This window comes from Camelus dromedarius, chromosome 21, assembly GCF_036321535.1.
Source record: "Camelus dromedarius isolate mCamDro1 chromosome 21, mCamDro1.pat, whole genome shotgun sequence".
Taxonomy (NCBI): Eukaryota; Metazoa; Chordata; class Mammalia; order Artiodactyla; family Camelidae; genus Camelus; species Camelus dromedarius.
The window spans coordinates 1,140,543-1,212,631 of NC_087456.1; positions in this window are offsets into that span (position 1 = coordinate 1,140,543).

Below are 72,089 nucleotides of genomic sequence, written 5' to 3' on the forward strand. Positions count from 1 at the left end.
TAAGGGTGTGTGATAGCCGTAATTCACATAGCTTGTTTGGAACACAAAGTTTCTTTTCAGTTGAAAACCCCAATCGATAAATATATATGGGGAGGTACATGCTCCAACACGGTTTGACATTGCAAACTGCAGGAACTTCAAACCGGGACTAGGAAACAGACTGAGAAACCAGAGTAAAAGTTTCTCCTGCAACCCGTTCCATTGGTGCTAGATGAACGAACGTCTCTCCACATGCTCAGTTCTGAGAGATAAGTGTATGTGAAAGACGTCCTTCACGTAGATTTTTGGGAACACAAAGATTCTTTACAGTTTGAAACACCACTCCATACATATATATGGGGAGGTACAAGATCCAACACGGTTTTACATTGAAAACTGCAGGAACTTCAAACCGGCACTAGGAAACAGACTGAGAAACCAGAATAAAAGTTTCCACTGCAACCCGTTCCCTTTGTGCTAGATGAAAGAACGTCTCTCCACATGCACAGTTCTGAGAGATAAGTGTGTGTGAAAGCCGTACTTCACCTAGATTTTTGGGAACACAAAGTTTCTTTACATTTGGAAACTCCACTCCATACATATATATTTTGAGGTACAAGCTCCAACACGGTTTTACAGTGAAAACTGCAGGAACTTCAAAACGGCACTAGGAAACAGACTGAGAAAACAGAGTAAAAGTTTCTCCTGCAACCCGTTCCCTTGGTGCTAGCTGAACAAACGTCTCTCCACATGCTCAGTTCTGAGAGATAATTGTGTTTGAAAGACGTCCTTCACCTATATTGTTGGGAACACAAAGTTTCTTTTCAGTTGCCACCTCACTCCATTCAAATATATGGGGAGGTACTAGCTCCAAATCGGTTTTACAGTGAAAACTTCACGAAATTCTAACCGGCAGTAAGAAACAGAATGAGAAACCAGAGTAAAACTTTCTCTTGCAACCCGTTCCTTTGGTGCTAGATGAACGAACGTCTCTCCACATTCTCTGTTCTGTGAGATAAGTGTGTGTGAAATCCGTCCTTCACCTAGCTTGTTGAGAACACAAAGATTCTTTTCAGTGGCAAAATCCACTCCATTCATATATATGGGGAGGTACAATCTCCAACTCGGATTTACAGTGAAAACTACAGGAAATTCAAACAGGCACTAGGAAACAGAACGAGAAACCAGAGTAAAAGTTTCTCATGCAACCCGTTCCCTTGGTGCTAGATGAACGAACGTCTCTCCACATGCTCAGTTCTGAGAGATAAGTGTGTGTGAAAGCCTTCATTCACCTAGATTTTTGGGAACACAAAGTTTCTTTACAGTTGCAAACTCCACTCCATACATACATATGGGGAGGTACTAGCTCCAACTCGGTTTTACAGAGAAAACTGCAGGAACTTCAAACCGGCACTAGGAAATAGACTGAGAAATCAGAGAAAAAGATACTCCTGCAGACCGTTCCCTATGTGTTACATGAAAGAACGTCTCTACTCATGCACATTTCTGAGATATAAGTGTGTGTGAAAGCCGTCCTTCACCTAGCTTGTTGGGAAATCAATGTTTCTTTTCAGATGCTAACTCCACTCCATACATATATATTGGGAGGTCCTAGCTTCAACTCGGTTTACAGTGAAAAATGCAGGAACATCAAACCGGCACTAGGAAACAGACTGAGAATCAGAGTAAAAGTTACTCCTGCAACCCGTCCCATTTGTGCTATATGATCGAACATCTCTCCACATGCTCAGTTCTGAGAGATAAGTGTGTGTGAAAGCCGTCCTTCACTTAGATTTTTGGGATCACAAAGGTTCTTTACAGTTGCAAACTCCACTCCATACATATATATGGGGAGGAACAATCTCCAACTCGGTTTTACAGTGAAAACTGCAGGAACTTCAAACCGGCACTAGGAAACAGACTGAGAAACCAGAGTAAAAGTTTCTCCTGCAACCCGTTCCATTGGTGCTAGATGAACGAACGTCTCTCCACATGCTCAGTTCTGAGAGATAAGAGTATGTGAAAGACGTCCTTCACGTAGATTTTTGGGAACACAAAGATTCTTTACAGTTTGAAACACCACTCCATACATATATATGGGGAGTTACAAGCTCCAACACGGTTTTACATTGAAAACTGCAGGAACTTCAAACCGGCACTAGGAAACAGACTGAGAAACCAGAATAAAAGTTTCTACTGCAACCCGTTCCCTTTGTGCTAGATGAAATAACGTATCTCCACATGCACATTTCTGAGAGATAATTGTGTGTGAAAGCCGTACTTCACCTAGATTTTTGGGAACACAAAGTTTCTTTACATTTGGAAACTCCACTCCATACATATATATTTTTAGGTACAAGCTCCAACACGGTTTTACATTGAAAACTGCAGGAACTTCAAAACGGCACTAGGAAACAGACTGAGAAAACAGAGTAAAAGTTTCTCCTGCAACCCGTTCCCTTGGTGCTAGCTGAACAAACGTCTCTCCACATGCTCAGTTCTGAGAGATAATTGTGTTTGAAAGACGTCCTTCACCTATATTGTTGAGAACACAAAGTTTCTTTTCAGTTGCCACCTCACTCCATTCAAATATATGGGGAGGTACTAGCTCCAAATCGGTTTTACAGTGAAAACTGCTGGAAATTAAAAACGGCAGTAAGAAACAGACTGAGAAACCAGAGTAAAAGTTTCTCCTGCAACCCGTTCCTTTGCTGCTAGATGAACGAACTTCTCTCCACATGCTCTGTTCTGTGAGATAAGTGTGTGTGAAATCCGTCCTTCACCTAGCTTGTTGAGAACAGAAAGTTTCTTTTCAGTGGCAAACTCCACTCCATACATATATATGGGGTGTTACTAGCTCCAACTCGGTTTTACAGTGAAAACTGCAGGAAATTCAAACCAGCACTAAGAAACAGACTGAGAAACCAGAGTAAAATTTCCTCCTGCAACCCGTTCCCTTGGTGCTAGATGAACGAACGTCTCTCCACATGCTCAGTTCTGAGAGATAAGTGTGAGTGAAAGACGTCCTTCACCTAGATTTTTGGGAACACGAAGTTTCTTTACAGTTGCAAACTCCACTCCATACATATATATGGGGAGGTAATAGCTCCAACACGGTTTTACAGTGAAAACTGCAGGAACTTCAAACAGGCACTAAGAAACAGACTGAGAAAACACAGTAAAAGTTTCCCTGCCATCCGTTCCCATGGTGCTAGATGAACGAACGTCTCTCCACATGCTCAGTTCTGAGAGAAAAGTGTGAGTGAAATTTGTACTTCACCTAGCTTGTTGGGAACACAAAGTTTCTTTTCAGTGGAAAAATCCACTCCATAAATATATATGGGGAGGTACTAGCTCCAACACTGTTTTACAGTGAAAACTGCAGGAACTTCAAACCGGCACTAGGAAAAAGACTGAGAAACCAGAGTAAAAGTTTCTCCTGCAACCCGTTCCCTTGGTGCTACATGAACGAACGTCTCTCAATATGGTCAGTTCTGAAGAGATAAGTGTGTGTGAAGCCGTCCTTCACCTAGATTTTTGGGAACACAAAGTTTCTTTTCAGATGCAAACTCCACTCCATACATATATATGGGGATGTACTAACTCCAACTCGGTTTTAAAATGAAAACTGCACTAACTTCAAACCGGCACTAGGTAACAGACTGAGAAAACTGAGTAAAATTTCTCCTGCAACCCGTTCCCTTGGTGCTAGATGAACGAAAGTCTCTCCACATGCTCAGTTCTGAGAGATAATTGTGTGTGAAAGCCGTCCTTCACCTAGATTTTTGGGAAAACAAAGTTTCTCTTCAGTTGCAAACTCCACTCCATATATATATATGGGGAGGTACTATCTCCAACTCGGTTTTACTGTGAAAACTGCAGGAAATTCAAACCGGCACTAGGAAACAGACTGAGAAACCAGAGTAAAAGTTTCTCCTGCAACCCGTTCCCTTGGTGCGAGATGAACGAATGTCTCTCCACATGTTCAGTTCTGAGAGATAAGTGTGTATGAAAGCCATCCTTCACCTAGATTTTTGGGAGCACAAATTTTCTTTAGAGTTGCAAATTACACTCCATACATATATATGGGGAGGTACTAGCTCCAACTCGTTTTTGCAGTGAAAACTGCAGGAACTTCAAACCGGCACTAGGAAACAGACTGAGAACCCAGAGTAAAAGATACTCCAGCAACCCGTTCCCTATGTGCTAGATGAAAGAACGTCTCTCCACATGCACAGTTCTGAGATATAAGTGTGTGTGAAAGCCGTAATTCACCTAGATTCTTGGGAACACAAAGTTGCATTACAGTTGCAAACTCCACTCCATACATATATATGGGGATGTACTAACTCCAACTCGGTTTTAAAATGAAAACTGCAGGAACTTCAAACCGGCACTAGGAAACAGACTGAGAAAACTGAGTAAAATTTCTCCTGCAACCCGTTCCCTTGGTGCTAGATGAACGAAAGTCTCTCCACATGCTCAGTTCTGAGAGGTAAGTGTGTGTGAAAGCCGTCCTTCACCTAGATTTTTGGGAACACAAAGTTTCTTTACAGTTGCAAATTACAATCCATACATATATATGGGGAGGTACTAGCTCCAACTTGGTTTTACAGTAAAAATTGCAGGAACTTCAAAACGGCACTAGGAAACAGACTGGGAAACCAGAGTAAAAGATACTCCTACAACCCGTTCCCTATGTGCTAGATGAAAGAACGTCTCTCCACATGCACAGTTCTGAGATATAAGTGTGTGTGAAAGCCGTCCTTCACCTAGCTTGTTGGGAAAACAAAGTTTCTTTTCAGTTGCCAACTCCACTCCATACATATATATGGGGAGGTACTAGCTTCAACTCGGTTTTACAGTGAAAACTGCAGGAACTTAAAACCGGCACTAAGAAAAAGACTGAGAACCAGAGAAAAGTTTCACTGCAAACCGTCCCGTTGGCGCTAGATGAACGAACGTCTCTCCACATGCTCATTTCTGAGAGATAAGGGTGTGTGATAGCCGTACTTCACATAGCTTGTTTGGAACACAAAGTTTCTTTTCAGTTGAAAACCCCAATCGATAAATATATATGGGGAGGTACATGCTCCAACACGGTTTGACATTGCAAACTGCAGGAACTTCAAACCGGGACTAGGAAACAGACTGAGAAACCAGAGTAAAAGTTTCTCCTGCAACCCGTTCCATTGGTGCTAGATGAACGAACGTCTCTCCACATGCTCAGTTCTGAGAGATAAGTGTATGTGAAAGACGTCCTTCACGTAGATTTTTGGGAACACAAAGATTCTTTACAGTTTGAAACACCACTCCATACATATATATGGGGAGGTACAAGCTCCAACACGGTTTTACATTGAAAACTGCAGGAACTTCAAACCGGCACTAGGAAACAGACTGAGAAACCAGAATAAAAGTTTCCACTGCAACCCGTTCTCTTTGTGCTAGATGAAAGAACGTCTCTCCACATGCACAGTTCTGAGAGATAAGTGTGTGTGAAAGCCGTACTTCACCTAGATTTTTGGGAACACAAAGTTTCTTTACAGTTGGAAACTCCACTCCATACATATATATTTTGAGGTACAAGCTCCAACACGGTTTTACAGTGAAAACTGCAGGAACTTCAAAACGGCACTAGGAAACAGACTGAGAAACCAGAGTAAAATTTCCTCCTGCAACCCGTTCCCTTGGTGCTAGATGAACGAACGTCTCTCCACATGCTCAGTTCTGAGAGATAAGTGTGAGTGAAAGACGTCCTTCACCTAGATTTTTGGGAACACGAAGTTTCTTTACAGTTGCAAACTCCACTCCATACATATATATGGGGAGGTAATAGCTCCAACACGGTTACAGTGAAAACTGCAGGAACTTCAAACAGGCACTAAGAAACAGACTGAGAAAACACAGTAAAAGTTTCCCTGCCATCCGTTCCCATGGTGCTAGATGAACGAACGTCTCTCCACATGCTCAGTTCTGAGAGAAAAGTGTGAGTGAAATTTGTACTTCACCTAGCTTGTTGGGAACACAAAGTTTCTTTTCAGTGGAAAAATCCACTCCATAAATATATATGGGGAGGTACTAGCTCCAACACTGTTTTACAGTGAAAACTGCAGGAACTTCAAACCGGCACTAGGAAAAAGACTGAGAAACCAGAGTAAAAGTTTCTCCTGCAACCCGTTCCCTTGGTGCTACATGAACGAACGTCTCTCAATATGGTCAGTTCTGAAGAGATAAGTGTGTGTGAAGCCGTCCTTCACCTAGATTTTTGGGAACACAAAGTTTCTTTTCAGATGCAAACTCCACTCCATACATATATATGGGGATGTACTAACTCCAACTCGGTTTTAAAATGAAAACTGCACTAACTTCAAACCGGCACTAGGTAACAGACTGAGAAAACTGAGTAAAATTTCTCCTGCAACCCGTTCCCTTGGTGCTAGATGAACGAAAGTCTCTCCACATGCTCAGTTCTGAGAGATAATTGTGTGTGAAAGCCGTCCTTCACCTAGATTTTTGGGAAAACAAAGTTTCTCTTCAGTTGCAAACTCCACTCCATATATATATATGGGGAGGTACTATCTCCAACTCGGTTTTACTGTGAAAACTGCAGGAAATTCAAACCGGCACTAGGAAACAGACTGAGAAACCAGAGTAAAAGTTTCTCCTGCAACCCATTCCCTTGGTGCGAGATGAACGAATGTCTCTCCACATGTTCAGTTCTGAGAGATAAGTGTGTATGAAAGCCATCCTTCACCTAGATTTTTGGGAGCACAAATTTTCTTTAGAGTTGCAAATTACACTCCATACATATATATGGGGAGGTACTAGCTCCAACTCGTTTTTGCAGTGAAAACTGCAGGAACTTCAAACCGGCACTAGGAAACAGACTGAGAACCCAGAGTAAAAGATACTCCAGCAACCCGTTCCCTATGTGCTAGATGAAAGAACGTCTCTCCACATGCACAGTTCTGAGATATAAGTGTGTGTGAAAGCCGTAATTCACCTAGATTCTTGGGAACACAAAGTTGCATTACAGTTGCAAACTCCACTCCATACATATATATGGGGATGTACTAACTCCAACTCGGTTTTAAAATGAAAACTGCAGGAACTTCAAACCGGCACTAGGAAACAGACTGAGAAAACTGAGTAAAATTTCTCCTGCAACCCGTTCCCTTGGTGCTAGATGAACGAAAGTCTCTCCACATGCTCAGTTCTGAGAGGTAAGTGTGTGTGAAAGCCGTCCTTCACCTAGATTTTTGGGAACACAAAGTTTCTTTACAGTTGCAAATTACAATCCATACATATATATGGGGAGGTACTAGCTCCAACTTGGTTTTACAGTGAAAATTGCAGGAACTTCAAAACGGCACTAGGAAACAGACTGGGAAACCAGAGTAAAAGATACTCCTACAACCCGTTCCCTATGTGCTAGATGAAAGAACGTCTCTCCACATGCACAGTTCTGAGATATAAGTGTGTGTGAAAGCCGTCCTTCACCTAGCTTGTTGGGAAAACAAAGTTTCTTTTCAGTTGCCAACTCCACTCCATACATATATATGGGGAGGTACTAGCTTCAACTCGGTTTTACAGTGAAAACTGCAGGAACTTAAAACCGGCACTAAGAAAAAGACTGAGAACCAGAGAAAAGTTTCACTGCAAACCGTCCCGTTGGCGCTAGATGAACGAACGTCTCTCCACATGCTCATTTCTGAGAGATAAGGGTGTGTGATAGCCGTAATTCACATAGCTTGTTTGGAACACAAAGTTTCTTTTCAGTTGAAAACCCCAATCGATAAATATATATGGGGAGGTACATGCTCCAACACGGTTTGACATTGCAAACTGCAGGAACTTCAAACCGGGACTAGGAAACAGACTGAGAAACCAGAGTAAAAGTTTCTCCTGCAACCCGTTCCATTGGTGCTAGATGAACGAACGTCTCTCCACATGCTCAGTTCTGAGAGATAAGTGTATGTGAAAGACGTCCTTCACGTAGATTTTTGGGAACACAAAGATTCTTTACAGTTTGAAACACCACTCCATACATATATATGGGGAGGTACAAGCTCCAACACGGTTTTACATTGAAAACTGCAGGAACTTCAAACCGGCACTAGGAAACAGACTGAGAAACCAGAATAAAAGTTTCCACTGCAACCCGTTCTCTTTGTGCTAGATGAAAGAACGTCTCTCCACATGCACAGTTCTGAGAGATAAGTGTGTGTGAAAGCCGTACTTCACCTAGATTTTTGGGAACACAAAGTTTCTTTACAGTTGGAAACTCCACTCCATACATATATATTTTGAGGTACAAGCTCCAACACGGTTTTACAGTGAAAACTGCAGGAACTTCAAAACGGCACTAGGAAACAGACTGAGAAACCAGAGTAAAATTTCCTCCTGCAACCCGTTCCCTTGGTGCTAGATGAACGAACGTCTCTCCACATGCTCAGTTCTGAGAGATAATTGTGTTTGAAAGACGTCCTTCACCTATATTGTTGGGAACACAAAGTTTCTTTTCAGTTGCCACCTCACTCCATTAAAATATATGGGGAGGTACTAGCTCCAAATCGGTTTTACAGTGAAAACTGCTGGAAATTTAAAACGGCAGTAAGAAACAGACTGAGAAACCAGAGTAAAAGTTTCTCCTGCAACCCGTTCCTTTGCTGCTAGATGAACGAACTTCTCTCCACATGCTAGGTTCTGTGAGATAAGTGTGTGTGAAATCCGTCCTTCACCTAGCTTGTTGAGAACACAAAGTTTCTTTTCAGTGGCAAACTCCACTCCATACATATATATGGGGAGTTACTAGCTCCAACTCGGTTTTACAGTGAAAACTGCAGGAAATTCAAACCAGCACTAAGAAACAGACTGAGAAACCAGAGTAAAATTTCCTCCTGCAACCCGTTCCCTTGGTGCTAGATGAACGAACGTCTCTCCACATGCTCAGTTCTGAGAGATAAGTGTGAGTGAAAGACGTCCTTCACCTAGATTTTTGGGAACACGAAGTTTCTTTACAGTTGCAAACTCCACTCCATACATATATATGGGGAGGTAATAGCTCCAACTCGGTTTTACAGTGAAAACTGCAGGAACTTCAAACCGGCACTAAGAAACAGACTGAGAAAACACAGTAAAAGTTTCCCTGCAATCCGTTCCCTTGGTGCTAGATGAACGAACGTCTCTCCACATGCTCAGTTCTGAGAGAAAAGTGTGAGTGAAATCCGTACTTCACCTAGCTTGTTGGGAACACAAAGTTTCTTTTCAGTGGAAAAATCCACTCCATAAATATATATGGGGAGGTACTAGCTCCAACACTGTTTTACAGTGAAAACTGCAGGAACTTCAAACCGGCACTAGGAAAAAGACTGAGAAACCAGAGTAAAAGTTTCTCCTGCAACCCGTTCCCTTGGTGCTACATGAAAGAACGTCTCTCAATATGGTCAGTTCTGAAGAGATAAGTGTGTGTGAAGCCGTCCTTCACCTAGATTTTTGGGAACACAAAGTTTCTTTTCAGATGCAAACTCCACTCCATACATATATATGGGGATGTACTATCTCCAACTCGGTTTTACAGTGAAAACTGCAGGAAATTCAAACCGGCACTAGGAAACAGACTGAGAAAACAGAGTAAAAGTTTCTCTGGCAACCCATTCCCTTGGTGCTCGATGAACGAACGTCTCTCCACATGCTCAGTTCTGAGAGATAAGTGTGTGTGAAAGCCGTAATTCACCTAGATTCTTGGGAACACAAAGTTGCATTACAGTTGCAAACTCCACTCCATACATATATATGGGGATGTACTAACTCCAACTCGGTTTTAAAATGAAAACTGCAGGAACTTCAAACCGGCACTAGGAAACAGACTGAGAAAACTGAGTAAAATTTCTCCTGAAACCCGTTCCCTTGGTGCTAGATGAACGAAAGTCTCTCCACATGCTCAGTTCTGAGAGGTAAGTGTGTGTGAAAGCCGTCCTTCACCTAGATTTTTGGGAACACAAAGTTTCTTTACAGTTGCAAATTACAATCCATACATATATATGGGGAGGTACTAGCTCCAACTCGGTTTTACAGTGAAAATTGCAGGAACTTCAAAACGGCACTAGGAAACAGACTGGGAAACCAGAGTAAAAGATACTCCTACAACCCGTTCCCTATGTGCTAGATGAAAGAACGTCTCTCCACATGCACAGTTCTGAGATATAAGTGTGTGTGAAAGCCGTCCTTCACCTAGCTTGTTGGGAAAACAAAGTTTCTTTTCAGTTGCCAACTCCACTCCATACATATATATGGGGAGGTACTAGCTTCAACTCGGTTTTACAGTGAAAACTGCAGGAACTTAAAACCGGCACTAAGAAAAAGACTGAGAACCAGAGAAAAGTTTCACTGCAAACCGTCCCGTTGGCGCTAGATGAACGAACGTCTCTCCACATGCTCATATCTGAGAGATAAGGGTGTGTGATAGCCGTACTTCACATAGCTTGTTTGGAACACAAAGTTTCTTTTCAGTTGAAAACCCCAATCGATAAATATATATGGGGAGGTACATGCTCCAACACGGTTTGACATTGCAAACTGCAGGAACTTCAAACCGGGACTAGGAAACAGACTGAGAAACCAGAGTAAAAGTTTCCCCTGCAACCCGTTCCTTGGTGCTAGATGAACGAACGTCTCTCCACATGCCCAGTTCTGAGAGATAAGTGTGTGTGAAAGCCGTCCTTCACCTAGATTTTTTGGAACACAAAGTTTCTTTACAGTTGCAAACTCCAATCCATACATATATATGGGGAGGTAAAAGCTCCAACCCGCTTTTACATTGAAAACTGCAGGAACTTCAAACCGGCACTAGGAAACAGACTGAGAAAACAAAGTAAAAGTTTCTCCTGCAACCCGTTCCCTTGGTGCTAGATGAACGAACGTCTCTCCACATGCTCAGTTCTGAGAGATAAGTGTGTGTGAAAGCCGTCCTTCACCTAGCTTGTTGGGAACACAAAGTTTCTTTTCAGTTTCCAACTCCACTCCATGCATATATATGGGGAGGTACTAGCTCCAACTCGGTTTTACACTGAAAACTGCAGGAAATTCATACCTGCAATAAGAATCAGACTGAGAAACCAGAGTAATAGTTTCTCCTGCAATCCGTTCCTTTGGTGCTAGATGAACGAAAGTCTCTCCACATGCTCAGTTCTGAGAGATAAGTGTGTGTGAAAGCCGTCCTTCACCTAGATTTTTGGGAACACATAGATTCTTTACAGTTGCAAAATCCACTCCTTACATATATATGGGGATGAACAAGCTCCAACTCTGTTTTACAGTGAAAACTGCAGGAACTTCAAGCTGGCACTAGGAAACAGACTGAGACACCAGAGAAAAAGTTTCTCCTGCAACCCGTTCCCTTTGTGCTAGATGAAAGAACGTCTCTCCACATGCTCAGTTCTGAGAGATAAGTGTGTGTGAAAGCCGTCCTTCACCTTGCTTGTTGGGAAAACAAAATTTCTTTTCAGTTGCAAACTCCATTCCATACATATAAAAGCGGAGGTACTAGCTTCAAATCGGTTTTACAGTGAAAACTGCAGGAACTTCAAACCGGCACTAGGAAACAGACTGAGAAACCAGAGTAACAGATTCCCCTGCAACCCGTTCCCTTTGTGCTAGATGAAAGAACTTCTCTCCACATGCACAGTTCTGATAGATATGTGTGTGTGAAAGCCTTCCTTCACCTAGATTTTTGGGATCACAAAGATTCTTTACAGTTGCAAACTCCACTCCATACATATATATGGGGAGGAACAAGCTCCAACTCGGTTTTAAAGTGAAAACTGCAGGAACTTCATAACGGCACTAGGAAACAGACTGAGAAAACAGTGTAAAACTTTCTCCTGCAACCCGTTCCCTTGGTGCTAGATGAACGAAAGTCTCTCCACATTCTCAGTTCTGAGAGATAAGTGTGTGTGAAAGCCGTCCTTCACCTAGATTTTTGGGAACACAAAGTTTCTTTACAGTTGCAAATTATACTCCATACATATATATGGGGAGTTACTAGCTCCAACTCGGTTTTACAGTGAAAACTGCAGGAACTTCAAAACGGCACTAGGAAACAGACTGAGAAACCAGAGTAAAATTTCTCCTGCAACCCGTCCCCTTTGCGCTAGATGAACGAACGTCTCTCCACATGCTCAGTTCTGAGAGATAAGTGTGTTTGATAGCCGTACTTCACATAGCTTGTTTAGAACACAAAGATTCTTTTCAGTTGAAAACCCCACTCGATAAATATTTATCGGGAGGTACATGCTCCAACACGGTTTGACAGTGCAAACTGCAGGAACTTCAAACCGGCACTAGGAAACATACTGAGAAACCAGAGTAAAAGTTTCTCCTGCAACCCGTTCCTTGGTGCTAGATGAACGAACATCTCTCCACATGCTCAGTTCTGAGAGATAAGTGTGTGTGAAAGCCGTCCTTCACCTAGCTTGTTGGGAACACAAAGTTACTTTTCAGTTTCCAACTCCTATCCATGCATATATATGGGGAGGTACTAGCTCAAAATCGGTTTTACAAAGAAAACTGCAGGAAAGTCATACTGGCAGTAAGAAACAGACTGAGTATACATAGTAAAAGTTTCTCCTGCAACCCGTTCCCTTGGTGCTAGATGAACGAAAGTCTCTCCACATGATCAGTTCTGAGAGATAAGTGTGTGTGACAGCTGTCCTTCACATAGCTTGTTGGGAACACAAAGTTTCTTTTCACTTGCAAACCCCACTCCATATTTATATATGGGGAGGTAAGAACTCCAACTCGGATTTATAGTGAAAACTGCAGGAACTTCATAACGGCACTAGGAAACAGACTGAGAAAACAGTGTAAAACTTTCTCCTGCAACCCGTTCCCTTGGTGCTAGATGAACGAAAGTCTCTCCACATTCTCAGTTCTGAGAGATAAGTGTGTTTGACAGCTGACCTTCACCTAGCTTGTTGGGAACACAAAGTTTCTTTACAGTTGCAAACTCCACTCCATACATATATATGGGGAGGTAAGAACTCCAAATCGGATTTATAGTGAAAACTGCGGTAACTTAAAATCGGCACTAGAAATCAGACTGAGAAACCAGAGAAAAAGTTTCTCCTGCAACCCGTTCCCTTTGTGCTAGATGAACGAACGTCTCTCCACATGCTGAATTCTGAGAGATAAGTGTGTGTGAAAGCCGTCCTTCACCTAGATTTTTGGGAACACAAAGTTTCTTTACAGTTGCAAACTCCACTCCATACATATAAATGGGGAGGTACTAGCTCCAAATCGGTTTTACAGTGAAAAGTGCAGGAACTTCAAACCAGCACTAGGAAACAGACTGAGAAACCAGAGTAAAAATTTCTCCTGCAACAAGTTCCCTTGGTGCTAGATGAACGACCTTCTCTCCACATGCTCAGTTATGAGAGATAAGTGTGTATGAAAGCCGCCTTTCACCTAGATTTTTGGGAACACAAGGTTTCTTTACAGTTGCAAACTCGACTCCATACATATATATTGGGAGGAACAAGCTCCAACTCGGTTTTACAGTGAAAACAGCAGGAACTTCAAAACGGCACTAGGAAACAGACAGAGATACCAGAGTAAAAGTTCCTCCTGCAACCCGTTCCCTTGGTGCTAGATGAACGATCGTCTCTCCAAATGCTCAGTTCTGAGAGATATGTGTGTGTGTGAAAGCCGTCCTTCAGCTAACTTGTTGGGAACACAATGTTTCTTTTCAGGGGCAACCTCCACTCCATACATATATATGGGGTGGTACTAGCTCCAACTCTGTTTTACAGTGAAAACAGCAGGAACTTGAAACAGGCACTAGGAAACAGACTGAGAAACCAGAGTAAAAGATTGTTCTGCAATCCGTTCCCTTTGTGCTAGATGAACGAACGTCTCTCCACATGCTCAGTTCTGAGAGATAAGTGTGTGTGAAAGCCGGGCTTCACCTAGCTTGTTGGGAACACAAAGATTCTTTTCAGTTGCCAACTCCACTCCATACATATATATGGGGATGTACTAGCTCCAAATCAGTTTTACAGTGAAAACTGAAGGAAATTCATATCAGCACTAAGAAACAATTTGAGAAACCAGAGTAAAAGTTTCTCCTGCAAACCGTTCCTTTGGTGCTAGATGAACGAACGTCTCTCCACAGGCTCAGTTCTGAGAATTAAGTGTGTGTGATAGCCGTACTTCACCTAGCTTGTTGGGAACACAAAGTTTCTTTTCAGTTGAAAACGCCCCTCGATAAATATATATGGCGAGGTACTTGCTCCAACACGGTTTGACAGTGAAAACTGCAGGAAATTCAAACCGGCACTAGGAAACAGACTGAGAAACCAGAGTAAAAGTTTCTCCTACAACTCGTTCCCTTATTACTAGATGAACGAACGTCTCTCCACATGCTCAGTTCTGAGAGATATATGTGTGTGAAAGCCACTCTTCACCTAGATATTTGGGAACACAAAGTTTCTTTACAGTTGCAAAGTCCACTCCATACAAATATATGGGGAAATACTAGCTCCAAATCGGTTTTACAGTGAAAACTGCAGGAACTTCAAAACGGCACTAGGAAACAGACTGAGAAAACAGAGTAAAAGTTTCTCCTGCAACCCGTTCCCTTTTTGCTAGATAAACGAACGTCTCTCCACATGCTCAGTTCTGAGAGATAAGTGTGGGTGAAAGCCGGCCTTCACCTAGCTTGTTGGGAACACAAAGTTTCTTTTCAGTTGCCAACTCCACTCCATTCATATTTATGGGTAGGTACAAGCTCCAACTCGGTTTTACAGTGATAACTGCAGGATATTCAATCCGGCACTAGGAAACAGACTGAGAAACCAGAGTAAAAGGTTCTCCTGCAACCCGTTCCCTTGGTGCTAGATGAACGAAATTCTCTCCACATGCTCAGTTCTGAGAGATAAGTGTGTGTGAAAGCCGTCCTTCAGCTAACTTGTTGAGAACACAAAGTTTCTTTTCACTGGCAAACTCCACTCCATACTTATAAATGGGGAGTTACTAGCTCCAAATCGGTTTTACAGTGAAAACTGCAGGAAATTCAAACCAGCACTAAGAAAGAGACTCAGAACAAGAGTAAAAGTTTCCCCTGCAACCCGTTCCCTTGGTGCTACATGAAGGAACGTCTCTCAATATGCTCACTTCTGAAGAGATAATTGTGTGTGAAATCCGCCCTTCACCTAGATTTTTGTGAACACAAAGTTTCTTTTCAGTTGCAAACTCCAATCCATAAATATATATGGGGAGGTACTATCTCCAACTCGGTTTTACATTGAAAACTGCAGGAAATTCAAACCGGCACTAGGAAACAGACTGAGAAACAGAGTAAAAGTTTCTCCTGCAACCCGTTCCCTTGGTGCTAGATGAACGAACGTCTCTCCACATATTCAGTTCTGAGAGATAAGTGTGTGTGATAGCCGTACTTCACCTAGCTTGTTGGGAACACAAAGTTACTTTTCAGATGCCAACTCCACTCCATTCATATATATGGGGAGGTACTAGCTCCAAATCGGTTTTACAGTGAAAACTGCACGAAATTCTAACCGGCAGTAAGAAACAGAATGAGAAACCAGAGTAAAACTTTCTCTTGCAACCCGTTCCTTTGGTGCTAGATGAACGAACGTCTCTCCACATTCTCTGTTCTGTGAGATAAGTGTGTGTGAAATCCGTCCTTAACCTAGCTTGTTGAGAACACAAAGATTCTTTTCAGTGGCAAAATCCACTCCATTCATATATATGGGGAGGTACAAGCTCCAACTCGGGTTTACAGTGAAAACTGCAGTAAATTCAAACCGGCACAAGGAAACAGACTGAGAAAACAGAGGAAAAGTTTCCCTGCAAAACGTTCCCTTGATGCTAGATGAACGAACGTCTCTCCACATGCTCAGTTCTGAGAGATAATTGTGTGTGAAAGCCGTCCTTCACATAGCATGTTGGGAACACAAAGTTACTTTTCTGTGGCAAACTCCACTCCATAAATTTTTATGGGGAGATACTAGCTCCAACTCTTTTTTACAGTGAAAACTGCAGAAAATTCAAACCGGCACTAGGAAACAGACTGAGAAACCAGAGTAAAAGTTTCACCTGCAACCCGTTCCCTTGGTGCTAGATGAACGAACGTCTCTCCACATGCTCAGTTCTGAGAGATAAGTGTGTGTGAAAGCCTTCATTCACCTAGATTTTTGGGAACACAAAGTTTCTTTTCAGTTGCAAATTCCACTCCATACATATATATGGGGAGGTACAATCTCCAACTCGGATTTACAGTGAAAACTACAGGAAATTCAAACAGGCACTAGGAAACAGAACGAGAAACCAGAGTAAAAGTTTCTCATGCAACCCGTTCCCTTGGTGCTAGATGAACGAACGTCTCTCCACATGCTCAGTTCTGAGAGATAAGTGTGTGTGAAAGCCTTCATTCACCTAGATTTTTGGGAACACAAAGTTTCTTTACAGTTGCAAACTCCACTCCATACATACATATGGGGAGGTACTAGCTCCAACTCGGTTTTACAGAGAAAACTGCAGGAACTTCAAACCGGCACTAGGAAATAGACTGAGAAATCAGAGAAAAAGATACTCCTGCAAACCGTTCCCTATGTGTTACATGAAAGAACGTCTCTACTCATGCACATTTCTGAGATATAAGTGTGTGTGAAAGCCGTCCTTCACCTAGCTTGTTGGGAAATCAATGTTTCTTTTCAGATGCTAACTCCACTCCATACATATATATTGGGAGGTCCTAGCTTCAACTCAGTTTACAGTGAAAAATGCAGGAACATCAAACCGGCACTAGGAAACAGACTGAGAATCAGAGTAAAAGTTACTCCTGCAACCCGTCCCATTTGTGCTATATGATCGAACATCTCTCCACATGCTCAGTTCTGAGAGATAAGTGTGTGTGATAGCCGTACTTCACATAGCTTGTTGGGAATACAAAGTTTCTTTTCAGCTGAAATCCCCACTCCATAAATATATATGGGGAGGTACATGCTCTAACACAGTTTGATAGTGCAAACTGCAGGAATTTCAAACCGAAACTAGGAAACAGACTGAGAAACCAGAGTAAAAGTTTCTCCTGCAACCCGTTCCGTTGGGGCTAAATGAAAAACGTCTCTAAATATGCTTAGTTCTGAAGAGATAAGTGTGTGTGAAAGCCGTAATTCAACTAGATTTTTGGGAACACAAAGTTTCTTTTCAGTTGCAAACACCACTCCATACATATATATGGGGAGGTACTATCTCCAACTCGGATTTACAGTGAAAACTGCAGGAAATTGAAACCGGCATTAGGAAACAGACTGAGAAACCAGAGTAATAGTTTCCCCTGCAACACGTTTCCTTGGTGCTAGATGAACGAACGTCTCTCCACATGCTCAGTTCTGAGAGATATGTGTGTGTGAAAGCAGTCCTTCACCTAGCTTGTTGGGAACACAAAGTTTCTTTTCAGTGGCAAACTCCACTCCATAAATATATATGGGTAGATACTAGCTCAAACTCTGTTTTACAGGGAAAACTGCAGGAAATTCAAACCGGCACTAGGAAAATGACTGAGAAACCAGAGTAAATGTTTCTCTTGCAACCCGTACCCTTGGTGCTACATGAAAGAACGTCTCTCAATATGCTCAGTTCTGAAGTGATAAGTGTGTGTGAAAGCCGTCCTTCACCTAGATTTTTGGGAAAACAAAGTTTCTTTTCAGTTGCAAACTCCAATCCATACATATATATGGGGAGGTACTATCTCCAACTCGGTTTTACTGTGAAAACTGCAGGAAATTCAAACCGGCACTAGGAAACAGACTGAGAAACCAGAGTAAAAGTTTCTCCTGCAACCCGTTCCATTGGTGCTAGATGAACGAACGTCTCTCCACATGCTCAGTTCTGAGAGATAAGTGTATGTGAAAGACGTCCTTCACGTAGATTTTTGGGAACACAAAGATTCTTTACAGTTTGAAACACCACTCCATACATATATATGGGGAGTTACAAGCTCCAACACGGTTTTACATTGAAAACTGCAGGAACTTCAAACCGGCACTAGGAAACAGACTGAGAAACCAGAATAAAAGTTTCTACTGCAACCCGTTCCCTTTGTGCTAGATGAAATAACGTATCTCCACATGCACATTTCTGAGAGATAATTGTGTGTGAAAGCCGTACTTCACCTAGATTTTTGGGAACACAAAGTTTCTTTACATTTGGAAACACCACTCCATACATATATATTTTTAGGTACAAGCTCCAACACGGTTTTACATTGAAAACTGCAGGAACTTCAAAACGGCACTAGGAAACAGACTGAGAAAACAGAGTAAAAGTTTCTCCTGCAACCCGTTCCCTTGGTGCTAGCTGAACAAACGTCTCTCCACATGCTCAGTTCTGAGAGATAATTGTGTTTGAAAGACGTCCTTCACCTATATTGTTGAGAACACAAAGTTTCTTTTCAGTTGCCACCTCACTCCATTCAAATATATGGGGAGGTACTAGCTCCAAATCGGTTTTACAGTGAAAACTGCTGGAAATTAAAAACGGCAGTAAGAAACAGACTGAGAAACCAGAGTAAAAGTTTCTCCTGCAACCCGTTCCTTTGCTGCTAGATGAACGAACTTCTCTCCACATGCTCTGTTCTGTGAGATAAGTGTGTGTGAAATCCGTCCTTCACCTAGCTTGTTGAGAACACAAAGTTTCTTTTCAGTGGCAAACTCCACTCCATACATATATATGGGGAGTTACTAGCTCCAACTCGGTTTTACAGTGAAAACTGCAGGAAATTCAAACCAGCACTAAGAAACAGACTGAGAAACCTGAGTAAAATTTCCTCCTGCAACCCGTTCCCTTGGTGCTAGATGAACGAACGTCTCTCCACATGCTCAGTTCTGAGAGATAAGTGTGAGTGAAAGACGTCCTTCACCTAGATTTTTGGGAACACGAAGTTTCTTTACAGTTGCAAACTCCACTCCATACATATATATGGGGAGGTAATAGCTCCAACACGGTTTTACAGTGAAAACTGCAGGAACTTCAAACAGGCACTAAGAAACAGACTGAGAAAACACAGTAAAAGTTTCCCTGCCATCCGTTCCCATGGTGCTAGATGAACGAACGTCTCTCCACATGCTCAGTTCTGAGAGAAAAGTGTGAGTGAAATCCGTACTTCACCTAGCTTGTTGGGAACATAAAGTTTCTTTTCAGTGGAAAAATCCACTCCATAAATATATATGGGGAGGTACTAGCTCCAACACTGTTTTACAGTGAAAACTGCAGGAAATTCAAACCGGCACTAGGAAAATGACTGAGAAACCAGAGTAAAAGTTTCTCCTGCAACCCGTTCCCTTGGTGCTACATGAACGAACGTCTCTCAATATGGTCAGTTCTGAAGAGATAAGTGTGTGTGAAAGCCGAACTTCACCTAGATTTTTGGGAAAACAAAGTTTCTCTTCAGTTGCAAACTCCACTCCATATATATATATGGGGAGGTACTATCTCCAACTCGGTTTTACTGTGAAAACTGCAGGAAATTCAAACCGGCACTAGGAAACAGACTGAGAAACCAGAGTAAAAGTTTCTCCTGCAACCCGTTCCCTTGGTGCGAGATGAACGAACGTCTCTCCACATGTTCAGTTCTGAGAGATAAGTGTGTATGAAAGCCATCCTTCACCTAGATTTTTGGGAACACAAATTTTCTTTAGAGTTGCAAATTACACTCCATATATATATATGGGGAGGTACTAGCTCCAACTCGTTTTTGCAGTGAAAACTGCAGGAACTTCAAACCGGCACTAGGAAACAGACTGAGAACCCAGAGTAAAAGATACTCCAGCAACCCGTTCCCTATGTGCTAGATGAAAGAACGTCTCTCCACATGCTAATTTCTGAGAGATAATTGGGTGTGAAAGCCGTCTTTCACCTAGCTTGTTGGGAACACAAAGTTTCTTTTCAGTGGCAAATTCCACTCCATAAATATATAAGGGGAGGTACTAGCTCCAACTCTGTTTTACAGTGAAAACTGCAGGAAATTCAAACCGGCACTATTAAACAGACTCAGAAACCAGAGTAATAGTTTCTCCTGCAACCCGTTCCCTTGGTGCTAGATGAACGAACGTCTCTCCACATGCTCTGTTCTGAGAGATAAGTGTGTGTGAAAGCCGCCCTTCACTTAGATTTTTGGGATCACAAAGGTTCTTTACAGTTGCAAACTCCACTCCATACATATATATGGGGAGGAACAAGCTCCAACTCGGTTTTACAGTGAAAACTGCAGGAACTTCAAACCGGCACTAGGAAACAGACTGAGAAACCAGAGTAAAAGTTTCTCCTGCAACCCGTTCCATTGGTGCTAGATGAACGAACGTCTCTCCACATGCTCAGTTCTGAGAGATAAGTGTATGTGAAAGACGTCCTTCACGTAGATTTTTGGGAACACAAAGATTCTTTACAGTTTGAAACACCACTCCATACATATATATGGGGAGGTACAAGCTCCAACACGGTTTTACATTGAAAACTGCAGGAACTTCAAACCGGCACTAGGAAACAGACTGAGAAACCAGAATAAAAGTTTCCACTGCAACCCGTTCCCTTTGTGCTAGATGAAAGAACGTCTCTCCACATGCACAGTTCTGAGAGATAAGTGTGTGTGAAAGCCGTACCTCACCTAGATTTTTGGGAACACAAAGTTTCTTTACAGTTGGAAACTCCACTCCATACATATATATTTTGAGGTACAAGCTCCAACACGGTTTTACAGTGAAAACTGCAGGAACTTCAAAACGGCACTAGGAAACAGACTGAGAAAACAGAGTAAAAGTTTCCCCTGCAACCCGTTCCCTTGGTGCTAGCTGAACAAACGTCTCTCCACATGCTCAGTTCTGAGAGATAATTGTGTTTGAAAGACGTCCTTCAGCTATATTGTTGGGAACACAAAGTTTCTTTTCAGTTGCCACCTCACTCCATTCAAATATATGGGGAGGTACTAGCTCCAAATCGGTTTTACAGTGAAAACTGCTGGAAATTTAAAACGGCAGTAAGAAACAGACTGAGAAACCAGAGTAAAAGTTTCTCCTGCAACCCGTTCCTTTGCTGCTAGATGAACGAACTTCTCTCCACATGCTCTGTTCTGTGAGATAAGTGTGTGTGAAATCCGTCCTTCACCTAGCTTGTTGAGAACACAAAGTTTCTTTTCAGTGGCAAACTCCACTCCATACATATATATGGGGAGGTAATAGCTCCAACTCGGTTTTACAGTGAAAACTGCAGGAACTTCAAACCGGCACTAAGAAACAGACTGAGAAAACACAGTAAAAGTTTCCCTGCAATCCGTTCCCTTGGTGCTAGATGAACGAACGTCTCTCCACATGCTCAGTTCTGAGAGAAAAGTGTGAGTGAAATCCGTACTTCACCTAGCTTGATGGGAACACAAAGTTTCTTTTCAGTGGAAAAATCCACTCCATAAATATATATGGGGAGGTACTAGCTCCAACACTGTTTTACAGTGAAAACTGCAGGAACTTCAAACCGGCACTAGGAAATAGACTGAGAAACCAGAGTAAAAGTTTCTCCTGCAACCCGTTCCCTTGGTGCTACATGAAAGAACGTCTCTCAATATGGTCAGTTCTGAAGAGATAAGTGTGTGTGAAGCCGTCCTTCACCTAGATTTTTGGGAACACAAAGTTTCTTTTCAGATGCAAACTCCACTCCATACATATATATGGGGATGTACTATCTCCAACTCGGTTTTACAGTGAAAACTGTAGGAAATTCAAACCGGCACTAGGAAACAGACTGAGAAAACAGAGTAAAAGTTTCTCTGGCAACCCATTCCCTTGGTGCTCGATGAACGAACGTCTCTCCACATGCTCAGTTCTGAGAGATAAGTGTGTGTGAAAGCCGTAATTCACCTAGATTCCTGGGAACACAAAGTTGCATTACAGTTGCAAACTCCACTCCATACATATATATGGGGATGTACTAACTCCAACTCGGTTTTAAAATGAAAACTGCAGGAACTTCAAACCGGCACTAGGAAACAGACTGAGAAAACTGAGTAAAATTTCTCCTGCAACCCGTTCCCTTGGTGCTAGATGAACGAAAGTCTCTCCACATGCTCAGTTCTGAGAAGTAAGTGTGTGTGAAAGCCGTCCTTCACCTAGATTTTTGGGAACACAAAGTTTCTTTACAGTTGCAAATTACAATCCATACATATATATGGGGAGGTACTAGCTCCAACTCGGTTTTACAGTGAAAATTGCAGGAACTTCAAAACGGCACTAGGAAACAGACTGGGAAACCAGAGTAAAAGATACTCCTACAACCCGTTCCCTATGTGCTAGATGAAAGAACGTCTCTCCACATGCACAGTTCTGAGATATAAGTGTGTGTGAAAGCCGTCCTTCACCTAGCTTGTTGGGAAAACAAAGTTTCTTTTCAGTTGCCAACTCCACTCCATACATATATATGGGGAGGTACTAGCTTCAACTCGGTTTTACAGTGAAAACTGCAGGAACTTAAAACCGGCACTAAGAAAAAGACTGAGAACCAGAGAAAAGTTTCACTGCAAACCGTCCCGTTGGCGCTAGATGAACGAACGTCTCTCCACATGCTCATTTCTGAGAGATAAGGGTGTGTGATAGCCGTACTTCACATAGCTTGTTTGGAACACAAAGTTTCTTTTCAGTTGAAAACCCCAATCGATAAATATATATGGGGAGGTACATGCTCCAACACGGTTTGACATTGCAAACTGCAGGAACTTCAAACCGGGACTAGGAAACAGACTGAGAAACCAGAGTAAAAGTTTCCCCTGCAACCCGTTCCTTGGTGCTAGATGAACGAACGTCTCTCCACATGCTCAGTTCTGAGAGAAAAGTGTGAGTGAAATCCGTACTTCACCTAGCTTGTTGGGAACACAAAGTTTCTTTTCAGTGGAAAAATCCACTCCATAAATATATATGGGGAGGTACTAGCTCCAACACTGTTTTACAGAGAAAACTGCAGGAAATTCAAACCGGCACTAGGAAAATGACTGAGAAACCAGAGTAAAAGTTTCTCCTGCAACCCGTTCCCTTGGTGCTACATGAACGAACGTCTCTCAATATGGTCAGTTCTGAAGAGATAAGTGTGTGTGAAAGCCGTCCTTCACCTAGATTTTTGGGAAAACAAAGTTTCTCTTCAGTTGCAAACTCCACTGCATATATATATATGGGGAGGTACTATCTCCAACTCGGTTTTACTGTGAAAATTGCAGGAACTTCAAAACGGCACTAGGAAACAGACTGGGAAACCAGAGTAAAAGATACTCCTACAACCCGTTCCCTATGTGCTAGATGAAAGAACGTCTCTCCACATGCACAGTTCTGAGATATAAGTGTGTGTGAAAGCCGTCCTTCACCTAGCTTGTTGGGAAAACAAAGTTTCTTTTCAGTTGCCAACTCCACTCCATACATATATATGGGGAGGTACTAGCTTCAACTCGGTTTTACAGTGAAAACTGCAGGAACTTAAAACCGGCACTAAGAAAAAGACTGAGAACCAGAGAAAAGTTTCACTGCAAACCGTCCCGTTGGCGCTAGATGAACGAACGTCTCTCCACATGCTCATTTCTGAGAGATAAGGGTGTGTGATAGCCGTACTTCACATAGCTTGTTTGGAACACAAAGTTTCTTTTCAGTTGAAAACCCCAATCGATAAATATATATGGGGAGGTACATGCTCCAACACGGTTTGACATTGCAAACTGCAGGAACTTCAAACCGGGACTAGGAAACAGACTGAGAAACCAGAGTAAAAGTTTCCCCTGCAACCCGTTCCTTGGTGCTAGATGAACGAACGTCTCTCCACATGCTCAGTTCTGAGAGAAAAGTGTGAGTGAAATCCGTACTTCACCTAGCTTGTTGGGAACACAAAGTTTCTTTTCAGTGGAAAAATCCACTCCATAAATATATATGGGGAGGTACTAGCTCCAACACTGTTTTACAGTGAAAACTGCAGGAAATTCAAACCGGCACTAGGAAAATGACTGAGAAACCAGAGTAAAAGTTTCTCCTGCAACCCGTTCCCTTGGTGCTACATGAACGAACGTCTCTCAATATGGTCAGTTCTGAAGAGATAAGTGTGTGTGAAAGCCGTCCTTCACCTAGATTTTTGGGAAAACAAAGTTTCTCTTCAGTTGCAAACTCCACTCCATATATATATATGGGGAGGTACTATCTCCAACTCGGTTTTACTGTGAAAACTGCAGGAAATTCAAACCGGCACTAGGAAACAGACTGAGAAACCAGAGTAAAAGTTTCTCCTGCAACCCGTTCCCTTGGTGCGAGATGAACGAACGTCTCTCCACATGTTCAGTTCTGAGAGATAAGTGTGTATGAAAGCCATCCTTCACCTAGATTTTTGGGAACACAAATTTTCTTTAGAGTTGCAAATTACACTCCATACATATATATGGGGAGGTACTAGCTCCAACTCGTTTTTGCAGTGAAAACTGCAGGAACTTCAAACCGGCACTAGGAAATAGACTGAGAAACCAGAGTAAAAGTTTCTCCTGCAACCCGTTCCCTTGGTGCTACATGAAAGAACGTCTCTCAATATGGTCAGTTCTGAAGAGATAAGTGTGTGTGAAGCCGTCCTTCACCTAGATTTTTGGGAACACAAAGTTTCTTTTCAGATGCAAACTCCACTCCATACATATATATGGGGATGTACTATCTCCAACTCGGTTTTACAGTGAAAACTGTAGGAAATTCAAACCGGCACTAGGAAACAGACTGAGAAAACAGAGTAAAAGTTTCTCTGGCAACCCATTCCCTTGGTGCTCGATGAACGAACGTCTCTCCACATGCTCAGTTCTGAGAGATAAGTGTGTGTGAAAGCCGTAATTCACCTAGATTCCTGGGAACACAAAGTTGCATTACAGTTGCAAACTCCACTCCATACATATATATGGGGATGTACTAACTCCAACTCGGTTTTAAAATGAAAACTTCAGGAACTTCAAACCGGCACTAGGAAACAGACTGAGAAAACTGAGTAAAATTTCTCCTGCAACCCGTTCCCTTGGTGCTAGATGAACGAAAGTCTCTCCACATGCTCAGTTCTGAGAAGTAAGTGTGTGTGAAAGCCGTCCTTCACCTAGATTTTTGGGAACACAAAGTTTCTTTACAGTTGCAAATTACAATCCATACATATATATGGGGAGGTACTAGCTCCAACTCGGTTTTACAGTGAAAATTGCAGGAACTTCAAAACGGCACTAGGAAACAGACTGGGAAACCAGAGTAAAAGATACTCCTACAACCTGTTCCCTATGTGCTAGATGAAAGAACGTCTCTCCACATGCACAGTTCTGAGATATAAGTGTGTGTGAAAGCCGTCCTTCACCTAGCTTGTTGGGAAAACAAAGTTTCTTTTCAGTTGCCAACTCCACTCCATACATATATATGGGGAGGTACTAGCTTCAACTCGGTTTTACAGTGAAAACTGCAGGAACTTAAAACCGGCACTAAGAAAAAGACTGAGAACCAGAGAAAAGTTTCACTGCAAACCGTCCCGTTGGCGCTAGATGAACGAACGTCTCTCCACATGCTCATTTCTGAGAGATAAGGGTGTGTGATAGCCGTACTTCACATAGCTTGTTTGGAACACAAAGTTTCTTTTCAGTTGAAAACCCCAATCGATAAATATATATGGGGAGGTACATGCTCCAACACGGTTTGACATTGCAAACTGCAGGAACTTCAAACCGGGACTAGGAAACAGACTGAGAAACCAGAGTAAAAGTTTCCCCTGCAACCCGTTCCTTGGTGCTAGATGAACGAACGTCTCTCCACATGCTCAGTTCTGAGAGAAAAGTGTGAGTGAAATCCGTACTTCACCTAGCTTGTTGGGAACACAAAGTTTCTTTTCAGTGGAAAAATCCACTCCATAAATATATATGGGGAGGTACTAGCTCCAACACTGTTTTACAGTGAAAACTGCAGGAAATTCAAACCGGCACTAGGAAAATGACTGAGAAACCAGAGTAAAAGTTTCTCCTGCAACCCGTTCCCTTGGTGCTACATGAACGAACGTCTCTCAATATGGTCAGTTCTGAAGAGATAAGTGTGTGTGAAAGCCGTCCTTCACCTAGATTTTTGGGAAAACAAAGTTTCTCTTCAGTTGCAAACTCCACTCCATATATATATATGGGGAGGTACTATCTCCAACTCGGTTTTACTGTGAAAATTGCAGGAACTTCAAAACGGCACTAGGAAACAGACTGGGAAACCAGAGTAAAAGATACTCCTACAACCCGTTCCCTATGTGCTAGATGAAAGAACGTCTCTCCACATGCACAGTTCTGAGATATAAGTGTGTGTGAAAGCCGTCCTTCACCTAGCTTGTTGGGAAAACAAAGTTTCTTTTCAGTTGCCAACTCCACTCCATACATATATATGGGGAGGTACTAGCTTCAACTCGGTTTTACAGTGAAAACTGCAGGAACTTAAAACCGGCACTAAGAAAAAGACTGAGAACCAGAGAAAAGTTTCACTGCAAACCGTCCCGTTGGCGCTAGATGAACGAACGTCTCTCCACATGCTCATTTCTGAGAGATAAGGGTGTGTGATAGCCGTACTTCACATAGCTTGTTTGGAACACAAAGTTTCTTTTCAGTTGAAAACCCCAATCGATAAATATATATGGGGAGGTACATGCTCCAACACGGTTTGACATTGCAAACTGCAGGAACTTCAAACCGGGACTAGGAAACAGACTGAGAAACCAGAGTAAAAGTTTCCCCTGCAACCCGTTCCTTGGTGCTAGATGAACGAACGTCTCTCCACATGCTCAGTTCTGAGAGAAAAGTGTGAGTGAAATCCGTACTTCACCTAGCTTGTTGGGAACACAAAGTTTCTTTTCAGTGGAAAAATCCACTCCATAAATATATATGGGGAGGTACTAGCTCCAACACTGTTTTACAGTGAAAACTGCAGGAAATTCAAACCGGCACTAGGAAAATGACTGAGAAACCAGAGTAAAAGTTTCTCCTGCAACCCGTTCCCTTGGTGCTACATGAACGAACGTCTCTCAATATGGTCAGTTCTGAAGAGATAAGTGTGTGTGAAAGCCGTCCTTCACCTAGATTTTTGGGAAAACAAAGTTTCTCTTCAGTTGCAAACTCCACTCCATATATATATATGGGGAGGTACTATCTCCAACTCGGTTTTACTGTGAAAACTGCAGGAAATTCAAACCGGCACTAGGAAACAGACTGAGAAACCAGAGTAAAAGTTTCTCCTGCAACCCGTTCCCTTGGTGCGAGATGAACGAACGTCTCTCCACATGTTCAGTTCTGAGAGATAAGTGTGTATGAAAGCCATCCTTCACCTAGATTTTTGGGAACACAAATTTTCTTTAGAGTTGCAAATTACACTCCATACATATATATGGGGAGGTACTAGCTCCAACTCGTTTTTGCAGTGAAAACTGCAGGAACTTCAAACCGGCACTAGGAAACAGACTGAGAACCCAGAGTAAAAGATACTCCAGCAACCCGTTCCCTATGTGCTAGATGAAAGAACGTCTCTCCACATGCTAATTTCTGAGAGATAATTGGGTGTGAAAGCCGTCTTTCACCTAGCTTGTTGGGAACACAAAGTTTCTTTTCAGTGGCAAATTCCACTCCATAAATATATAAGGGGAGGTACTAGCTCCAACTCTGTTTTACAGTGAAAACTGCAGGAAATTCAAACCGGCACTATTAAACAGACTCAGAAACCAGAGTAATAGTTTCTCCTGCAACCCGTTCCCTTGGTGCTAGATGAACGAACGTCTCTCCACATGCTCTGTTCTGAGAGATAAGTGTGTGTGAAAGCCGCCCTTCACTTAGATTTTTGGGATCACAAAGGTTCTTTACAGTTGCAAACTCCACTCCATACATATATATGGGGAGGAACAAGCTCCAACTCGGTTTTACAGTGAAAACTGCAGGAACTTCAAACCGGCACTAGGAAACAGACTGAGAAACCAGAGTAAAAGTTTCTCCTGCAACCCGTTCCATTGGTGCTAGATGAACGAACGTCTCTCCACATGCTCAGTTCTGAGAGATAAGTGTATGTGAAAGACGTCCTTCACGTAGATTTTTGGGAACACAAAGATTCTTTACAGTTTGAAACACCACTCCATACATATATATGGGGAGGTACAAGCTCCAACACGGTTTTACATTGAAAACTGCAGGAACTTCAAACCGGCACTAGGAAACAGACTGAGAAACCAGAATAAAAGTTTCCACTGCAACCCGTTCCCTTTGTGCTAGATGAAAGAACGTCTCTCCACATGCACAGTTCTGAGAGATAAGTGTGTGTGAAAGCCGTACCTCACCTAGATTTTTGGGAACACAAAGTTTCTTTACAGTTGGAAACTTCACTCCATACATATATATTTTGAGGTACAAGCTCCAACACGGTTTTACAGTGAAAACTGCAGGAACTTCAAAACGGCACTAGGAAACAGACTGAGAAAACAGAGTAAAAGTTTCCCCTGCAACCCGTTCCCTTGGTGCTAGCTGAACAAACGTCTCTCCACATGCTCAGTTCTGAGAGATAATTGTGTTTGAAAGACGTCCTTCAGCTATATTGTTGGGAACACAAAGTTTCTTTTCAGTTGCCACCTCACTCCATTCAAATATATGGGGAGGTACTAGCTCCAAATCGGTTTTACAGTGAAAACTGCTGGAAATTTAAAACGGCAGTAAGAAACAGACTGAGAAACCAGAGTAAAAGTTTCTCCTGCAACCCGTTCCTTTGCTGCTAGATGAACGAACTTCTCTCCACATGCTCTGTTCTGTGAGATAAGTGTGTGTGAAATCCGTCCTTCACCTAGCTTGTTGAGAACACAAAGTTTCTTTTCAGTGGCAAACTCCACTCCATACATATATATGGGGAGGTAATAGCTCCAACTCGGTTTTACAGTGAAAACTGCAGGAACTTCAAACCGGCACTAAGAAACAGACTGAGAAAACACAGTAAAAGTTTCCCTGCAATCCGTTCCCTTGGTGCTAGATGAACGAACGTCTCTCCACATGCTCAGTTCTGAGAGAAAAGTGTGAGTGAAATCCGTACTTCACCTAGCTTGATGGGAACACAAAGTTTCTTTTCAGTGGAAAAATCCACTCCATAAATATATATGGGGAGGTACTAGCTCCAACACTGTTTTACAGTGAAAACTGCAGGAACTTCAAACCGGCACTAGGAAATAGACTGAGAAACCAGAGTAAAAGTTTCTCCTGCAACCCGTTCCCTTGGTGCTACATGAAAGAACGTCTCTCAATATGTTCAGTTCTGAAGAGATAAGTGTGTGTGAAGCCGTCCTTCACCTAGATTTTTGGGAACACAAAGTTTCTTTTCAGATGCAAACTCCACTCCATACATATATATGGGGATGTACTATCTCCAACTCGGTTTTACAGTGAAAACTGTAGGAAATTCAAACCGGCACTAGGAAACAGACTGAGAAAACAGAGTAAAAGTTTCTCTGGCAACCCATTCCCTTGGTGCTCGATGAACGAACGTCTCTCCACATGCTCAGTTCTGAGAGATAAGTGTGTGTGAAAGCCGTAATTCATCTAGATTCCTGGGAACACAAAGTTGCATTACAGTTGCAAACTCCACTCCATACATATATATGGGGATGTACTAACTCCAACTCGGTTTTAAAATGAAAACTGCAGGAACTTCAAACCGGCACTAGGAAACAGACTGAGAAAACTGAGTAAAATTTCTCCTGCAACCCGTTCCCTTGGTGCTAGATGAACGAAAGTCTCTCCACATGCTCAGTTCTGAGAAGTAAGTGTGTGTGAAAGCCGTCCTTCACCTAGATTTTTGGGAACACAAAGTTTCTTTACAGTTGCAAATTACAATCCATACATATATATGGGGAGGTACTAGCTCCAACTCGGTTTTACAGTGAAAATTGCAGGAACTTCAAAACTGCACTAGGAAACAGACTGGGAAACCAGAGTAAAAGATACTCCTACAACCCGTTCCCTATGTGCTAGATGAAAGAACGTCTCTCCACATGCACAGTTCTGAGATATAAGTGTGTGTGAAAGCCGTCCTTCACCTAGCTTGTTGGGAAAACAAAGTTTCTTTTCAGTTGCCAACTCCACTCCATACATATATATGGGGAGGTACTAGCTTCAACTCGGTTTTACAGTGAAAACTGCAGGAACTTAAAACCGGCACTAAGAAAAAGACTGAGAACCAGAGAAAAGTTTCACTGCAAACCGTCCCGTTGGCGCTAGATGAACGAACGTCTCTCCACATGCTCATTTCTGAGAGATAAGGGTGTGTGATAGCCGTACTTCACATAGCTTGTTTGGAACACAAAGTTTCTTTTCAGTTGAAAACCCCAATCGATAAATATATATGGGGAGGTACATGCTCCAACACGGTTTGACATTGCAAACTGCAGGAACTTCAAACCGGGACTAGGAAACAGACTGAGAAACCAGAGTAAAAGTTTCCCCTGCAACCCGTTCCTTGGTGCTAGATGAACGAACGTCTCTCCACATGCCCAGTTCTGAGAGATAAGTGTGTGTGAAAGCCGTCCTTCACCTAGATTTTTTGGAACACAAAGTTTCTTTACAGTTGCAAACTCCAATCCATACATATATATGGGGAGGTAAAATCTCCAACCCGCTTTTACATTGAAAACTGCAGGAACTTCAAACCGGCACTAGGAAACAGACTGAGAAAACAAAGTAAAAGTTTCTCCTGCAACCCGTTCCCTTGGTGCTAGATGAACGAACGTCTCTCCACATGCTCAGTTCTGAGAGATAAGTGTGTGTGAAAGCCGTCCTTCACCTAGCTTGTTGGGAACACAAAGTTTCTTTTCAGTTTCCAACTCCACTCCATGCATATATATGGGGAGGTACTAGCTCCAACTCCGTTTTACACTGAAAACTGCAGGAAATTCATACCGGCAATAAGAATCAGACTGAGAAACCAGAGTAATAGTTTCTCCTGCAATCCGTTCCTTTGGTGCTAGATGAACGAAAGTCTCTCCACATGCTCAGTTCTGAGAGATAAGTGTGTGTGAAAGCCGTCCTTCACCTAGATTTTTGGGAACACATAGATTCTTTACAGTTGCAAAATCCACTCCTTACATATATATGGGGATGAACAAGCTCCAACTCTGTTTTACAGTGAAAACTGCAGGAACTTCAAGCTGGCACTAGGAAACAGACTGAGACACCAGAGAAAAAGTTTCTCCTGCAACCCGTTCCCTTTGTGCTAGATGAAAGAACGTCTCTCCACATGCTCAGTTCTGAGAGATAAGTGTGTGTGAAAGCCTTCCTTCACCTTGCTTGTTGGGAAAACAAAATTTCTTTTCAGTTGCAAACTCCATTCCATACATATAAAAGCGGAGGTACTAGCTTCAAATCGGTTTTACAGTGAAAACTGCAGGAACTTCAAACCGGCACTAGGAAACAGACTGAGAAACCAGAGTAACAGATTCCCCTGCAACCCGTTCCCTTTGTGCTAGATGAAAGAACTTCTCTCCACATGCACAGTTCTGATAGATATGTGTGTGTGAAAGCCTTCCTTCACCTAGATTTTTGGGATCACAAAGATTCTTTACAGTTGCAAACTCCACTCCATACATATATATGGGGAGGAACAAGCTCCAACTCGGTTTTAAAGTGAAAACTGCAGGAACTTCATAACGGCACTAGGAAACAGACTGAGAAAACAGTGTAAAACTTTCTCCTGCAACCCGTTCCCTTGGTGCTAGATGAACGAAAGTCTCTCGACATTCTCAGTTCTGAGAGATAAGTGTGTGTGAAAGCCGTCCTTCACCTAGATTTTTGGGAACACAAAGTTTCATTACAGTTGCAAATTATACTCCATACATATATATGGGGAGGTACTAGCTCCAACTCGGTTTTACAGTGAAAACTGCAGGAACTTCAAAACGGCACTAGGAAACAGACTGAGAAACCAGAGTAAAATTTCTCCTGCAACCCGTCCCCTTTGCGCTAGATGAACGAACGTCTCTCCACATGCTCAGTTCTGAGAGATAAGTGTGTTTGATAGCCGTACTTCACATAGCTTGTTTAGAACACAAAGATTCTTTTCAGTTGAAAACCCCACTCGATAAATATTTATCGGGAGGTACATGCTCCAACACGGTTTGACAGTGCAAACTGCAGGAACTTCAAACCGGCACTAGGAAACATACTGAGAAACCAGAGTAAAAGTTTCTCCTGCAACCCGTTCCTTGGTGCTAGATGAACGAACGTCTCTCCACATGCTCAGTTCTGAGAGATAAGTGTGTGTGAAAGCCGTCCTTCACCTAGATTTTTTGAAACACAAAGTTTCTTTACAGTAGTAAACTCCACTCCATACATATATATGGGGAGGTACAAGTTCCAACCCTTTTTTACATTGAAACCTGCAGGAATTTCAAACCGGCACTAGGAAACAGACTGAAAAAACATAGTAAAAGTTTCTCCTGCAACCCGTTCCCTTGGTGCTAGATGAACGAATGTCTCTCCACATGCTCAGTTCTGAGAGATAAGTGTGTGTGAAAGCCGTCCTTCATCTAGCTTGTTGGGAAAACAAAGTTACTTTTCAGTTTCCAACTCCTATCCATGCATATATATGGGGAGGTACTAGCTCAAAATCGGTTTTACAAAGAAAACTGCAGGAAAGTCATACTGGCAGTAAGAAACAGACTGAGTATACATAGTAAAATTTCTCCTGCATCCCGTTCCCTTGGTGCTAGATGAACGAAAGTCTCTCCACATGATCAGTTCTGAGAGATAAGTGTGTGTGACAGCTGTCCTTCACATAGCTTGTTGGGAACACAAAGTTTCTTTTCACTTGCAAACCACACTCCATATTTATATATGGGGAGGTTAGAACTCCAACTCGGATTTATAGTGAAAACTGCAGGAACTTCATAACGGCACTAGGAAACAGACTGAGAAAACAGTGTAAAACTTTCTCCTGCAACCCGTTCCCTTGGTGCTAGATGAACGAAAGTCTCTCCACATTCTCAGTTCTGAGAGATAAGTGTGTTTGACAGCTGAACTTCACCTAACTTGTTGGGAACACAAAGTTTCTTTACAGTTGCAAACTCCACTCCATACATATATATGGGGAGGTAAGAACTCCAAATCGGATTTATAGTGAAAACTGCGGTAACTTAAAATCGGCACTAGAAATCAGACTGAGAAACCAGAGAAAAAGTTTCTCCTGCAACCCGTTCCCTTTGTGCTAGATGAACGAACGTCTCTCCACATGCTGAATTCTGAGAGATAAGTGTGTGTGAAAGCCGTCCTTCACCTAGATTTTTGGGAACACAAAGTTTCTTTACAGTTGCAAACTCCACTCCATACATATAAATGGGGAGGTACTAGCTCCAACTCGGTTTTACAGTGAAAAGTGCAGGAACTTCAAACCAGCACTAGGAAACAGACTGAGAAACCAGAGTAAAAATTTCTCCTGCAACAAGTTCCCTTGGTGCTAGATGAACGTCCTTCTCTCCACATGCTCAGTTCTGAGAGATAAGTGTGTATGAAAGCCGTCTTTCACCTAGATTTTTGGGAACACAAAGTTTCTTTACAGTTGCAAACTCGACTCCATACATATATATTGGGAGGAACAAGCTCCAACTCGGTTTTACAGTGAAAACAGCAGGAACTTCAAAACGGCACTAGGAAACAGACAGAGATACCAGAGTAATAGTTCCTCCTGCAACCCGTTCCCTTGGTGCTAGATGAACGATCGTCTCTCCAAATGCTCAGTTCTGAGAGATATGTGTGTGTGAAAGCCGTCCTTCAGCTAACTTGTTGGGAACACAATGTTTCTTTTCAGGGGCAACCTCCACTCCATACATATATATGGGGTGGTACTAGCTCCAACTCTGTTTTACAGTGAAAACAGCAGGAACTTGAAACAGGCACTAGGAAACAGACTGAGAAACCAGAGTAAAAGATTGTCCTGCAATCCGTTCCCTTTGTGCTAGATGAACGAACGTCTCTCCACATGCTCAGTTCTGAGAGATAAGTGTGTGTGAAAGCCGGGCTTCACCTAGCTTGTTGGGAACACAAAGATTCTTTTCAGTTGCCAACTCCACGCCATACATATATATGGGGATGTACTAGCTCCAAATCAGTTTTACAGTGAAAACTGAAGGAAATTCATACCAGACTAAGAAACAATTTGAGAAACCAGAGTAAATGTTTCTCCTGCAAACCGTTCCTTTGGTGCTAGATGAACGAAAGTCTCTCCACATGGTCTGTTCTATGATATATATGTGTGTGAATTCCAAACTTCACCTAGCTTGTTGAGAAACAAAACTTTCTTTTCAGTGGCAAATTCCACTCCATACATATATATGGGTAGGTACAAGCTCCAACTCGGTTTTACAGTGAAAACTGCAGGAATTTCAAACCGGAACTAGGAAACAGACTGAGAAACCAGAGTAAAACTTTCTCCTGCAACCCATTCCCTTGGTGCTAGATGAACGAACGTCTCTCCACATGCTCAGTTCTGAGAGATAATTGTGTGTGAAAGCCGTCCTTCACCTAGATTTTTGGGAACACAAAGTTTCTTTACAGTTGCCAACTCCACTCCATACATATATATGTGGAGGTACTAGCTTCAACTCGGTTAACAGTGAAAACTGCCAGAACTTCAAACCGGCACTAGGAAACAGATTGAGAACCAGAGTAAAAGTTTCTCATGCAACCCATCCCCATTGCGCTAGATGAACGAACGTCTCTCCACAGGCTCAGTTCTGAGAATTAAGTGTGTGTGATAGCCGTACTTCACCTAGCTTGTTGGGAACACAAAGTTTCTTTTCAGTTGAAAACGCCCCTCGATAAATATATATGGCGAGGTACTTGCTCCAACACGGTTTGACAGTGAAAACTGCAGGAAATTCAAACCGGCACTAGGAAACAGACTGAGAAACCAGAGTAAAAGTTTCTCCTACAACTCGTTCCCTTATTACTAGATGAACGAACGTCTCTCCACATGCTCAGTTCTGAGAGATATATGTGTGTGAAAGCCACTCTTCACCTAGATATTTGGGAACACAAAGTTTCTTTACAGTTGCAAAGTCCATTCCATACAAATATATGGGGAAATACTAGCTCCAAATCGGTTTTACAGTGAAAACTGCAGGAACTTCAAAACGGCACTAGGAAACAGACTGAGAAAACAGAGTAAAAGTTTCTCCTGCAACCCGTTCCCTTTTTGCTAGATAAACGAACGTCTCTCCACATGCTCAGTTCTGAGAGATAAGTGTGGGTGAAAGCCGGCCTTCACCTAGCTTGTTGGGAACACAAAGTTTCTTTTCAGTTGCCAACTCCACTCCATTCATATTTATGGGTAGGTACAAGCTCCAACTCGGTTTTACAGTGATAACTGCAGGATATTCAATCCGGCACTAGGAAACAGACTGAGAAACCAGAGTAAAAGGTTCTCCTGCAACCCGTTCCCTTGGTGCTAGATGAACGAAATTCTCTCCACATGCTCAGTTCTGAGAGATAAGTGTGTGTGAAAGCCGTCCTTCAGCTAACTTGTTGGGAACACAAAGTTTCTTTTCAGGGGCAACCTCCACTCCATACATATATATGGGGTGGTACTAGCTCCAACTCAGATTTACAGTGAAAACTGCAGGAACTTCAAATTCGCACTAGGAAACAAACTGAGAAACCAGAGTAATAGTTTCTCCTGCAACCCGTTCCCTTGGTGCTAGATGAACGAACGTCTCTCCACATGCTAATTTCTGCGAGATGTGTGTGTGAAAGCCGTACTTCACATAGATTTTTGGGAACACAAAGTTTCTTTACAGTTGCAAACTCCACTCAATACTTATATATGGGGAGGTACTAGCTCCAAATATGTTTTACAGTGAAAACTGCAGGATCTTCAAACCGGCACTAGGAAACAAATAGAGAAACCAAAGTAAAAGTTTCTCCTGCAAAACGTTCACTTTTTGCTAGATGAACGAACGTCTCTGCACATGCTCAGTTCTGAGAGATAAGTGTGTGTGAAAGCCGTACTTCACCTAGCTTGTTGGGAACACAAAGTTTCTTTTCAGTGGCAAACTTCACTCCATACATATATATGGGTTGGTACAAGCTCCAACTCGGTTTTACAGTGAAAACTGCAGGAATTTCAAACCGGAACTAGGAAACAGACTGAGAAACCAGAGTAAAAGTTTCCCCTGCAACCCGTTCCCTTGGTGCTAGATGAACGAAAGTCTCTCCACATGCTAAGTTCTGAGAGATAAGTGTGTGTGAAAGCCGTACTTCACGTAGATTTTTGGGAACACAAAGTTTCTTTACAGTTGCAAACTAAACTCCATACATATAAATGGGGAGGTACATGCTCCAACTCGGTTATACAGTGAAAACTGCAGGAACTTCAAAACGGCCCTAGGAAACAGACTGAGAAAACAGACTAAAAGTTTCCCTGCAACCCGTTCCCTTGGTGCTAGATGAACGAACGTCTCTCCACATGCTCAGTTCTGAGAGATAAGTGTGTGTGAAAGCCGTTCTTAAGCTAACTTTTTGGGAACACAAAGTTTCTTTTCAGTGGCGAACTCCACTCCATACATATATATGGGGAGGTACTAGCTCCAAATCTGTTTTACAGTGAAAACTGCAGGAAATTCCAACCGGCACTAGGAAACAGACTGAGAAGCCAGAGTAAAAGTTTCACCTGCAACCCTTTCCCTTGGTGCTAGGTGAACGAACGTCTCTACACATGCCAAGTTCTGAGAGATAAGTGTGTGTGAAAGCCGTCCTTCACCTCGATTTCTGGGAACACAAAGTTTCTTTTCAGTTGCAAACTCCACTCCATACATATATATGGGGAAGTACTCGCTCCAACTCAGATTTACAGAGAAAACTGCAGGAAATTCAAATCGGCACTAGGAAACAGACTGAGAAACCAGAGTAAAAGTTTCACCTGCAACCCGTTCCCTTGGTGCTAGATGAACGAATGTCTCTCCACATGCTCAGTTCTGAGAGATAAGTCTGTGTGAAAGCCGCCCTTCACCTAGATTTTTTGGAACACAAAGTTATTTACATTTGCAAACTCCATTCCATACATAAATGGGGAGGTACTAGTTCCAACTTGGCTTTACACTGAAACAGCAGGAACTTCAAACCGGCACTAGGAAACAGACTGAGAAATCAGAGTAAAAGTTTCACCTGCAACCCGTTCCCTTTTTGCTAGATGAAACAACGTCTCTCCACATGCTCAGTTCTGAGAGATAAGTGTGTGTGAAAGCCGTACTTCAGCTAGCTTGTTGGGAACACAAAGTTTCTTTTCAGTTGCCAACTCCACTCCATACATATATATGGGAGGTACTCGCTCAAAATCTGTTTTACAGTGAAAACTGCAGGAACTTAAAAACGGCACTAGGAAACAGACTGAGAATCCAGAGTATAAGTTTCTCCTGCAAACCGTTCCCTTTTTGCTAGATGAACGAACGTCTCTCAAAATGCTCAGTTCTGAGAGAAAAGTGTGTGTGACAGCTGTCTTTCACCTAGCTTGTTGGGAACACAGAGTTCCTTTTAACTTGCAAACTCCACTCCATACATATATATGGGGAGGTAAGAACTCCAAGTCGGATTTATAGTGAAAACTGCAGTAACTTAAAACCGGCAATAGATAACAGGCTGAGAATCCAGAGAAAAACTTTCACCTGCAACCCGTTCCCTTGGTGCTAGATGAACGAACGTCTCTCCACATGCTCAGTTCTGAGAGATAAGTGTGTGTGAAAGCCGTCCTTCACCTAGATTTTTGGGAACACAAAGTATCTTTACATTTGCAAACTCCACTCCATACATATATATGGGGAGGAACAAGCTCCAACACGGTTTTACACTGAAAACTGCAGGAACTTCAAACCGGCACTAGGAAACTGACTGAGAAACTAGAGTAAAAGTTTCTACTGCAACCCGTTCCCTTGGTGCTAAATGAACGAACGTCTCTCCACATGCTAAGTTCTGAGAGATAAGTGTGTGTGAAAGCCGTCCTTCACATAGATTTTTGGGAACACAATGTTTATTTACAGTTGCTAACTCCACTCCATACATACATATGGGGAGGTACTAGTTCCAACACGGTTTTACAGTGAAAACTGCAGGAACTTCAAACCGGCACTAGGAAACAGACTGAGAAACCAGAGTAAAAGTTGATCCTGAAACCCGTTCCCTATTGCTAGATGAACGAACGTCTTTCCACATGCTCAGTTTTGAGAGATAAGTGTGTGTGAAAGCCGTCCTTCACCTAGATTTTTGGGAACAAAGTGTTTCTTTACAGTCACAAACTCCACTCCATACATACATATGGGGAGGTTTTAGTTCCAACCGGATTTACAGTGAAAACTGCAGGAACTTCAAACCGGCACTAGGAAACAGACTGAGAAAACAGAGTAAAAGTTTCTCCTGAAACCCGTTCCCTTTGTGCTAGATGAACGAACGTGTCTCCACATGATCAGTTCTGAGAGATAAGTGGGTGTGAAAGCCGTCCTTCTCCTAGATTTTTGGGAACAAAGTGTTTCTTTACAGTTGCAAATTCCAATCCATACATATATATGGGGAGGTATAAGCTCCAAATGTAATTTACAGTGAAAACTGCAGGAAATTCAAACCGACACTAGGAAACAGACTGAGAAACCAGAGTAAAAGTTTCTCCTGCAACCCGTTCCCTTGGTGCTAAATGAACGAACGTCTCTCCACATGCTAATTTCTGAGAGATAATTTTGTGTGAAAGCCGTTCTTCACTTAGATTTTTGGGAACACAAAGTTGCTTAACAATTGCAAACCCCACTCCATACATATATATGGGGAGGTACTAGCTCCAACTCGGTTTTACAGTGAAAACTGCAGGAACTTCAAACCGGCACTAGGAAACAGATGAGAAAGCAGAGTAAAAGTTTCTCCTGCATCCCGTTCTCTTGGTGCTAGATGAGCGAACGTCTCTCCACATGCTCAGTTCTGAGAGATAAGTGTGTGTGAAAGCCGTCCTTCAACTAGCTTGTTGGGAACACAAAGTTTCTTTTCAGTAGCAAACTCCACTCCATACATATATATGGGGAGGTAAGAACTCCAAATCGGATTTATAGTGAAAACTGCGGGAACTTAAAAACCGCAATAGAAATCAGACTGAGATACCAGAGTAAAAGTTTCTCCTGCAACCCGTTCCCTTTTTGCTAGATGAACGAACGTCTCTCCACATGCTGAGTTCTGAGAGATAAGTGTGTGTGAAAGCCGTCCTTCACCTAGATTTTTGGGAACACAAAGTTTCTTTACAGTTGCAATCTCCACTCCATACATATAAATGGGGAGGTACTAGCTCCAACTCGGTTTTACAGTGAAAACTGCTGGAAATTTAAAACGGCAGTAAGAAACAGACTGAGAAACCAGAGTAAAAGTTTCTCCTGCAACCCGTTCCTTTGCTGCTAGATGAACGAACTTCTCTCCACATGCTCTGTTCTGTGAGATAAGTGTGTGTGAAATCCTTCCTTCACCTAGCTTGTTGAGAACACAAAGTTTCTTTTCAGTGGCAAACTCCACTCCATACATATATATGGGGAGGTAATAGCTCCAACTCGGTTTTACAGTGAAAACTGCAGGAACTTCAAACCGGCACTAAGAAACAGACTGAGAAAACACAGTAAAAGTTTCCCTGCAATCCGTTCCCTTGGTGCTAGATGAACGAACGTCTCTCCACATGCTCAGTTCTGAGAGAAAAGTGTGAGTGAAATCCGTACTTCACCTAGCTTGATGGGAACACAAAGTTTCTTTTCAGTGGAAAAATCCACTCCATAAATATATATGGGGAGGTACTAGCTCCAACACTGTTTTACAGTGAAAACTGCAGGAACTTCAAACCGGCACTAGGAAATAGACTGAGAAACCAGAGTAAAAGTTTCTCCTGCAACCCGTTCCCTTGGTGCTACATGAAAGAACGTCTCTCAATATGGTCAGTTCTGAAGAGATAAGTGTGTGTGAAGCCGTCCTTCACCTAGATTTTTGGGAACACAAAGTTTCTTTTCAGATGCAAACTCCACTCCATACATATATATGGGGATGTACTATCTCCAACTCGGTTTTACAGTGAAAACTGTAGGAAATTCAAACCGGCACTAGGAAACAGACTGAGAAAACAGAGTAAAAGTTTCTCTGGCAACCCATTCCCTTGGTGCTCGATGAACGAACGTCTCTCCACATGCTCAGTTCTGAGAGATAAGTGTGTGTGAAAGCCGTAATTCACCTAGATTCCTGGGAACACAAAGTTGCATTACAGTTGCAAACTCCACTCCATACATATATATGGGGATGTACTAACTCCAACTCGGTTTTAAAATGAAAACTGCAGGAACTTCAAACCGGCACTAGGAAACAGACTGAGAAAACTGAGTAAAATTTCTCCTGCAACCCGTTCCCTTGGTGCTAGATGAACGAAAGTCTCTCCACATGCTCAGTTCTGAGAAGTAAGTGTGTGTGAAAGCCGTCCTTCACCTAGATTTTTGGGAACACAAAGTTTCTTTACAGTTGCAAATTACAATCCATACATATATATGGGGAGGTACTAGCTCCAACTCGGTTTTACAGTGAAAATTGCAGGAACTTCAAAACGGCACTAGGAAACAGACTGGGAAACCAGAGTAAAAGATACCCCTACAACCCGTTCCCTATGTGCTAGATGAAAGAACGTCTCTCCACATGCACAGTTCTGAGATATAAGTGTGTGTGAAAGCCGTCCTTCACCTAGCTTGTTGGGAAAACAAAGTTTCTTTTCAGTTGCCAACTCCACTCCATACATATATATGGGGAGGTACTAGCTTCAACTCGGTTTTACAGTGAAAACTGCAGGAACTTAAAACCGGCACTAAGAAAAAGACTGAGAACCAGAGAAAAGTTTCACTGCAAACCGTCCCGTTGGCGCTAGATGAACGAACGTCTCTCCACATGCTCATTTCTGAGAGATAAGGGTGTGTGATAGCCGTACTTCACATAGCTTGTTTGGAACACAAAGTTTCTTTTCAGTTGAAAACCCCAATCGATAAATATATATGGGGAGGTACATGCTCCAACACGGTTTGACATTGCAAACTGCAGGAACTTCAAACCGGGACTAGGAAACAGACTGAGAAACCAGAGTAAAAGTTTCCCCTGCAACCCGTTCCTTGGTGCTAGATGAACGAACGTCTCTCCACATGCCCAGTTCTGAGAGATAAGTGTGTGTGAAAGCCGTCCTTCACCTAGATTTTTTGGAACACAAAGTTTCTTTACAGTTGCAAACTCCAATCCATACATATATATGGGGAGGTAAAAGCTCCAACCCGCTTTTACATTGAAAACTGCAGGAACTTCAAACCGGCACTAGGAAACAGACTGAGAAAACAAAGTAAAAGTTTCTCCTGCAACCCGTTCCCTTGGTGCTAGATGAACGAACGTCTCTCCACATGCTCAGTTCTGAGAGATAAGTGTGTGTGAAAGCCGTCCTTCACCTAGCTTGTTGGGAACACAAAGTTTCTTTTCAGTTTCCAACTCCACTCCATGCATATATATGGGGAGGTACTAGCTCCAACTCCGTTTTACACTGAAAACTGCAGGAAATTCATACCGGCAATAAGAATCAGACTGAGAAACCAGAGTAATAGTTTCTCCTGCAATCCGTTCCTTTGGTGCTAGATGAACGAAAGTCTCTCCACATGCTCAGTTCTGAGAGATAAGTGTGTGTGAAAGCCGTCCTTCACCTAGATTTTTGGGAACACATAGATTCTTTACAGTTGCAAAATCCACTCCTTACATATATATGGGGATGAACAAGCTCCAACTCTGTTTTACAGTGAAAACTGCAGGAACTTCAAGCTGGCACTAGGAAACAGACTGAGACACCAGAGAAAAAGTTTCTCCTGCAACCCGTTCCCTTTGTGCTAGATGAAAGAACGTCTCTCCACATGCTCAGTTCTGAGAGATAAGTGTGTGTGAAAGCCTTCCTTCACCTTGCTTGTTGGGAAAACAAAATTTCTTTTCAGTTGCAAACTCCATTCCATACATATAAAAGCGGAGGTACTAGCTTCAAATCGGTTTTACAGTGAAAACTGCAGGAACTTCAAACCGGCACTAGGAAACAGACTGAGAAACCAGAGTAACAGATTCCCCTGCAACCCGTTCCCTTTGTGCTAGATGAAAGAACTTCTCTCCACATGCACAGTTCTGATAGATATGTGTGTGTGAAAGCCTTCCTTCACCTAGATTTTTGGGATCACAAAGATTCTTTACAGTTGCAAACTCCACTCCATACATATATATGGGGAGGAACAAGCTCCAACTCGGTTTTAAAGTGAAAACTGCAGGAACTTCATAACGGCACTAGGAAACAGACTGAGAAAACAGTGTAAAACTTTCTCCTGCAACCCGTTCCCTTGGTGCTAGATGAACGAAAGTCTCTCGACATTCTCAGTTCTGAGAGATAAGTGTGTGTGAAAGCCGTCCTTCACCTAGATTTTTGGGAACACAAAGTTTCATTACAGTTGCAAATTATACTCCATACATATATATGGGGAGGTACTAGCTCCAACTCGGTTTTACAGTGAAAACTGTAGGAACTTCAAAACGGCACTAGGAAACAGACTGAGAAACCAGAGTAAAATTTCTCCTGCAACCCGTCCCCTTTGCGCTAGATGAACGAACGTCTCTCCACATGCTCAGTTCTGAGAGATAAGTGTGTTTGATAGCCGTACTTCACATAGCTTGTTTAGAACACAAAGATTCTTTTCAGTTGAAAACCCCACTCGATAAATATTTATCGGGAGGTACATGCTCCAACACGGTTTGACAGTGCAAACTGCAGGAACTTCAAACCGGCACTAGGAAACATACTGAGAAACCAGAGTAAAAGTTTCTCCTGCAACCCGTTCCTTGGTGCTAGATGAACGAACGTCTCTCCACATGCTCAGTTCTGAGAGATAAGTGTGTGTGAAAGCCGTCCTTCACCTAGATTTTTTGAAACACAAAGTTTCTTTACAGTAGTAAACTCCACTCCATACATATATATGGGGAGGTACAAGTTCCAACCCTTTTTTACATTGAAACCTGCAGGAATTTCAAACCGGCACTAGGAAACAGACTGAAAAAACATAGTAAAAGTTTCTCCTGCAACCCGTTCCCTTGGTGCTAGATGAACGAATGTCTCTCCACATGCTCAGTTCTGAGAGATAAGTGTGTGTGAAAGCCGTCCTTCATCTAGCTTGTTGGGAAAACAAAGTTACTTTTCAGTTTCCAACTCCTATCCATGCATATATATGGGGAGGTACTAGCTCAAAATCGGTTTTACAAAGAAAACTGCAGGAAAGTCATACTGGCAGTAAGAAACAGACTGAGTATACATAGTAAAATTTCTCCTGCATCCCGTTCCCTTGGTGCTAGATGAACGAAAGTCTCTCCACATTCTCAGTTCTGAGAGATAAGTGTGTTTGACAGCTGAACTTCACCTAACTTGTTGGGAACACAAAGTTTCTTTACAGTTGCAAACTCCACTCCATACATATATATGGGGAGGTAAGAACTCCAAATCGGATTTATAGTGAAAACTGCGGTAACTTAAAATCGGCACTAGAAATCAGACTGAGAAACCAGAGAAAAAGTTTCTCCTGCAACCTGTTCCCTTTGTGCTAGATGAACGAACGTCTCTCCACATGCTGAATTCTGAGAGATAAGTGTGTGTGAAAGCCGTCCTTCACCTAGATTTTTGGGAACACAAAGTTTCTTTACAGTTGCAAACTCCACTCCATACATATAAATGGGGAGGTACTAGCTCCAACTCGGTTTTACAGTGAAAAGTGCAGGAACTTCAAACCAGCACTAGGAAACAGACTGAGAAACCAGAGTAAAAATTTCTCCTGCAACAAGTTCCCTTGTTGCTAGATGAACGTCCTTCTCTCCACATGCTCAGTTCTGAGAGATAAGTGTGTATGAAAGCCGTCTTTCACCTAGATTTTTGGGAACACAAAGTTTCTTTACAGTTGCAAACTCGACTCCATACATATATATTGGGAGGAACAAGCTCCAACTCGGTTTTACAGTGAAAACAGCAGGAACTTCAAAACGGCACTAGGAAACAGACAGAGATACCAGAGTAAAAGTTCCTCCTGCAACCCGTTCCCTTGGTGCTAGATGAACGATCGTCTCTCCAAATGCTCAGTTCTGAGAGATATGTGTGTGTGAAAGCCGTCCTTCAGCTAACTTGTTGGGAACACAATGTTTCTTTTCAGGGGCAACCTCCACTCCATACATATATATGGGGTGGTACTAGCTCCAACTCTGTTTTACAGTGAAAACAGCAGGAACTTGAAACAGGCACTAGGAAACAGACTGAGAAACCAGAGTAAAAGATTGTCCTGCAATCCGTTCCCTTTGTGCTAGATGAACGAACGTCTCTCCACATGCTCAGTTCTGAGAGATAAGTGTGTGTGAAAGCCGGGCTTCACCTAGCTTGTTGGGAACACAAAGATTCTTTTCAGTTGCCAACTCCACGCCATACATATATATGGGGATGTACTAGCTCCAAATCAGTTTTACAGTGAAAACTGAAGGAAATTCATACCAGACTAAGAAACAATTTGAGAAACCAGAGTAAATGTTTCTCCTGCAAACCGTTCCTTTGGTGCTAGATGAACGAAAGTCTCTCCACATGGTCTGTTCTATGATATATGTGTGTGTGAATTCCAAACTTCACCTAGCTTGTTGAGAAACAAAACTTTCTTTTCAGTGGCAAATTCCACTCCATACATATATATGGGTAGGTACAAGCTCCAACTCGGTTTTACAGTGAAAACTGCAGGAATTTCAAACCGGAACTAGGAAACAGACTGAGAAACCAGAGTAAAACTTTCTCCTGCAACCCATTCCCTTGGTGCTAGATGAACGAACGTCTCTCCACATGCTCAGTTCTGAGAGATAATTGTTTGTGAAAGCCGTCCTTCACCTAGATTTTTGGGAACACAAAGTTTCTTTACAGTTGCCAACTCCACTCCATACATATATATGTGGAGGTACTAGCTTCAACTCGGTTAACAGTGAAAACTGCCAGAACTTCAAACCGGCACTAGGAAACAGATTGAGAACCAGAGTAAAAGTTTCTCATGCAACCCATCCCCATTGCGCTAGATGAACGAACGTCTCTCCACAGGCTCAGTTCTGAGAATTAAGTGTGTGTGATAGCCGTACTTCACCTAGCTTGTTGGGAACACAAAGTTTCTTTTCAGTTGAAAACGCCCCTCGATAAATATATATGGCGAGGTACTTGCTCCAACACGGTTTGACAGTGAAAACTGCAGGAAATTCAAACCGGCACTAGGAAACAGACTGAGAAACCAGAGTAAAAGTTTCTCCTACAACTCGTTCCCTTATTACTAGATGAACGAACGTCTCTCCACATGCTCAGTTCTGAGAGATATATGTGTGTGAAAGCCACTCTTCACCTAGATATTTGGGAACACAAAGTTTCTTTACAGTTGCAAAGTCCATTCCATACAAATATATGGGGAAATACTAGCTCCAAATCGGTTTTACAGTGAAAACTGCAGGAACTTCAAAACGGCACTAGGAAACAGACTGAGAAAACAGAGTAAAAGTTTCTCCTGCAACCCGTTCCCTTTTTGCTAGATAAACGAACGTCTCTCCACATGCTCAGTTCTGAGAGATAAGTGTGGGTGAAAGCCGGCCTTCACCTAGCTTGTTGGGAACACAAAGTTTCTTTTCAGTTGCCAACTCCACTCCATTCATATTTATGGGTAGGTACAAGCTCCAACTCGGTTTTACAGTGATAACTGCAGGATATTCAATCCGGCACTAGGAAACAGACTGAGAAACCAGAGTAAAAGGTTCTCCTGCAACCCGTTCCCTTGGTGCTAGATGAACGAAATTCTCTCCACATGCTCAGTTCTGAGAGATAAGTGTGTGTGAAAGCCGTCCTTCAGCTAACTTGTTGGGAACACAAAGTTTCTTTTCAGGGGCAACCTCCACTCCATACATATATATGGGGTGGTACTAGCTCCAACTCAGATTTACAGTGAAAACTGCAGGAACTTCAAATTCGCACTAGGAAACAAACTGAGAAACCAGAGTAATAGTTTCTCCTGCAACCCGTTCCCTTGGTGCTAGATGAACGAACGTCTCTCCACATGCTAATTTCTGCGAGATGTGTGTGTGAAAGCCGTACTTCACATAGATTTTTGGGAACACAAAGTTTCTTTACAGTTGCAAACTCCACTCAATACTTATATATGGGGAGGTACTAGCTCCAAATATGTTTTACAGTGAAAACTGCAGGATCTTCAAACCGGCACTAGGAAACAAATAGAGAAACCAAAGTAAAAGTTTCTCCTGCAAAACGTTCACTTTTTGCTAGATGAACGAACGTCTCTGCACATGCTCAGTTCTGAGAGATAAGTGTGTGTGAAAGCCGTACTTCACCTAGCTTGTTGGGAACACAAAGTTTCTTTTCAGTTGCCAACCCCACTACATACATATATATGGGGAGGCACTAGCTCCAACTCGGTTTTACAGTGAAAGCTGCAGGAACTTCAAACCGGCACTAGGAAACAGACTGAGAAACCAGAGTAAAAGTTTCTCCTGCAACCCGTTCCTTTGGTGCTTGAGGAACGAACGTCTCTCCACATGCTCTGTTCTGTGAGATATGTGTGTGTGAAATCCGTCCTTCACCTAGCTTGTTGAGAACAGAAAGTTTCTTTTCAGTGGCAAACTTCACTCCATACATATATATGGGTTGGTACAAGCTCCAACTCGGTTTTACAGTGAAAACTGCAGGAATTTCAAACCGGAACTAGGAAACAGACTGAGAAACCAGAGTAAAAGTTTCCCCTGCAACCTGTTCCCTTGGTGCTAGATGAACGAAAGTCTCTCCACATGCTAAGTTCTGAGAGATAAGTGTGTGTGAAAGCCGTACTTCACGTAGATTTTTGGGAACACAAAGTTTCTTTACAGTTGCAAACTAAACTCCATACATATAAATGGGGAGGTACATGCTCCAACTCGGTTATACAGTGAAAACTGCAGGAACTTCAAAACGGCCCTAGGAAACAGACTGAGAAAACAGACTAAAAGTTTCCCTGCAACCCGTTCCCTTGGTGCTAGATGAACGAACGTCTCTCCACATGCTCAGTTCTGAGAGATAAGTGTGTGTGAAAGCCGTTCTTAAGCTAACTTTTTGGGAACACAAAGTTTCTTTTCAGTGGCGAACTCCACTCCATACATATATATGGGGAGGTACTAGCTCCAAATCTGTTTTACAGTGAAAACTGCAGGAAATTCCAACCGGCACTAGGAAACAGACTGAGAAGCCAGAGTAAAAGTTTCACCTGCAACCCTTTCCCTTGGTGCTAGGTGAACGAACGTCTCTACACATGCCAAGTTCTGAGAGATAAGTGTGTGTGAAAGCCGTCCTTCACCTCGATTTCTGGGAACACAAAGTTTCTTTTCAGTTGCAAACTCCACTCCATACATATATATGGGGAAGTACTCGCTCCAACTCAGATTTACAGAGAAAACTGCAGGAAATTCAAATCGGCACTAGGAAACAGACTGAGAAACCAGAGTAAAAGTTTCACCTGCAACCCGTTCCCTTGGTGCTAGATGAACGAATGTCTCTCCACATGCTCAGTTCTGAGAGATAAGTCTGTGTGAAAGCCGCCCTTCACCTAGATTTTTTGGAACACAAAGTTATTTACATTTGCAAACTCCATTCCATACATAAATGGGGAGGTACTAGTTCCAACTTGGCTTTACACTGAAACAGCAGGAACTTCAAACCGGCACTAGGAAACAGACTGAGAAATCAGAGTAAAAGTTTCACCTGCAACCCGTTCCCTTTTTGCTAGATGAAACAACGTCTCTCCACATGCTCAGTTCTGAGAGATAAGTGTGTGTGAAAGCCGTACTTCAGCTAGCTTGTTGGGAACACAAAGTTTCTTTTCAGTTGCCAACTCCACTCCATACATATATATGGGAGGTACTCGCTCAAAATCTGTTTTACAGTGAAAACTGCAGGAACTTAAAAACGGCACTAGGAAACAGACTGAGAATCCAGAGTATAAGTTTCTCCTGCAAACCGTTCCCTTTTTGCTAGATGAACGAACGTCTCTCAAAATGCTCAGTTCTGAGAGAAAAGTGTGTGTGACAGCTGTCTTTCACCTAGCTTGTTGGGAACACAGAGTTCCTTTTAACTTGCAAACTCCACTCCATACATATATATGGGGAGGTAAGAACTCCAAGTCGGATTTATAGTGAAAACTGCAGTAACTTAAAACCGGCAATAGATAACAGGCTGAGAATCCAGAGAAAAACTTTCACCTGCAACCCGTTCCCTTGGTGCTAGATGAACGAACGTCTCTCCACATGCTCAGTTCTGAGAGATAAGTGTGTGTGAAAGCCGTCCTTCACCTAGATTTTTGGGAACACAAAGTATCTTTACATTTGCAAACTCCACTCCATACATATATATGGGGAGGAACAAGCTCCAACACGGTTTTACACTGAAAACAGCAGGAACTTCAAACCGGCACTAGGAAACTGACTGAGAAACTAGAGTAAAAGTTTCTACTGCAACCCGTTCCCTTGGTGCTAAATGAACGAACGTCTCTCCACATGCTAAGTTCTGAGAGATAAGTGTGTGTGAAAGCCGTCCTTCACATAGATTTTTGGGAACACAATGTTTATTTACAGTTGCTAACTCCACTCCATACATACATATGGGGAGGTACTAGTTCCAACACGGTTTTACAGTGAAAACTGCAGGAACTTCAAACCGGCACTAGGAAACAGACTGAGAAACCAGAGTAAAAGTTGATCCTGAAACCCGTTCCCTATTGCTAGATGAACGAACGTCTTTCCACATGCTCAGTTTTGAGAGATAAGTGTGTGTGAAAGCCGTCCTTCACCTAGATTTTTGGGAACAAAGTGTTTCTTTACAGTCACAAACTCCACTCCATACATACATATGGGGAGGTTTTAGTTCCAAACGGATTTACAGTGAAAACTGCAGGAACTTCAAACCGGCACTAGGAAACAGACTGAGAAAACAGAGTAAAAGTTTCTCCTGAAACCCGTTCCCTTTGTGCTAGATGAACGAACGTGTCTCCACATGATCAGTTCTGAGAGATAAGTGGGTGTGAAAGCCGTCCTTCTCCTAGATTTTTGGGAACAAAGTGTTTCTTTACAGTTGCAAATTCCAATCCATACATATATATGGGGAGGTATAAGCTCCAAATGTAATTTACAGTGAAAACTGCAGGAAATTCAAACCGACACTAGGAAACAGACTGAGAAACCAGAGTAAAAGTTTCTCCTGCAACCCGTTCCCTTGGTGCTAAATGAACGAACGTCTCTCCACATGCTAATTTCTGAGAGATAATTTTGTGTGAAAGCCGTTCTTCACTTAGATTTTTGGGAACACAAAGTTGCTTAACAATTGCAAACCCCACTCCATACATATATATGGGGAGGTACTAGCTCCAACTCGGTTTTACAGTGAAAACTGCAGGAACTTCAAACCGGCACTAGGAAACAGATGAGAAAGCAGAGTAAAAGTTTCTCCTGCATCCCGTTCCCTTGGTGCTAGATGAGCGAACGTCTCTCCACATGCTCAGTTCTGAGAGATAAGTGTGTGTGAAAGCCGTCCTTCAACTAGCTTGTTGGGAACACAAAGTTTCTTTTCAGTAGCAAACTCCACTCCATACATATATATGGGGAGGTAAGAACTCCAAATCGGATTTATAGTGAAAACTGCGGGAACTTAAAAACCGCAATAGAAATCAGACTGAGATACCAGAGTAAAAGTTTCTCCTGCAACCCGTTCCCTTTTTGCTAGATGAACGAACGTCTCTCCACATGCTGAGTTCTGAGAGATAAGTGTGTGTGAAAGCCGTCCTTCACCTAGATTTTTGGGAACACAAAGTTTCTTTACAGTTGCAATCTCCACTCCATACATATAAATGGGGAGGTACTAGCTCCAACTCGGTTTTACAGAGAAAACAGCAGGAACTTCAAACCGGCACTAGGAAACAGACAGAGAAACCAGAGTAAAAGTTCCTCCTGCAACCCGTTCCCTTGGTGCTAGATGAACGATCGTCTCTCCAAATGCTCAGTTCTGAGAGATAAGTGTGTGTGAAAGCCGTCCTTCAGCTAGATTTTTGGGAACACAAAGTTTCTTTATAGTTGGAAACTCCACACCATACATATATATGGGGAGGAACAAGCCCCAACTCGGTTTTACAGTGAAAAGTGCAGGAACTTCAAAACGGCACTAGGAAACAGACTGAGAAACCAGAGTAAAAGTTTCTCCTGCAACCCGTTCCCTTGGTGCTTGATGAACGACCGTCTCTCCACATGCTCAGTTCTGAGAGATAAGTGTGTATGAAAGCCGTATTTCACCTAGATTTTTGAGAACACAAAGTTTCTTTACAGTTGCAAACTCGACTCCATACATATATATTTGGAGGAACAAGATCCAACTCGGTTTTACAGTGAAAACTGCAGGAACTTCAAACCGGCACTAGGAAACTGACTGAGAAACCAGAGTAAAAGTTTCTCCGGCAACCCGTTCCCTTGGTGCAAGATGAACGAACGTCTCTCCACATGCTCAGTTCTGAGATATAAGTGTGTGTGAAAGCCGTTCTTCACTTAGGTTTTTGGGAACACATAGTTTCTTTACAGTTGCAAACACCACTCCATACATACATATTGGGAGGTACTAGTTCCAACACGGTTTTACAGTGAAATCTGCAGGAACTTCAAACCGGCACTAGGAAACAGACTGAGAAACCAGAGTAAAAGTTTCTCCTGAAACCCGTTCCCTTTGTGCTAGATGAACTAACGTCTCTCCACATGTTCAGTTCTGTGAGATATATGTGTTTGAAAGCCATACTTCAACTAGCTTGTTGGCAACACATAGTTTCTTTATATTTGCCAACTCCACTCCATACATATATATGGGGAGGTATTAGCTCCAACTAGGTTTTACAGTGAAAACTGCAGGAACTTCAAACCGGCTCTAGGAAACAGACGGAGAAACCAGAGTAAAAGTTTCTCCTGCAACTCGTTCCCTTGGTGCTAGATGAACGAACGTCTCGCCACATGCTCAGTTCTGAGAGATAATTTTGTGTGAAAGCCGTCCTTCATCTAGATTTTTGGGAACACAAAGTTTCTTTTCAGTTGCCAACTCCAATCCATACATATATATGGGGAGGTACTAGCTCCAACTCTGATTTACAGTGAAATCGGCAGGAACATCAAACCGGCACTAGGAAACAGACTGAGAAAACAGAGTAAAAGTTTCCCTGCAACCCATTCCCTTGGTGCTAGATGAACGAATATCTCTCCACATGCTCAGTTCTGAGAGAAAAGTGTGTGTGAAAGCCGTCTTCACCTAGATTTTTGGGAACAAAAAGTTCCTTTACAGTTGCAAACTCCACTCCATACATATATATACGGAGGTACTAGATCCAAATCGGTTTTATAGTGAAAGCTGCAGGATCTTAGTCCGGCATTAGGAAACAGAATGAGAAACCAGAGTAAAAGTTTCTCCTGAAACCCGTTCCCTTAGTGCTGGATGAACGAACGTCTCTCCACATGCTCAGTTCTGAGAGATAAGTGTGAGTGAAAGCTGTCCTTCATCTAGGTTTTTTGAACACAATATTTCTTTACAGTTGCAAACTCCACTCCATACATACATATGGGGAGGTACTAGTTCCAACACGGTTTTACAGTGAAAACTGCAGGAACTTAAAAGCGGCACTAGGAAACAGACTGAGAAACCAGAGTAAAATTTCTCCTGAAACCCGTTCCCTTTGTGCTAGATGAACGAACGTCTCCCCACATGTTCAGTTCTGAGAGATAAGTGTGTGTGAAAGCCGTACTTCACCTAGATTTTTATGAACACAAAATTTCTTTACAATTGCGAACTCCACACCATACAAATATATGGGGAGGTACTAGCTCCAACTCGGTTTTACAGTGAAAATTGCAGGAACTTCAAACCGGCACTAGGAAACAGATTGAGAAAACAGAGTAAAAGTTTCACCTGCAACCCATTCCCTTTTTGCTAGATGAACGAACGTCTCTCCTCATGCTCATTTCTGAGAGAAAAGTGTGTGTGAAAGCCGTCCTTCACCTAGATTTTTGGGTACACATTGTTTATTTAGAGTTGCAAACTCCACTCCATACATACATATGGGGAGGTACTAGTTCCAACACGGTTTTACAGTGAAATCTGCAGGATCTTCAAACCGGCACTAGGAAAGAGACTTAGAATCCAGAGTAAAAGTTTCTCCTTCAACCCGTTCCCTTGGTGCTAGATGAACGATCGTCTCTCCACATGCTCAGTTCTGAGAGATAAGTGTGTGTGAAAGCCGTCCTTCACCTAGATTTTTGGGAACACAAAGTTTCTTTTCAGTTGCAAACTCCACTCCATACATATATATGGGGAGGTACTAGCTCCAACTATGATCTACAGTGAAAACGGCAGGAACATCAAACCGGCAGTAGGAAACAGACTGAGAAAACAGAGTAAAAGTTTCTCCTGCAACCCGTTCCCTTGGTGCTAGATGAACGAATGTCTCTCTACATGCTCAGTTCTGAGAGAAAATTGTGTGTGAAAGCCATCTTCACCTAGATTTTTGCGAACAAATAGTTCCTTTACAGTTGCAAACTCCACTCCATACATATATATGGGGAGGTACTAGATCCAAATCGGTTTTATACTGAAAGCTGCAGGATCTTAGTCCGGCATTAGGAAACAGAATGAGAAACCAGAGTAAAAGTTTCTCCTGAAACCCGTTCCCTTAGTGCTGGATGAACGAACGTCTCTCCACATGCTCAGTTCTGAGAGATAAGTGTGAGTGAAAGCCGTCCTTCATCTAGGTTTTTTGAACACAATATTTCTTTACAGTTGCAAACTCCACTCCATACATACATATGGGGAGGTACTAGTTCCAACACGGTTTTACAGTGAAAACTGCAGGAACTTAAAAGCGGCACTAGGAAACAGACTGAGAAACCAGAGTAAAAATTTCTCCTGAAACCCGTTCCCTTTGTGCTAGATGAACGAACGTCTCTCCACATGTTCAGTTCTGAGAGATAAGTGTGTGTGAAAGCCGTACTTCACCTAGATTTTTATGAACATAAAGTTTCTTTACAATTGCGAACTCCACACCATACATATATATGGGGAGGTACTAGATCCAACTCGGTTTTACAGTGAAAACTGCAGGATCTTCAAACCGGCACTAGGAAACAGATTGAGAAAACAGAGTAAAAGTTTCACCTGAACCCATTCCCTTTTTGCTAGATGAACGAACGTCTCTCCACATGCTCAGTTCTGAGTGATAAGTGTGTGTGAAAGCCGTCCTTCACCTAGCTTGTTGGGAACACAAAGTTTCTTTTCAGTTGCCAACTCCACTCCATACATATATATGGGGAGGTACTAGCTCCAACTCGGTTTTACAGTGAAAACTGCAGGAACTTCAAACTGGCACTAGAAAACAGAATGATAGACCAGAGTAAAAGTTTCTCCTGCAACACGATCCCTTGGTGCTAGGTGAACGAACGTCTCTCCACATGCTCAGTTCTGAAAGATAGGTGTGTGTGTAAGCCGTCCTTCACCTTGATATTTGGGAACACAAAGTTTCTTTACAGTTGCAAACTCCACTCCATACATATATAAGGGGAGGAACAAGCTTCAACTCGGTTTTACAGTGAAAACTGCAGGAAATTCAAACCGGCACTAGGAAACAGACTGAGAAACCAGAGTAAAAATTTCTCCTGAAACCCGTTCCCTTTGTGCTAGATGAACGAACGTCTCTCCACATGTTCAGTTCTGAGAGATAAGTGTGTGTGAAAGCCGTACTTCACCTAGATTTTTATGAACACAAAATTTCTTTACAATTGCGAACTCCACACCATACAAATATATGGGGAGGTACTAGCTCCAACTCGGTATTACAGTGAAAATTGCAGGAACTTCAAACCGGCACTAGGAAACAGATTGAGAAAACAGAGTAAAAGTTTCACCTGCAACCCATTCCCTTTTTGCTAGATGAACGAACGTCTCTCCTCATGCTCATTTCTGAGAGAAAAGTGTGTGTGAAAGCCGTCCTTCACCTAGATTTTTGGGTACACATTGTTTATTTAGAGTTGCAAACTCCACTCCATACATACATATGGGGAGGTACTAGTTCCAACACGGTTTTACAGTGAAATCTGCAGGATCTTCAAACCGGCACTAGGAAAGTGACTTAGAATCCAGAGTAAAAGTTTCTCCTGCAACCCGTTCCCTTGGTGCTAGATGAACGATCGTCTCTCCACATGCTCAGTTCTGAGAGATAAGTGTGTGTGAAAGCCGTCCTTCACCTAGATTTTTGGGAACACAAAGTTTCTTTTCAGTTGCAAACTCCACTCCATACATATATATGGGGAGGTACTAGCTCCTACTATGATCTACAGTGAAAACGGCAGGAACATCAAACCGGCAGTAGGAAACAGACTGAGAAAACAGAGTAAAAGTTTCTCCTGCAACCCGTTCCCTTGGTGCTAGATGAACGAATGTCTCTCTACATGCTCAGTTCTGAGAGAAAATTGTGTGTGAAAGCCGTCTTCACCTAGATTTTTGGGAACAAATAGATCCTTTACAGTTGCAAACTCCACTCCATACATATATATGGGGAGGTACTAGATCCAAATCGGTTTTATACTGAAAGCTGCAGGATCTTAGTCCGGCATTAGGAAACAGAATGAGAAACCAGAGTAAAAGTTTCTCCTGAAACCCGTTCCCTTAGTGCTGGATGAACGAACGTCTCTCCACATGCTCAGTTCTGAGAGATAAGTGTGAGTGAAAGCCGTCCTTCATCTAGGTTTTTTGAACACAATATTTCTTTACAGTTGCAAACTCCACTCCATACATACATATGGGGAGGTACTAGTTCCAACACGGTTTTACAGTGAAAACTGCAGGAACTTAAAAGCGGCACTAGGAAACAGACTGAGAAACCAGAGTAAAAATTTCTCCTGAAACCCGTTCCCTTTGTGCTAGATGAACGAACGTCTCTCCACATGTTCAGTTCTGAGAGATAAGTGTGTGTGAAAGCAGTACTTCACCTAGATTTTTATGAACATAAAGTTTCTTTACAATTGCGAACTCCACACCATACATATATATGGGGAGGTACTAGCTCCAACTCGGTTTTACAGTGAAAACTGCAGGAACTTCAAACCGGCACTAGGAAACAGATTGAGAAAACAGAGTAAAAGTTTCACCTGAACCCATTCCCTTTTTGCTAGATGAACGAACGTCTCTCCACATGCTCAGTTCTGAGTGATAAGTGTGTGTGAAAGCCGTCCTTCACCTAGCTTGTTGGGAACACAAAGTTTCTTTTCAGTTGCCAACTCCACTCCATACATATATATGGGGAGGTACGAGCTCCAACTCGGTTTTACAGTGAAAATTGCAGGAACTTCAAACTGGCACTAGAAAACAGAATGAGAGACCAGAGCAAAAGTTTCTCCTGCAACCCGATCCCTTGTTGATAGGTGAACGAACGTCTCTCCACATGCTCATTTCTGAAAGATAGGTGTGTGTGAAAGCCGTCCTTCACCTTGATATTTGGGAACACAAAGTTTCTTTACAGTTGCAAACTCCACTCCATACATATATATGGGTAGGTACAAGCTCCAACACGGTTTTACAGTGAAAACTGCAGGAACTTCAAACCGGCACTAGGAAACAGTCTGAGAAAACAGAGTAAAAGTTTCACCTGCAACCCGTTCCATTTTGCTAGATGAACGAACGTCTCTCCACATGCTCTGCTCTGAGAGATAAGTGTGTGTGAAAGCCGACTTTCACCTAGATTTTGGTGAACACAAAGTTTCTTTACAGTTGCAAACTCCACTCCATACATATATATGGGTAGGTACAAGCTCCAACACGGTTTTACAGTAAAAACTGCAGGAACTTCAAACCGGCACTATGAAACAGACTGAGAAACCAGAGTAAAAGTTTCTCCTGTATCCCATTCCCTTGGTGCTAGATGAACGAACGTTTCTCCTCATGCTCAGTTCTGAGAGAAAAATGTGTGTGAATGCCATCCTTCACCTAGGTTTTTGGGAACACAGAGTTTCTTTACAGTTGCAAACCCCACTCCATACATACATATGGGGAGGTACTAGTTCCAACACTGTTTTACACTGAAAACTGCAGGAAATTCAAAGCGGCAATAGGAAACGGACTGAGAAACCAGAGTAAAAGTTTCTCCTGAAAACCATTCCCTTTGTGCTAGATGAACGAACGTCTCTCCACATGTTCAGTTCTGAGAGATAAGTGTGTGTGAAAGCCGTACTTCACCTAGATTTTTATGAACACAAAGTTTCTTTACAGTTGCCGACTCCACACCATTCATATATATGGGGAGGTACTAGCTCCAACTCGGTTTTACAGTGAAAACTGCAGGAACTTCAAACGGGCACTAGGAAACAGATTGAGATAACAGAGTAAATGTTTCACCTGCAACCCATTCCCTTTTTGCTAGATGAACGAACGTCTCTCCTCATGCTCATTTCTGAGAGAAAAGTGTGTGTGAAAGCCGTCCTTCACCTAGATTTTTGGGTACACATTGTTTATTTAGAGTTGCAAACTCCACTCCATACATACATATGGGGAGGTACTAGTTCCAACACGGTTTTACAGTGAAATCTGCAGGATCTTCAAACCGGCACTAGGAAAGAGACTTAGAATCCAGAGTAAAAGTTTCTCCTGCAACCCGTTCCCTTGGTGCTAGATGAACGATCGTCTCTCCACATGCTCAATTCTGAGAGATAAGTGTGTGTGAAAGCCGTCCTTCACCTAGATTTTTGGGAACACAAAGTTTCTTTTCAGTTGCAAACTCCACTCCATACATATATATGGGGAGGTACTAGCTCCAACTATTATCTACAGTGAAAACGGCAGGAACATCAAACTGGCAGTAGGAAACAGACTGAGAAAATAGAGTAAAAGTTTCTCCTGCAACCCGTTCCCTTGGTGCTAGATGAACGAATGTCTCTCTACATGCTCAGTTCTGAGAGAAAATTGTGTGTGAAAGCCGTCTTCACCTAGATTTTTGGGAACAAATAGTTCCTTTACAGTTGCAAACTCCACTCCATACATATATATGGGGAGGTACTAGATCCAAATCGGTTTTATACTGAAAGCTGCAGGATCTTAGTCCGGCATTAGGAAACAGAATGAGAAACCAGAGTAAAAGTTTCTCCTGAAACCCGTTCCCTTAGTGCTGGATGAACGAACGTCTCTCCACATGCTCAGTTCTGAGAGATAAGTGTGAGTGAAAGCCATCCTTCATCTAGGTTTTTTGAACACAATATTTCTTTACAGTTGCAAACTCCACTCCATACATACATATGGGGAGGTACTAGTTCCAACACGGTTTTACAGTGAAAACTGCAGGAACTTAAAAGCGGCACTAGGAAACAGACTGAGAAACCAGAGTAAAAATTTCTCCTGAAACCCGTTCCCTTTGTGCTAGATGAACGAACGTCTCTCCACATGTTCAGTTCTGAGAGATAAGTGTGTGTGAAAGCCGTACTTCACCTAGATTTTTATGAACATAAAGTTTCTTTACAATTGCGAACTCCACACCATACATATATATGGGGAGGTACTAGCTCCAACTCGGTTTTACAGTGAAAACTGCAGGAACTTCAAACCGGCACTAGGAAACAGATTGAGAAAACAGAGTAAAAGTTTCACCTGAACCCATTCCCTTTTTGCTAGATGAACGAACGTCTCTCCACATGCTCAGTTCTGAGTGATAAGTGTGTGTGAAAGCCGTCCTTCACCTAGCTTGTTGGGAACACAAAGTTTCTTTTCAGTTGCCAACTCCACTCCATACATATATATGGGGAAGTACTAGCTCCAACTCGGTTTTACAGTGAAAACTGCAGGAACTTCAAACTGGCACTAGAAAACAGAATGAGAGACCAGAGTAAAAGTTTCTCCTGCAACCCGATCCCTTGGTGCTAGGTGAACGAACGTCTCTCCACATGCTCAGTTCTGAAAGATAGGTGTGTGTGAAAGCCGTCCTTCACCTTGATATTTGGGAACACAAAGTTTCTTTACAGTTGCAAACTCCACTCCATACATATATATGGGTAGGTACAAGCTCCAACACGGTTTTACAGTGAAAACTGCAGGAACTTCAAACCGGCACTAGGAAACAGTCTGAGAAAACAGAGTAAAAGTTTAACCTGCAACCCGTTCCATTTTGCTAGATGAACGAACGTCTCTCCACATGCTCTGGTCTGAGAGATAAGTGTGTGTGAAAGCCGACCTTCACCTAGATTTTGGTGAACACAAAGTTTCTTTACAGTTGCAAACACCACTCCATACATATATATGGGTAGGTACAAGCTCCAACACGGTTTACAGTGAAAACTGCAGGAACTTCAAACCGGCACTATGAAACAGACTGAGAAACCAGAGTAAAAGTTTCTCCTGTATCCCATTCCCTTGGTGCTAGATGAACGAACGTTTCTCCTCATGCTCAGTTCTGAGAGAAAAATGTGTGTGAATGCCATCCTTCACCTAGGTTTTTGGGAACACAGAGTTTCTTTACAGTTGCAAACCCCACTCCATACATACATATGGGGAGGTACTAGTTCCAACACTGTTTTACAGTGAAAACTGCAGGAACTTCAAAGCGGCACTAGGAAACGGACTGAGAAACCAGAGTAAAAGTTTCTCCTGAAAACCATTCCCTTTGTGCTAGATGAACGAACGTCTCTCCACATGTTCAGTTCTGAGAGATAAGTGTGTGTGAAAGCCGTACTTCACCTAGATTTTTATGAACACAAAGTTTCTTTACAGTTGCCGACTCCACACCATTCATATATATGGGGAGGTACTAGCTCCAACTCGGTTTTACAGTGAAAACTGCAGGAACTTCAAACCGGCACTAGGAAACAGATTGAGATAACAGAGTAAATGTTTCACCTGCAACCCATTCCCTTTTTGCTAGATGAACGAACGTCTCTCCACATGCTCAGTTCTGAGAGATAAGTGTGTGTGTAAGCCGTCCTTTACCTAGATTTTTGGGAAAACAAAGTTTCTTTACAGATGCAAACTCCACTCCATACATATATATGGGGAGGAACAAGCTCCAACTCGGATTTACAGTGAAAAATGCAGGAACTTCAAACCGGCACTAGGAAACAGACTGAGAAACCAGAGTAAAAGTTTCTCCTGCAACCCGTTCCCTTGGTGCTAGATGAACGAACGTCTCTCCACATGCTCAGTTCTGAGAGATAAGTGTGTGTGAAAGCCGTCCTTCACCTAGATTTTTGGGAACACATAGTTTCACTTCAGTTGCAAACTCCAATCCATACATATATATGGGGAGGTACTAGCTCCAACTATGATTTACAGTGAAAACGGCAGGAACATCAAACCGGCAGTAGGAAACAGACTGAGAAAACAGAGTAAAAGTTCTCCTGCAACCCGTTCCCTTGGTGCTAGATGAACGAATGTCTCTCTACATGCTCAGTTCTGAGAGAAAAGTGTGTGTGAAAGCCGTCTTCACCTAGATTTTTGGGAACAAAAAGTTCCTTTACAGTTGCAAACTCCACTCCATAAATATATATGGGGAGGTACTAGATCCAAATCGGTTTTATAGTGAAAGCTACAGGATCTTAATCCGGCATTAGGAAACAGAATGAGAAAGCAGAGTAAAAGTTTCTCCTGAAACCCGTTCCCTTAGTGCTAGATGAACGAACGTCTCTCCACATGCTCAGTTCTGAGAGATAAGTGTGAGTGAAAGCCGTCCTTCATCTAGGTTTTTTGAACACAATATTTCTTTACAGTTGCAAACTCCACTCCATACATACATATGGGGAGGTACTAGTTCCAACACGGTTTTACAGTGAAAACTGCAGGAACTTAAATGCGGCACTAGGAAACAGACTGAGAAACCAGAGTAAAAATTTCTCCTGAAACCCGTTCCCTTTGTGCTAGATGAACGAACGTCTCTCCACATGTTCAGTTCTGAGAGATAAGTGTGTGTGAAAGCCGTACTTCACCTAGATTTTTATGAACACAAAGTTTCTTTACAATTGCGAACTCCACACCATACATATATATGGGGAGGTACAAGCTCCAACTCGGTTTTACAGTGAAAACTGCAGGAAATTCAAACCGGCACTAGGAAACAGATTGAGAAAACAGAGTAAAAGTTTCACCTGCAACCCATTCCCTTTTTGCCAGATGAACGAACGTCTATCCACATGCTCATTTCTGAGAGAAAAATGTGTGTGAATGCCGTCCTTCACCTAGGTTTTTGGGAACACAGTGTTTCTTTACAGTTGCAAATCCCACTCCATACATACATATGTGGAGGTACTAGTTCCAACACTCTTTTACAGTGAAAAGTGCAGGAACGTCAAAGCGGCACTAGGAAACGGACTGAGAAACCAGAGTAAAAGTTTCTCCTGAAACCCATTCCCTTTGTGCTAGATGAACGAACGTCTCTCCACATGTTCAGTTCTGAGAGATAAGTGTGTGTGAAAGCCGTACTTCAAATAGATTTTTATGAACACAAAGTTTCTTTACAGTTGCCGACTCCACACCATTCATATATATGGGGAGATACTAGCACCAACTCGGTTTTACAGTGAAAAATGCAGGAACTTCAAACCGGCACTTGGAAACAGATTGAGATAACAGAGTAAATGTTTCACCTGCAACCCATTCCCTTTTTGCTAGATGAACGAACGGCTCTCCACATGCTCATTTCTGAGAGAAAAATGTGTGTGAAAGCCGTCCTTCACCTAGATTTTTGGGAACACAATGTTTCTTTAGAGTTACAAACTCCACTCCATACATACATATGGTGAGGTACTTGTTCCAACACGTTTTTACAGTGAAAACTGCAAGATATTCAAACCGGTACTAGGAAACAGACTGAGAAACCAGAGTAAAAGTTTCTCCTGAAACCCGTTCCCTTTGTGCTAGATGAACGAACGTCTCTCCACATGCTCAGTTCTGAGTGATAAGTGTGTGTGAAAGCCGTCCTTCACCTAGCTTGTTGGGAACACAAAGTTTCTTTTCAGTTGCCAACTCCACTCCATACATATATATGGGGAGGTACTAGCTCCAACTCGGTTTTACAGTGAAAACTGCAGGAACTTCAAACCTGCACTAGAAAACAGAATGAGAGACCAGAGTAAAAGTTTCTCCTGCAACCCGATCCCTTGGTGCTAGGTGAACGAAAGTCTCTCCACATGCTCAGTTCTGAAAGATAGGTGTGTGTGAAAGCCGTCCTTCACCTTGATATTTGGGAACACAAAGTTACTTTACAGTTGCAAACTCCACTCCATACATATATATGGGTAGGTACAAGCTCCAACACGGTTTTACAGTGAAAACTGCAGGAACTTCAAACCGGCACTAGGAAACAGTCTGAGAAACCAGAGTAAAAGTTTCACATGAAACCCGTTCCATTTTGCTAGATGAACGAACGTCTCTCCACATGCTCAGTTCTGAGAGATAAGTGTGTGTGAAAGCCGTCCTTCACCTAGATTTTGGTGAACACAAAGTTTCTTTACAGTTGCAAACACCACTCCATACATATATATGGGTAGGTACAAGCTCCAACACGGTTTACAGTGAAAACTGCAGGAACTTCAAACCGGCACTATGAAACAGACTGAGAAACCAGAGTAAAATTTTCTCCTGTATCCCATTCCCTTGGTGCTAGATGAACGAACGTTTCTCCTCATGCTCAGTTCTGAGAGAAAAATGTGTGTGAATGCCATCCTTCACCTAGGTTTTTGGGAACACAGAGTTTCTTTACAGTTGCAAACCCCACTCCATACATACATATGGGGAGGTACTAGTTCCAACACTGTTTTACAGTGAAAACTGCAGGAACTTCAAAGCGGCACTAGGAAACGGACTGAGAAACCAGAGTAAAAGTTTCTCCTGAAAACCATTCCCTTTGTGCTAGATGAACGAACGTCTCTCCACATGTTAGGTTCTGAGAGATAAGTGTGTGTGAAAGCCGTACTTCACCTAGATTTTTATGAACACAAAGTTTCTTTACAGTTGCCGACTCCACACCATTCATATATATGGGGAGGTACTAGCTCCAACTCGGTTTTACAGTGAAAACTGCAGGAACTTCAAACCGGCACTAGGAAACAGATTGAGATAACAGAGTAAATGTTTCACCTGCAACCCATTCCCTTTTTGCTAGATGAACGAACGTCTCTCCACATGCTCAGTTCTGAGAGATAAGTGTGTGTGTAAGCCGTCCTTTACCTAGATTTTTGGGAAAACAAAGTTTCTTTACAGATGCAAACTCCACTCCATACATATATATGGGGAGGAACAAGCTCCAACTCGGATTTACAGTGAAAAATGCAGGAACTTCAAACCGGCACTAGGAAACAGACTGAGAAACCAGAGTAAAAGTTTCTCCTGCAACCCGTTCCCTTGGTGCTAGATGAACGAACGTCTCTCCACATGCTCAGTTCTGAGAGATAAGTGTGTGTGAAAGCCGTCCTTCACCTAGATTTTTGGGAACACCAAGTTTCACTTCAGTTGCAAACTCCAATCCATACATATATATGGGGAGGTACTAGCTCCAACTATGATTTACAGTGAAAACGGCAGGAACATCAAACCGGCAGTAGGAAACAGACTGAGAAAACAGAGTAAATGTTTCTCCTGCAACCCGTTCCCTTGGTGCTAGATGAACGAATGTCTCTCTACATGCTCAGTTCTGAGAGAAAAGTGTGTGTGAAAGCCGTCTTCACCTAGATATTTGGGAACAAAAAGTTCCTTTACAGTTGCAAACTCCACTCCATAAATATATATGGGGAGGTACTAGATCCAAATCGGTTTTATAGTGAAAGCTACAGGATCTTAATCCGGCATTAGGAAACAGAATGAGAAAGCAGAGTAAAAGTTTCTCCTGAAACCCGTTCCCTTAGTGCTAGATGAACGAACGTCTCTCCACATGCTCAGTTCTGAGAGATAAGTGTGAGTGAAAGCCGTCCTTCATCTAGGTTTTTTGAACACAATATTTCTTTACAGTTGCAAACTCCACTCCATACATACATATGGGGAGGTACTAGTTCCAACACGGTTTTACAGTGAAAACTGCAGGAACTTAAATGCGGCACTAGGAAACAGACTGAGAAACCAGAGTAAAAATTTCTCCTGAAACCCGTTCCCTTTGTGCTAGATGAACGAACGTCTCTCCACATGATCAGTTCTGAGAGATAAGTGTGTGTGAAAGCCGTACTTCACCTAGATTTTTATGAACACAAAGTTTCTTTACAATTGCGAACTCCACACCATACATATATATGGGGAGGTACAAGCTCCAACTCGGTTTTACAGTGAAAACTGCAGGAACTTCAAACCGGCACTAGGAAACAGATTGAGAAAACAGAGTAAAAGTTTCACCTGCAACCCATTCCCTTTTTGCCAGATGAACGAACGTCTATCCACATGCTCATTTCTGAGAGAAAAATGTGTGTGAATGCCGTCCTTCACCTAGGTTTTTGGGAACACAGTGTTTCTTTACAGTTGCAAATCCCACTCCATACATACATATGTGGAGGTACTAGTTCCAACACTGTTTTACAGTGAAAAGTGCAGGAACGTCAAAGCGGCACTAGGAAACGGACTGAGAAACCAGAGTAAAAGTTTCTCCTGAAACCCATTCCCTTTGTGCTAGATGAACGAACGTCTCTCCACATGTTCAGTTCTGAGAGATAAGTGTGTGTGAAAGCCGTACTTCACCTAGATTTTTATGAACACAAAGTTTCTTTACAGTTGCCGACTCCACACCATTCATATATATGGGGAGATACTAGCACCAACTCGGTTTTACAGTGAAAAATGCAGGAACTTCAAACCGGCACTTGGAAACAGATTGAGATAACAGAGTAAATGTTTCACCTGCAACCCATTCCCTTTTTGCTAGATGAACGAACGGCTCTCCACATGCTCATTTCTGAGAGAAAAATGTGTGTGAAAGCCGTTCTTCACCTAGATTTTTGGGAACACAATGTTTCTTTAGAGTTACAAACTCCACTCCATACATACATATGGTGAGGTACTTGTTCCAACACGTTTTTACAGTGAAAACTGCAAGATATTCAAACCGGTACTAGGAAACAGACTGAGAAACCAGAGTAAAAGTTTCTCCTGAAACCCGTTCCCTTTGTGCTAGATGAACGAACGTCTCTCCACATGTTCAGTTCTGAGAGATAAGTGTGTGTGAAAGCCGTCCTTCACCTAGCTTGTTGGGAACACAAAGTTTCTTTTCAGTTGCCAACTCCACTCCATACATATATATGGGGAGGTACTAGCTCCAACTCGGTTTTACAGTGAAAACTGCAGGAACTTCAAACCTGCACTAGAAAACAGAATGAGAGACCAGAGTAAAAGTTTCTCCTGCAACCCGATCCCTTGGTGCTAGGTGAACGAAAGTCTCTCCACATGCTCAGTTCTGAAAGATAGGTGTGTGTGAAAGCCGTCCTTCACCTTGATATTTGGGAACACAAAGTTACTTTACAGTTGCAAACTCCACTCCATACATATATATGGGTAGGTACAAGCTCCAAAACGATTTTACAGTGAAAACTGCAGGAACTTCAAACCGGCACTAGGAAACAGTCTGAGAAACCAGAGTAAAAGTTTCACATGAAACCCGTTCCATTTTGCTAGATGAACGAACGTCTCTCCACATGCTCAGGTCTGAGAGATAAGTGTGGGTGAAAGCCGTCCTTCACCTAGATTTTGGTGAACACAAAGTTTCTTTACAGTTGCAAACTCCACTCCATACATATATATGGGTAAGTACAAGCTCCAACACGGTTTTACAGTGAAAAATGCAGGAACTCCAAACCGGCACTATGAAACAGACTGAGAAACCAGAGTAAAAGTATCTCCTGTATCCCATTCCCTTGGTGCTAGATGAACGAACGTTTCTCCTCATGCTCAGTTCTGAGAGAAAAATGTGTGTGAATGCCGTCCTTCACTTAGGTTTTTGGGAACACAGTGTTTCTTTACAGTTGCAAACCCCACTCCATACATACATATAGGGAGGTACTAGTTCCAACACTGTTTTACAGTGAAAACTGCAGGAACTTCAAAGCGGCACTAGGAAACGGACTGAGAAACCAGAGTAAAAGTTTCTCCTGAAAACCATTCCGTTTGTGCTAGATGAACGAACGTCACTCCACATGTTCAGTTCTGAGAGATAAGTGTGTGTGAAAGCCGTACTTCACCTAGATTTTATGAACAAAAAGTTTCTTTACAGTTGCCGACTCCACACAATTCATATATATGAGGAGGTACTAGCTCCAACTCGGTTTTACAGTGAAAACTGCAGGAACTTCAAACCGGCACTAGGAAACAGATTGAGATAACAGAGTAAAAGTTTCTCCTGCAACCCGTTCCCTTGGTGCTAGATGAACGAACGTCTCTCCACATGCTCAGTTCTGAGAGATAAGTGTGTGTGTAAGCCGTCCTTTACCTAGATTTTTGGGAAAACAAAGTTTCTTTACAGATGCAAACTCCACTCCATACATATATATGGGGAGGAACAAGCTCCAACTCGGATTTACAGTGAAAAATGCAGGAACTTCAAACCGGCACTAGGAAACAGACTGAGAAACCAGAGTAAAAGTTTCTCCTGCAACCCGTTCCCTTGGTGCTAGATGAACGAACGTCTCTCCACATGCTCAGTTCTGAGAGATAAGTGTGTGTGAAAGACGTCCTTCACCTAGATTTTTGGGAACACAAAGTTTCATTTCAGTTGCAAACTCCAATCCATACATATATATGGGGAGGTACTAGCTCCAACTATGATTTACAGTGAAAACGGCAGGAACATCAAACTGGCACTAGGAAACAGACTGAGAAAACAGAGTAAAAGTTTCTCCTGCAACCCGTTCCCTTGGTGCTAGATGAACGAATGTCTCTCTACATGCTCAGTTCTGAGAGATAAGTGTGTGTGAAAGCCGTCTTCACCTAGAATTTTGGGAACAAAAAGTTCCTTTACAGTTGCAAACTCCACTCCATAAATATATATGGGGAGGTACTAGATCCAAATCGGTTTTATAGTGAAAGCTACAGGATCTTAATCCGGCATTAGGAAACAGAATGAGAAAGCAGAGTAAAAGTTTCTCCTGAAACCCGTTCCCTTAGTGCTAGATGAATGAACGTCTCTCCACATGCTCAGTTCTGAGAGATAAGTGTGAGTGAAAGCCGTCCTTCATCTAGGTTTTTTGAACACAATATTTCTTTACAGTTGCAAACTCCACTCCATACATACATATGGGGAGGTACTAGTTCCAACACGGTTTTACAGTGAAAACTGCAGGAACTTAAATGCGGCACTAGGAAACAGACTGAGAAACCAGAGTAAAAATTTCTCCTGAAACCCGTTCCCTTTGTGCTAGATGAACGAACGTCTCTCCACATGTTCAGTTCTGAGAGATAAGTGTGTGTGAAAGCCGTACTTCACCTAGATTTTTATGAACACAAAGTTTCTTTACAATTGCGAACTCCACATCATACATATATATGGGGATGTACTAGCTCCAACTCGGTTTTACAGTGAAAACTGCAGGTACTTCAAACAGGTACTAGGAAACAGACTGAGAAACCAGAGTAAATGTTTCGCCTGAAACCCGTTCCCTTGGTGCTAGATGAACGAACGTCCCTCCACATGCTCAGTTCTGATAGATATATGTGTGTGAAAGCCATCCTTCACATAGATTTTTGGGAACACAAAGTTACTCTACAGTTGCATACTCCACTCCATACATATAAATGGGGAGGAACAAGCTCCAACTCGGTTTTACAGTGAAAACTGCAGGAACTTCAAACCGGCTCTAGGAAACAGACGGAGAAACCAGAGTAAAAATTTCCACTGCAACCAGTTCCTTGGTGCTACATGAATGAACGTCTCTCCACATGCTCAGTTCTGAGAGATAAGTGTGCGAAAGCCGTCCATCACCTAGATTTTTGGGAACACATTGTTTATTTAGAGTTGCAAACTCCACTCCATACATACTTATGGGGAGGTACAAATTCCAACACGGTTTTACAGTGAAATCTGCAGGAACTTCAAACCGGCACTAGGAAACAGACTGAGAAAACAGAGTAAAAGTTTCTCCTGAAACCCATTCCCTTGGTGCTAGATGAACGAACGTCTCCCCACATTCTCATTTCTGAGAGATAAGTGTGTGTGAAAGCTGTCCTTCACCTAGCTTGTTGGGAACACAAAGATTCTTTTCAGTGGCAAACTCCACTCCATACATATATATGGGGAGGTACTAGCTCCAACTCGGTTTTACAGTGAAAACTGCAGGAAATTCAAGCCGGCACTAAGAAACAGACCGAGAAACCATAGTAAAAGTTTCCCCTGCAAACAGTTCCCTTTTTTCTAGATGAACGAACGTCTCTCCACATGCTCAGTTCTGAGAGATAAGTGTGTGTTGAAGCCGTCCTTCACCAAAATTTTTGGGAACACATAGTTTCTTTAGAGTTGCAAACTCAAATCCATATATATATATGGGGAGGTACAAGCTCCAACACTGTTTTACAGTGAAAACAGCAGGAACTTCAAACTGGCACTAGGAAACCGACTGAGAAACCAGAGTAAATGTTTCTCCTGCAACCCGTTCCCTTGGTGCTAGATGAACGAACGTCTCTCCACATGCTCAGTTCTGAGAGATATGTGTGTGTTAAAGCCGCCCTGCACCTAGATTTTTGGGAACACAAAGTTTCTTTACAGTTGCAAACCCCACTCCATACATAAATATGGGGGGGAACAAGCCCCAACTCGGTTCTACAGTGAAAACTGCAGGAACTTCAAACCGGCACTAGGAAACAGACTGAGAAAAGAGAGTAAAAGTTTCTCCTGCAACCCGTTCCCTTTGTGCTAGATGAACGAACGTCTCTCCATATGCTCAGTTCTGAGAGATAAGTGTGAGTGAAAGCCGTCCTTCATCTAGGTTTTTTGAACACAATATTTCTTTACAGTTGCAAACTCCACTCCATACATACATATGGGGAGGTACTAGTTCCAACACGGTTTTATAGTGAAAACTGCAGGAACTTAAATGCGGCACTAGGAAACAGACTGAGAAACCAGAGTAAAAATTTCTACTGAAACCCGTTCCCTTTGAGCTAGATGAACGAACGTCTCTCCACATGTTCAGTTCTGAGAGATAAGTGTTTGTGAAAGCCGTACTTCACCTAGATTTTTATGAACACAAAGTTTCTTTACAATTGCGAACTCCACACCATACATATATATGGGGATGTACTAGCTCCAACTCGGTTTTACAGTGAAAACTGCAGGAACTTCAAACAGGTACTAGGAAACAGACTGAGAAACCAGAGTAAAAGTTTCGCCTGAAACCCGTTCCCTTGGTGCTAGATGAACGAACGTCCCTCCACATGCTCAGTTCTGATAGATATATGTGTGTGAAAGCCATCCTTCACATAGATTTTTGGGAACACAAAGTTTCTCTACAGTTGCAAACTCCACTCCATACATATAAATAGGGAGGAACAAGCTCCAACTCGGTTTTACAGTGAAAACTGCAGGAACTTCAAACCGGCTCTAGGAAACAGACGGAGAAACCAGAGTAAAAATTTCCACTGCAACCAGTTCCTTGGTGCTACATGAATGAACGTCTCTCCACATGCTCAGTTCTGAGAGATAAGTGTGTGTGAAAGCCGTACTTCACCTAGCTTGTTGGGAACACAAAGTTTCTTTTCAGTTGCCAACTCCACTCCATACATATATATGGGAGGTACTCGCTCAAAATCGGTTTTACAGTGAAAAGTGCAGGAACTTAAAAACGGCACTAGGAAACAGACTGAGAATCCAGAGTATAAGTTTCTCCTGCAAACCGTTCCCTTTTTGCTAGATGAACGAACGTCTCTCCAAATGCTCAGTTCTGAGAGAAAAGTGTGTGTGACAGCTGTCTTTCACCTAGCTTGTTGGGAACACAAAGTTCCTTTTAACTTGCAAACTCCACTCCATACATATATATGGGGAGGTAAGAACACCAAGTCGGATTTATAGTGAAAACTGCAGTAACTTAAAACCGGCAATAGAAAACAGACTGACAATCCAGAGAAAAACTTTCACCTGCAACCCGTTCCCTTGGTGCTAGATGAACGAACGTCTCTCCACATGCTCTGTTCTGAGAGATAAGTGTGTGTGAAAGCCGTCCTTCACCTAGATTTTTGGGAACACAAAGTATCTTTACATTTGCAAACTCCACTCCATACATATATATGGGGAGGAACAAGCTCCAACACGGTTTTACACTGAAAACAGCAGGAACCTCAAACCGGCACTAGGAAACTGACTGAGAAACTAGAGTAAAAGTTTCTACTGCAACCCATTCCCTTGGTGCTAAATGAACGAACGTCTCTCCACATGCTAAGTTCTGAGAGATAAGTGTGTGTGAAAGCCGTCCTTCACATAGATTTTTGGGAACACAATGTTTATTTACAGTTGCTAACTCCACTCCATACATACATATGGGGAGGTACTAGTTCCAACACGGTTTTACAGTGAAAACTGCAGGAACTTCAAACCGGCACTAGGAAACAGACTGAGAAACCAGAGTAAAAGTTGATCCTGAAACCCGTTCCCTATTGCTAGATGAACGAACGTCTCTCCACATGCTCAGTTTTGAGAGATAAGTGTGTGTGAAAGCCGTACTTCACCTAGATTTTTGGGAACAATGTGTTTCTTTACAGTCACAAACTCCACTCCATACATACATATGGGGAGGTACTAGCTCCAACTCTGATTTACAGTGAAAACGGCAGGAACATCAAACCGGCACTAGGAAACAGACTGAGAAAACAGAGTAAAAGTTTCTCCTGCAACCCATTCCCTTGGTGCTAGATAAACGAATATCTCTCCACATGCTCAGTTCTGAGAGAAAATTGTGTGTGAAAGCCGTCCTTCACCAAATATATGGGAACAAAAAGTTCCTTTACAGTTGCAAACTCCACTCCATACATATATATGGGGAGGTACTAGCTCCAACTCGGTTTTACAGTGAAAGCTGCAGGAACTTCAAACCGGCATTAGGAAACAGACTGAGAATCTAGAGAAAAATTTCTCCTGAAACCCGTTCCCTTTGTGCTAAATGAACGGACGTCTCTCCACATTCTTAGTTCTGAGAGATAAGCGTGTGTGAAAGCCGCCGTTCACCTAGTGTGTTGGGAAAACAAAGTTTTTTTTCTGTTGCCAAATCCACTCCAAACATATATATGGGGAGGTACTAGTTCCAACTCGGTTTTACAGTGAAAACTGCAGGACCTTCAAACCGGCACTAGGAAACAGACTGAGAAACCAGAGTAATAGTTTCTCCTGCATCCCGTTTCCTTGGTGCTAGATGAACGAACGTCTCACCACATGCTCAGTTCTGAGAGATAAGTGTGTGTGACAGCTGAACTTCACATAGGTTTTTGGGAACACATAGTTTCTTTACAGTTGCAAACTCCAATCCATACATACATATGGGGAGGTACAATTTCCAAAACGGTTTTACAGTGAAAAATGCAGGAAATTCAAACTGGCACTAGGAAACAGAGAAACCAGAGTAAAGTTTTTCCTGCAACCCGTTCCCTTGGTGCTAGATGAACGACCGTCTCTCCACATGCTCAGTTCTGAGAGATAAGTGTGTATGAAAGCCGTCTTTCACCTAGATTTTTGGGAACACAAAGTTTCTTTACAGTTCAAACTCGACTCCATACATATATATTGGGCGGAACAATATCCAACTCGGTTTTACAGTGAAAACTGCAGGAACTTCAAACCGGCACTAGGAAACAGACTGAGAAACCAGAGTAATAGTTTCTCCGGCAACCCGTTCCCTTGGTGCTAGATGAACGAACGTCTCTCCACATGCTCAGTTCTGAGATATAAGTGTGTGTGAAAGCCGTTCTTCAACTAGGTTTTTGGGAACACATAGTTTCTTTACAGTTGCAAACACCACTCCATGCATACATATTGGGAGGTACTAGGTCCAACACGGTTTTACAATGAAAACTGCAGGAACTTCAAACCAGCACTAGGAAACAGACTGAGAAACCAGAGTAAAAGTTTCACCTGAAACCCGTTCCCTTTGTGCTAGATGAACGAACGTCTCTCCACATGTTCAGTTCTGTGAGATAAATGTGTGTGAAAGCCATACTTCACCTAGCTTGTTGGCAACACATAGTTTCTTTACATTTGCCAACTCCACTCCATACATATATATGGGGAGGTACTAGCTCCAACTAAGTTTTACAGTGAAAATTGCAGGAACTTCAAACCGGCTCTAGGAAACAGACGGAGAAACCAGAGTAAAAGTATCACCTGCAACCCGTTCCCTTGGTGCTAGATGAACGAACGTCTCTCCTCATGCTCAGTTCTGAGAGATAATTTTGTGTGAAAGCCGTCTTCACATAGATTTTTGGGAACACAAAGTTTCTTTACAGTGGCAAACTCCACTCCATACATATATATGGGGAGGTACAAGCTCCAACTCGGTTTTACAATGAAAACTGCAGGAACTTTAAAACGGCACTAGGAAACAGACTGAGAAACCAGAGTAAAAGTTTCTCCTTCAACCCATTCCCTTGGTGCTAGATGAACGAACGTCTCTCCACATTCTCAGTTCTGAGAGATAATTGTGTGTGATAGCTGACATTCACCTAACTTGTTGGGAACACAAAGTTTCTTTACAGTTGCAATCTCCACTCCATACATATATATGGGGAGGTAAGAATTCCAAATCGGATTTATAGTGAAAACTGTGGTAACTTAAAACCGGCACTAGAAATCAGACTGAGAAACCAGAGAAAAAGTTTCCCCTGCAACCCGTTCCCTTTTTGCTAGATGAACGAACGACTCTCCACATGCTCATTTCTGAGAGATAAATGTGTGTGAAAGCCGTC